At 43.1% G+C, this 72,089-nt stretch overlaps 3 protein-coding genes and 1 pseudogene across 4 annotated transcripts in view; 1 reads left to right on the top strand and 3 right to left on the bottom strand.

Moving 5' to 3' along the window:
• Positions 1-13,373: 13,373 nt before the first annotated feature.
• Positions 13,374-44,201, bottom strand: LOC111958217 (mediator of RNA polymerase II transcription subunit 13-like). The gene is made up of 30 exons (XM_023979425.2): positions 43,499-44,201; positions 41,844-42,078; positions 40,944-41,112; positions 36,279-36,424; positions 35,820-36,017; positions 35,498-35,683; positions 33,324-33,483; positions 33,114-33,224; positions 27,651-28,349; positions 27,237-27,453; positions 26,822-26,852; positions 26,547-26,668; positions 24,809-24,896; positions 24,486-24,694; positions 22,164-22,363; positions 21,173-22,065; positions 20,841-21,008; positions 19,824-20,047; positions 19,521-19,716; positions 18,949-19,321; positions 18,478-18,688; positions 18,133-18,324; positions 17,631-17,854; positions 17,379-17,521; positions 15,610-15,768; positions 15,289-15,474; positions 14,979-15,124; positions 14,707-14,871; positions 14,395-14,495; positions 13,374-14,261 (listed from the first exon to the last, which is right to left on the bottom strand). The coding sequence occupies exons 1-30, from the start codon at positions 43,562-43,564 to the stop codon at positions 14,129-14,131; spliced, it is 6,351 nt and encodes a 2,116-aa protein (XP_023835193.1). The 5' UTR covers positions 43,565-44,201; the 3' UTR covers positions 13,374-14,128.
• A 3,862-nt stretch (positions 44,202-48,063) lies between these two features.
• Positions 48,064-62,946, bottom strand: LOC111958210 (ribosomal protein S6 kinase beta-1). The gene is made up of 15 exons (XM_023979418.2): positions 62,690-62,946; positions 61,561-61,604; positions 61,307-61,427; positions 61,098-61,166; positions 60,409-60,556; positions 59,820-59,877; positions 58,429-58,529; positions 57,572-57,662; positions 57,327-57,417; positions 50,308-50,415; positions 50,162-50,224; positions 49,837-49,914; positions 49,634-49,741; positions 49,077-49,189; positions 48,064-48,972 (listed from the first exon to the last, which is right to left on the bottom strand). Exons 1-15 carry the CDS (start codon positions 62,756-62,758, stop codon positions 48,717-48,719), a joined length of 1,518 nt encoding a protein of 505 aa, XP_023835186.1. The 5' UTR covers positions 62,759-62,946; the 3' UTR covers positions 48,064-48,716.
• LOC139023473 (tubulin delta chain-like) lies at positions 62,871-68,353 on the top strand (annotated as a pseudogene).
• Positions 68,354-69,417: 1,064 nt separating this feature from the next.
• Positions 69,418-72,089, bottom strand: part of LOC111958197 (vacuole membrane protein 1) — a 25,115-nt gene continuing 22,443 nt past the window's right edge. For both annotated transcript variants that reach the window (XM_023979400.2, XM_023979408.2), the window contains exons 11-12: positions 70,401-70,503; positions 69,418-70,262 (exon numbers count right to left, since the gene is read on the bottom strand). In XM_023979400.2, the coding sequence (XP_023835168.1) occupies positions 70,110-70,262; positions 70,401-70,503 (256 nt within the window). In that variant the 3' untranslated portion in view covers positions 69,418-70,109. The remainder of the gene's footprint in view (positions 70,263-70,400; positions 70,504-72,089) is intronic.

The following is a 72,089-nucleotide window of genomic DNA, read 5'->3' as shown; positions in this document are numbered from 1 at the left end:
CGCTGGTCCAATTGTCTGTCGTGACGCCACGCCCATAGCAAGTAGCTCATGGATGTGAGTTTCAACAATGCTGTGTAACTCCGGTAGGGCAACATCTGAAAAATAGCGCCTACTTGGTAGTGTGTACCGGTGCTCGATCAGTCGGCGAAAGCCAACATCATCCACGACGGAGAACGGTTGATTGTCAAGGGCCATGAATTTTTTGAGTTATCTCTCTGAAATGTTCTTACTTTTTCAAATGACTGCTCGACTTGTTGACTGCTCGATCCACACAGCAGACATTGTGGGCTAGGTTAGGAATGCTATGTTGCACGTGTAGCGCTATATTTTTTGTGGCGTCATTACGTCATGTACCTACGTTATATAGGTATGCATGGTAGCTTTGACATCGGTTTTGCACATCGCCGTTAAACTAGACATCGGGCCGATGTTGGCATTTGTAGCTAATATCGGCCGATTCCAATATGCATATCGATATATCGTGCATCCCTAACAGAGGATCTAATGCTAAAGGACAAAATTGTGTTTAGCATCACAGATAGTGGACTAAGAGAGAAACTACTCTCCATTTCAGATTTAACCCTAGCTAAGGCCATAGATGTTTGCCGTGCAAAATAAGTTGCATCAGCTCAGGCTAAAGCTATGACAGCTAGCAATAACATAGAACAGTTTGTGCATGCTATGGAAAAAAAGGGCCTCCATGTTAAGCAATCACGAGCACAGTCAGAACAAAGACAGGCCGCTCGCTCAACCAGCGAGCAGCAGACAAAGACTTGTGGAAAAACACACAAACCATAGAGGTGCCCTGCATTTAATGTTGAGTGTAAAAAGTGTGGCAAGAGAAATCAATGTAGCTCCTGTTGAAACAGAGGTTAGGGAAGTGGACATGTTGTTCATAGGTGCAGTGACACAAGCACACAAAAAAAGATGCTGGCTGGCTGGCACACAAACTTGCGTATAGGGGAACAGACGGTCAACTTTAAGTTAGACACAGGAGCTGAAGCTAATGTGCTCACAAGCAATAGCAGACAAATTGTCCAAGCAATTCAAAGTGAAAGAGACTGACACTGTACTCGTAGCCTATGGAGGCACCCGCATCAAACCAAAGGGCATCATGACATTGCAAGTGCACATGCGGCACAAACAAGCCCATCTACAGTTCTATGTTACAGATGCATCTGACACACCACTGCTAGGCAGAGAGGCATGTGTGCAGCTTGACCATATATGAAAAGTTGCAACAGTTGCATGCCATGCTCCACCTTGCTCCTTGCTCCAAGGAAGAGCTGCTCAAGCTCTATGCATCTGTGTTTAAAGGACTATGTGAGTTTCCATGCCAACACCACATCTACATTGATCCAAAAGTCCCTCCTGTTGTTCATGGATGTAGGAAAATCCCATATGCTGTGCTTGACAGGCTGAAAGAGACATTGGACATTCAAGAGCAGATGGGTGTGGTCAGCAAAGTAACCAAACCATCAGTGTGGGGCAGCAGCCTATTCCTAACAGAAAATAAAAATGTCTCTCTTAGGGTGTGTCTGGATCCTAAGGACCGGAACAAGGCCATACAGCACCAACACTTCTCCATTCCCACCTCAGAGGATGTGCAATGCAAGAAGATCTTCACTATCATAGATGAGAAGGAGGGGTATTGGCAAATAAAGCTGGATGAGGAATCAGATGATCTCTGCACATTCAATACCACATGGGGTAGGTACCGGTTTAATCGCTTACCTTTTTTGCATAAAAAGGTATTTCAGCAGATTAACTCAGAGTTTTGGTGACATTGATGGTGTCTATGTAATTGCAGATGACACGATAATTGCAGCAGCCACCAAAGAAGAGCATGGCCGCATTCTACAGCAGGTGATGGACAGAGCTATCCATCTGAATGTGAAGTTAAATGCTGAGAAGATATAATACATGGTGAGTGAAGTGAAGTACATGGGGCCCATCATCAGCGCAGAAAGGGTTAAAGCAGACATCTCCAAGGTGACAGAAATCACACAGATTCCCCTACCAAAAGACAGAAAAGATCTACAGAGGTTACTGGATATGACACGTTTCCTAACCCAGTAATAACCAAGATAATAACCAAGATGAAGCAACGCTCACTCCACCACTCAGAATGCTCCTCAGGAAGGACATGGCATGGCAGTGGCACCCAGAACTACAAGCAGCACTGGAGAGACTGAAAAAAGCCATCTCCACTACGGCGCTGCTGAAATTCTTCCAATTCACAGGAAGATATTGAAATACAAGCTGATGCATCCAAAGATGGGGTTGGAGCTGTTCTGATGCAAAGTAAACAGCCTTTGCATCCAGAGCTCTGTCTGGGGCAGAACAAAATTATGCCCAGATAAAAAAAGAACTCCTGGCAATCGTGTTCGCACTGAAGAGGTTTCACCAGTATGTCTATAGTGTCCCGGTCAGTTCAATCTGACCACAAACCACTTGAGGCTATAACCACCAGGCCTATTGGAAAGGCGCCTGCCTGTCTTCAAAGGATGCTCCTTCAAATACAGAAATATGATATTCACATCGTCTACACCCCAGGTAAAGACATGTTAATAGCAGACACGCTATCCAGGGATGGACCCCAGACTGCCACACATCAGTGACGAGAGGTCACACTTCTCCACACATCAGCCACTGGAGGGTGCTGTTATGCAACAGCTGAGAGCAGTCACAGATGCAGACAGTGAGATGGAGCTGCTGAGGAACCTGCACAGAGATGGATGGCCACACAAGAAGAAAAGTGCACCACTGAAAGTGGAAACCTATTGGCACATGAGACTCTCTTTACATTGAAGATGGACTGCTCATGGTAAACAAACGTATTATCATTCCAAAAGACTTTTTAGAACTGAGGTACTTAAGAGGCTCCACATTGCACATCAGGGCAGTGTCACAACCTGACCTTAGAGAGCCTTTTTGTTTCTCTATTTGGTTAGGTCAGGGTGTGATTAGGGTGGGCATTTTAGTTTTTCGTTTTCTATGTTGGCCTGGTATGGTTCCCAATCAGAGGAAACTCTATCGTTGTCTCTGATTGGGGATCATATTTAGGCAGCCTTTTCCCACCTGTTGTTTGTGGGATCTTGTTTTTGTGTAACTTCCTGTGAGCAGCCCAGAACGTCACGTTTAGTTTTTCTTCTGTTTTGTTTGGTGAGTTTATTATTTATTAAACGTGGAATTCTACGCACGCTGTGCCTTGGTCCAATCATTATAACGATCGTGACAGGCAGTCAACGCTTCTTAGCGCATGCCAGAGCTCTCATGTATTGGCCAGGCCTCACTGAAGATGTCCGAATGACGGTTGAATCGTGCACTTCCTGTCAAAAAAAAAACGCCCAGCAACCGAAAGGAACCACTCCTACCCCACACAGTGCCTGACATGGCAAAAAATCGCTGTTGATATCTTTGAGTTCCAAGGGCGCTCATTCCTTCTGATAGTGTACTACTACTCCAAATATCCAGAGGTGCTGTCGGACAAGACATCAGGTACTGTCATAGCAAAGTTTAAAGCTGTGTTTACTAGACATGGTATTGCAGCTGAACTGATTGCAAATCATGTACCCTTTTCAAGTGCTGAGATGGATCATGTTTGCAAAAGAGTGGGGTTTCAAAATCATTCATTCTAGTCCAGGGTTTCCCCAGTCAAAGGGAATGGCTGAGAAGACCATTAAGTCAGTGAAAAACATGCTCACGTCGACAGCACAGACAGGTGTTGACCCTCACGCAGCTCTACTGAACCTGAGAAACACACCTGTCATGGGTCTGCAGTACTCTTCTGCTCAGCTACTCATGGGGCATGTCCTACGCTCCAACCTACCTACAAGTAAAGCAGCCCTTCAGCCAGTGACTCCCAAAAATGTCCAGCATGGCTTGAAACGCAGATAGCTGCAGCAGAAGACAATCTATGACAAAACGCCATCACCACTTCCTTCATTTCGGGAGGGAGAGAGCGTGCATGGAGAGGTACAAAAGGATGTCAGCCAGGAACAGCGGTGAGAATCAGAGAGAAACCGTGATCATATGATATCATCACACCCGCAGGAGCTCGCTACCGCTGAAACAGGAAGCATCTCAGACCTGACAGAACAGCCAGGTTAACAAAGAAGTCACAATCACTGACTCTGATTCAGACCAGGAGGTCGAAGAGGAAACACAAAGACACAAACTAACACAGATAGAACATGACAAATGACAGAGCACCAGAACCCTCTCATTGAGAATCACACCAGTCAATGCACCAGAGTAGGCAGGTGCTCTAAATTATCAGTGAGGCTACATGACTATGTGCTTGAGTGAGTCAGGGGTAAAACCTGGTATTGTAAGTGAAACTAGACCACCACCTACCTTTGACTCTACAGCAGTATTAAAAATACTATATTCTTCTTAAAAGCTTATGTTTACTTGCAAGCTCTAGCTAAGGGGGGATGTAATATTTTTTTAACCTTCATTTAACTAGGTAAGTCAGTAAGAACTAATTCTTATTTACAATGACAGCCTAGGAACATTGGGTTAATTGCCTTGTTCAGGGGCAGAACAACAGATTTTTACCCTGTCAGCTCAGGGATTCGATCTAGCAACCTTTCAGTTACTGGCCCCACGCTCTAACCACTAGGCTACCTACCATCCCTGCATCTTTAATGATAGTCCATAACTCCCTTGCGTTTAACAGACAATCAGTATCAGTTGAAGGTCAAGGAGATATGTATATTAGCTGTCTTGCAGTTTGATGTTTGTCTGCGTGAACAGTGTTAGTCGTTACCATGCTTCAGATATAAAGCTAAAAGTAACAGTACTTCAGTCTCCAMTGTCAAGTTCATTCTACTGTGCCATCTAGAGCACGACAGGCTCTACTTAGGCTGATTAGAAATCCTCGTGATTTTGTTGAATGATTTTCAATTTGAGCGTCATTTCTATATAGTCTACACTTTCTCGTTCTGAACTTGTAACTTGTTGTGGCTTTGCGACAATGATCAAGAGCAGCTGCTCACCGATTTGACAGCTCCAACACAGTTACACCTCCTGAGTCATGACACTGCTAAAACGTTAGCTATGCAGGTGTCGGCTATTGTCGGTTAATGCTTGATCTGATTGAATCTAGGCCAAGGTGTGTTTCACAGGACAGACTAGTTCCAATGACTACACAGTCTAAAAAACACAAATGATGCATGTTATGYGTTACATCATTAGAATAATCCAATTGAGGACTTTGGCTTTACAAATCCATTTAATTCATTTGGGAGGCATTCTTCCCAAGGACGCATGACCGGTAATGCTGTTAGTGAATGCTGATACACTAAACAGTTACATACATCAGGTTAGGTGCTCACCTTTACTGCAAGGTAGAGGACAGACTACTCATGTATTCTACTACATTAAATGTGTACTGTATGTGGGTGTGTGCCAGTGGGCCAGATTTCTGTCCACATTATGAGACAAAAGTCCATAGAGAATCACCAGCGCATATAACCTGCAGTTAACTCACTTTGCTGAAAACCTCCTGTGAACATGAAAAGCAACAAATCCCCCTTGGATTATACTTCTTCKCCATGCATGGTGTTTCTATAGTGAAAGAAGCTTTGGGAGTCTCATAATGGATTGTTAGAATCTCTTTAGGGTGATGCCCTCCCTATGGGATGAATGGAGGACAGATGAGAGAGAACTGATCCCTCTCTCTGCATGGCGTAAATCCCTTGGTGAAAGATGGGGTTTGTATGGGGCAGAGTTGATGCAATACTATGGGGAGGTGGCAGTATCGAGCCTGAGGCAATAGAGAGAGAAAACATTAGCCCTCCGGGACTACCCCCCTTGATGACCACTGATGAAAGTCCTTCACTGTTGTGTAGCGTGTTTACACTGAGACAAATCCATGTCACATATCCTTGAATATAGCCCATTACAGGTTGTGAGTCACATATACCACAAAACAAATTGTGGTTGTTGAATGACATAATCCAGCTCTGAGACACTGTGTATTTTGTTTACCTTTAATTAACTAGGCAAGTCAGCTAAGAACAAATTCTTATTTACAATGACGGCCTACCCCAGGCCAAACCCCAACCCGGACAAAGCTGGGCCCTTTGTGCACCGCCCTATGGGACTCTCAATCACAGCCAGTTGTGATARAGCCTGGAATTTAACCAGGGTCTGTTGTGATGCCTCCAGCACTGAGATGCAGTGCCTTAGACCACTGCGCCACTCAGGAGCTAMTCTACTTGGACAAGACCTTACCTGCTGGCTGCTGTTTATGTTCCTTCCCTCACAGAGCAGTGGTGGTATATTTGGAATGGGGTCTTGGGTCAATGATGTATATAAACCCTGGATTGCTGATGCTATGTATTGGCCACTAAGAGGCTTTGAAGCCCCAGGTCGGCCATATTGGCACTCCCCAGTAGGCGCAGTCRTCGATAGGAACGGATGGAATTCCACAGTATTTCAATTAAATGTTTCAAGGACAAAATAACATGTATTTAAGTATTTTTTTTATTGTAGTGGGGACAGTAACATTAGTCATCTAGAAAAAATGATACCAAGATGGAGGCACGGGGGCTTCAGCACAGTGCCCCCTATCAGTTATCTAGTGTATATATAAATCATTMGGTTAAACCTGTGCTTGGAGCTGTCAGCCCGTTGGGTAGGTATGTCCTCCCTTACTTTACTTCCTGGCTGTTTGTTTGTCATCACAGTGCCGTGGCTGCCCTGACCTCTCTAACCCCTCTGGGCCTGAGAGATCCAATGGCTTGATCCCTCCATTCTCGTAAAAACTGTTAAATCCCCTTGGATTGATGAGGAATAGAAAAGTTGTATGGTTGAGAGGAATGAGGCAAAAGGTATGGCAATTAAGCCTGGCAGCCCAACGGATTGGCCTAACTGATACTGCAAATTAAAACTTCTTTGGGACTGGGGGGGCAGTATTGAGTAGCTTGGATGAATAAGGTGCCCAGAGTAAACTGCCTGCTACTCAGGCCCAGAAGCTAGAATATGCATATATATTTATACATCGTTTGACATGTTTCTATGAACGTTAATGGAACTTTTTTACTTTTCGTCTGGACCTAGTGCCTGCACATCGTGCATTTGGATTACTGAACTAAACGCGCAAACAAAAAGGAGGTATTTGGACATAAATTATGGACTTTATCGAACATAACAAACATTTATTGTGGAACTGCTATTCCTGGGAGTGCATTCCGATGAAGATCAGCAAAGGTAAGTGAATATTTATAATGCTATTTCTGAGTTTTGTGACACCTCTGCTTGGTTGAAAAATGGCTATGTTTTTCTGTTGCTAGGCGCTGACCTAACATAATTGCATGGTGTGCTTTTACCGTAAAGTATTTTTGAAATCTGACACAGCGGATGCATTAAGGAGAAGTTTATCTATAATCGTATGTATAACACTTGTATCTTAGATCAATGTTTGAGTATTTCTGTAATTTGATGTGGCTCTCTGCACTTTCACCGGATGTTTGTTTGAGACAATGCATTTCTGAACATAACGCACCAATTTCAAATGAGGTTTTTGGACATAAAGATGATCTTTATTGAACAAAACACACATTTATTGTCTAACATGGAGTACTGGGAGTACCATCCGGTGAAGATCATCAAAGGTTAGTGATTCATTTTAACGCTATTTCTGTCTTTTGTGACACCTCTCCTTCTTTGGAAAATGGCTGTATGGTTTTCTGTGACTAGGCGCTGACCTAACATAATCGCAAGGTGTCCTTTCGCCGTAAAGCCTTTTTTGAAATCAGACACTGTGGCTGGATTAACAAGAAGTTTATCTTTAAAATGGTGTATAATACTTGTATGTTTGAGGAATTTTAATTGAGATTTCTGTTGTTTGAATTTGGCGCCCTGCAATTTCACTGGCTGTTGGCGAGGTGGAACGCTAGCGTCCCACATATCCCAGAGAGGTTAAGAAATCATGTGACTAAACTAAATAGAAAGAAAAAGAAACTACACTATGAAACAAAGATAAATTATAAAAAGAATGATAGTAAAAAGCTTTGGGGCACCTTAAATGACATAAAAAAAAATAAAAAGCCCACTCGGCTCCTTCATTTATTGAATCAGATGGCTCATTCATCACAAAGCCCACTGATATTGCAAAGCACTTTAATGACTTTTTCATTGGCAAGATAAGCAAACTTAGGGATGACATGCCAGAAACAAACGTTGACACTACACATCCAAGTATATCGGACCAAATTATAAAAGACAAGAATTGTACTTTTGATTTCCGTAAAGTCAGTGTGGAAGAGGTGAAAAAATGATTGTTGTCTATCAACAATGACAAGCCACCGGGGTCTGACAATCTGGATGGAAAATTACTGAGGATAATAGCAGACAATATTGCGACTCCTTTTTGCCACATCTTCAATTTAAGCCTACTAGAGAGTGTGTGCCCTCAGGCCTGGAGGGAAGCTAAAGTCATTCCGCTACCCAAGAATAGTCCCCTTACCTGGCTCAAATAGCCGACAAATCAGCCTGTTACCAACCCMTAGTAAACTTCTGGCAAAAATTGCGTTTAACCAGATGCAATGCTATTTCACAGTAAACAAATTGACAACAGAATTTCAGCATGCTTATAGGGAAGGATACTCAACAAGCACAGCACTTACACAAATGACTGATGATTGGCTGAGAGAAATTGATGATAAAATMATTGTGGAGGCTGTCTTGTTAAACTTCAGTGCAGCTTTTMACATTATCGATCATAGTCTGCTGCTGGAAAAACTTGTGTTATGGCTTTACACCCCCTGCTATAATGTGGATAAAGAGTTACTTGTCTAACAGAACACAAAGGGTGTTCTTTAATGGAAGCCTTTCAAATAGAATCCAGTTAGAATCAGGAATTCTCCAGGGTAGCTGTTTAGGCCCCTTGCTTTTTTCAATTTTTACTAACGACATGCCACTGACTTTGAGTAAAGCCAGAGTGTCTATGTATGTGGATGACTCAACACTATACACGTAAGCTACTACAGCGACTGAAATGACTGCAACACTCAACAAAGAGCTGCAGTTAGTTTCAGAGTGGGTGGCAAGGAATAAGTTAGCCCTAAATATTTCTAAAACTAAAGAATTGTATTTGGAACAAAACACTCACTAAACCCTAAACCTCAACTAAATCTTGTAATAAATAATGTGGAAACTGAGCACGTTGAGATGACTAAACTGCTTGGACTAACCCTAGACTGTAAACTGTCATGGTCAAAACATATTGATGCAGTAGTAGCTAAGATGGGGAGAAGTCTGTCTATAATAAATGGGTWCTCTGCCTTCTTAACAACACTATCAACAAGYCAGGTCCTACAGGCCCTAGTTTTGTCYCACCTTGACTACTTTTCAGTCGTCACAAAAAAGGACTTAGGAAAATTGCAATTGGCTCAGAACAGGGCAGCACGGCTGGCCCTTGGATGTACACAGAGAGCTAATATTAATAATATGCATGCCAATCGCTCCGAGCTGAAAGTGGAGGAGAGATTGACTTCATCACTACTTTTATTTATGAGAGGCATGTTGAATGCACCGAGCTATCTGTCTAAACTACTGGTACACAGCTCGGACACGCATGCATARCCCACAAGACATGCCACAAGAGGTCTCTTCACAGTCCTCAAGTCCAGAACAGACTATGGGAGACTAACAGTGTATACAGTACTACGTAGAGCCATGACTACATGGAACTTTATTCCACATCAAGTAACTGACACAAGCAGTAACATTTGATTTAAAAAACAGATTAAAAAACACCTTATAGAACAGTGGGGACTGTGACGCAACACAAACATTGGCACAGGCACACGCACACACACACACACACACACACACAAAAAACATCTGTAAATGTATTGTAATGTTTTTAAAATTGTATTATTTTAAGCTAATGGGGATCCATAATAAATACAAATACAAATAAAGACAAGATTAGCTGGAAGTTAACCACTCCTGTTCTCATAATTTCATCCTTATCTGTACACAAAAAAGAGACGCCAACGAAGGAGATGTATGGGAAAATGGCCAAGAATATGGAACACACGCACATACTCTGAAGAAAAAAATACTTCATTTACAATGTAGGCTACTGTATCTAAGGGTGTAAGCATTTCCATAATCTCAATTAGCAGGAAACAGTCAATTACTAAGTTGGCAGCCCTCTCTGGGAGCATGTCATAGTAAAGAACTGGTTGAGCTGATAACTCAAACACACTCACACAGTTGTCTTTACTTGCTGACAGATTCCAACATGGTTCTCAGCTCTCTGACTGAAACKGTTTCCAAACATCTTCTCCATTCAAAATAGTGTCAAAGACACAACTGATAAAATCAGCTAATAAATACATTGTGCAGAAGCTCATACCATATTATGTTTATTTGTACCTATGTTACAAATCATTAACAATGAGTAAATCTGGACAAAAATGTTGTACATTTTGAAACTTTCAAAGATCATGCCTTTTAAACAGGCAGACATAAACACAAACACACATATACATACCTATCTATTGCTCCATCTGCCAATGCATGTCAGCCAACCTTAGCAGCAAATCAAAAAGGCAGGCAAGTGGCTTACTCCAAGGAAAACACCCTTATCAGACTTTTGAAGTGATTCAATATCCAAAATCTCCAGCATGAAAGACTCCTTTGGCTCTGAGACAACCTGCTGTGTCTGTCTGTGGGGTCTGTAGTGCCAGGTAACACTCAGATACAAATACTTCCTCTACCTCGCTCTGTCTCACTCACCCTCCCTCTCTCACTTTCTAGCACTCTCCTCCTCACCTACTCTCTATCATGCACACTGTCACTCATACAGCCCAAGAAATGGTCATTGGGGATACATGGGGATGTCGATTCTCTAAAGGGGGATTTTAGAGAACATTTAACCCATTTTATAACCCAAATAATCACAACTACTATGCGTTAGACCAGAAACCTGTGCTGCCCTAGGAATGCCCAACTTAATACCCATTACACATGATACATTATGACTGCTATGTATGAATACTGGCTATAGGGGTTGAAAACATTAGGAAATTATTTGAAGAGGACATACTACATTGCATATACTATGACCTGCCATACAGGTCAATTAAATGGCCAAGCTTAACTTTCCATTTAGAATACAGAGAATTCATTAAGCACTGTCTAATCTTCCACTACTTAAGTGAGTAACCTTTATCTAAATTCCATTAAACCAGCTTAAGGTTTTATCAGCTCTTCTTGGCATTGGTTGCTCTGTGCTGTACACAAACATTCGATTCTGAGCATGTACAGTACAGAGAAGTGACATGAATTGGCTGAACCTCTCTTTTCATTGGTCTGAACAAAGTCACCTTACTGTATTTACATCCTTTTTAAAGCTGCTTTATTAGGCTGACCAACATAGTGGACAGCTGCTTCTCTACTGAATGACAAACAGGCGATTTAATATTTGTGTATCTTTGTCTTCCTATTAGAGCTCATTGTACAATTTAATTGTAGGCTTCTAGAAAACAAAGATACACTGTCTTCAGACCTACTGCCCTCGAGTTTATGTCCTCTGGCTCCAGTCATCACTGTTACTTACCAACAGAGGAAAATACCATTAACTATCACTAGTGACTAATGGTAATCTCATTAGGACTCCTAAGCTCCTGATTTGATCTTTCACTTAACGAGCAAACCGGAGTGTGAACAACAGGTGGAATTATAGGTTGTAGTGTAGCCAGAGTTTCTCATTCAGCTGTTATATAGAGTGACATAAGTCAGAGGGATAAACCACTATTAAAATCATCTCACTGTGATGGAGCAGCAGTGAGCAGGAAAAGAGACTCCAGGGCTTTTCTGTTTCAAGAAGCTCAAGTAATACATTAAACCCAACCATACACATCAGGTCCTCAAAGCTAGGGACTGCAAACACAGTTGCACGTCTACATTATGGCATCTCTCCGCTCCTGGAGGACTTGTGTTCATAAGTGGGAAAATAGTACTACTTGTAAAGTGGGAGCAATGAGTGTGCATTTACATGCCTTCAACTCATTGAGAACACCAATTGGCTGATGGCAAACAAGCTGTTAGCTGTACTTTCAGTTTATGGTTATCATGCTTGTAAACAAAATTAGTTAACATGTTAGATGGCTTTTTCTAAATGTTTCGTTGCCTTTAACTGCAGAAAATYCTGTTATCGAGGTAATTTCCTTAGTACTGTATGTGACGTCAGCATGTGGGAYAAGTCGGAGCTCAGATGGTAGACAAGTTTTCCACTAGTAATTAGCAGTTGGAGGGGTGTTCAAGTGGACGTTTCCCAGTCGTATGCTGGTATTTGAGAACACTATTTGAAAAGTCGCCTAAAGCGTGAGAGGAATACTGATGCTGAGGCAGAGGGTTCATAATGAGGATGACTGGCTACTATTCTGAACTGTGTGGTGAGCTTTCTGGCACCCAGAGCTGCCGAGGCATCACCCAAGTGGTGTTCCACAGAGTGGAAGAGAAGTCCAGTGGTTATAAGAATCAGGCTGGTTCCCAGACTTGCCCTCTACAAGCAGACTCCATCTACCATCCTCTGACCAGCTCTTTCCGCTCAAGCCATGAACTGACCCCRTCCATCTTCAGAGGATACAGCTTTTAAAGACTTGGCCTCTATTGGCTGACCTGTCGTGATTGCTTGTTTGTTTAAAGCGCTTTGAGATTCTATGAAAAGCGGTTAACTAGATGTTACGAACACAGAATTATATTTCAGAGTCCTGGAGAACATGCTCACACTGTCACAGATCAGCTCTCTGATCTCACATCCCCTCAGCCTTGTGTTTACCCATATTGGCCCAAACTCCAATAAATACACACTTAATTTGTCCATACTGTATGTTGCTTGGTCCGCAGATGATTTCAGTGTGACTGGAATAGTTGTGTTGCACTATAATTGCCCTCAAATGACAGCTCTGGCACACTGTCCCTAATGCCCACTAACGAATAAGGCAACTAGCTACCCTTCCAATGGGATCCCATTAGACTGAACATAAGGCGGTTATTGGATGAGGCTTTGGGATGAGCTGTTCTCCTCAGTTAGCCAATTCCACTCTTACCGACCTGCCAAATCCATTTAGCTGGGGTAGGGGTTAAATGGGGGTAACCCTAAACCCGTGGTCCATTAAGGARCCATCTGGACCCCAGCCATGGCCCTGTCAACCCCTAAAACAACATCTCATTAATGTGCCAATCCAACCCTCACCCAGCAGTGAGGGTGTGYCTAACAAGGACAGAGGTAACATTTGCATTCTGAGTTAGATTTTAACAAGCAAGGGCTAGAACTTCGTACCGGAAGAAATTGCTCCATTCCTCAACACTGCAATGTTTCCATAAGAGACAAAACAATTGGATAGGTAGACGCACTTTATTCCTAAAACAGAAGCTGCACCATCTGTAGCGGCACACATTTATATGTACACACATATACACACAATTCTCTAAATCTGTCATATAAAATATATAATCTGACAACCTGTACCTCATATCCCATTTATCTGAATGCATTGAATTACTGTGCAACAGACTCCGCCACTTTGGCTGAGCTGTAAATCATGTCCACTCAAAAGGAGAGGATATAAATGCCCAGCCTACTTAAATCTGTACATCAGGGCAATACCCTTTGAAAAAATAATACTCTAAAAGCGGCCTACAGCAAATTCACTTGAGCGGGTTTTGGTTTTGTAATTGAGAAAATTACTTTACATTTTAAACCAATTCCTTTTAAAGTGAAATGGCAATACACAACCTTTAGATGTTTTATATATAAAAGATAAAGAAATACAAATGACACATTTAAAAACTTACAATAAATAATATATATATATATGCAGGCATTTCATTAAGATAAAATTATCAGAAGATTGAAATCTAAGATTATTAAAAAGACTATTCTCCTTTATGAAAAGTCCCTCATCATCCAAAATGGACACTTGGCATTTGATTGATAGGCTAGGACACCTCCAGTGCTGCCATGGAGCAGCTGGCTGGGGGGGAGATTCCTTATGGCCATGCCCCCAACCTGCAGTGTTGAGGGTCCATCCACTTCAGGGAATCCCCTACCATTTGTTTCATGATGAGGTCCATAGATCCCCCTTGATATCCTTGTTCAGAGCATGTTCATGATAAAGTTGTACATCTGGTTGAGCACCACAAAGTGAACAGGCAGACAGGAGCGCCGGTCCTGAGTGGCAGGGTCACACGTCAGCCAGGAGAGGGCGTTGTACTGCTCCAGCACAAACCTTTCAGGGGAAGAGAGCACATCACTAGGTATAACTAAATATACATTAAATTCACCCCTTTTTTCTGCCTATCAAATCAATGTATTGTCCATTTGTTATTTCATTTGGCTTCCATTCCATTTGAGCAGTGTACCTGAGCACATCTGAGGTGTGGTTGGAGTCCAGAGGGTGGGAGTGTTTGCTGTGGAGGAGCTCGTCTGATTGGACCGAGGACACGTGGAGGTGCAGGGAGGCCTGGGGAGGGACGACAGACGACAAGAGGTCAGCTAGAAGAACACCTGAACATCGCACCAGTTACATTAGAAAAGGGAAACATTCAAATGACAGGACTCCTGATCAAGTACACATTTAAGTAACGCATAAATGTGCTGCTGAGTTTTAGGACCCGAGAAGAACAAAAGCCATTGCGAGCAGTTTAACTGTCAGAGGAGCGGTAGATAGGTACCTTGAGGAACAGTGGGCACTGGTTCTGTGCCTGGGGGCAGGCTGACCAGAACCAGTCAGGCAGGGGGCCAGCCTTGGCTGTGGAGATGAAGTAGCCCAGAGCCATAGGCTGCTGCAGGATGTTCAGGGCCTCCTCATGGGACTCCATACGGTCTGTGCTTTGGCCCTGGAACACACAGGGACACCACCAATCCTTATTCAACCTTCATTTACCAGTAGTCAGGTAAGCATACTCCTGCTGGTAGTGTTGTGTAGGGGCAGAGAGGGGCTTACCTTGCTGCCATCTCCCCCCTGGTGATAGTGTCCACCCGGGGAGTGAACAGGGGAGGTGGTGGGGGAGTTAGGCAGGATGTTGATGAGGTCAGGGTCCACCATGTCGTTATCAAACAGGTCAAAGATGCCCATCCCATCTGAACCATCTATGGAGAGCGATAAACACAAAGAGTCATTCAAGACTATATCCCAGTAGCTTAGACAGAGCTGCTCTGTCTCCCTGTTTCGGGTAACGTCGCCCTGTGTAGAGACAGACTACAGCCAGAGCCTAGAAATGCATCAACATCTACAGTGTGTGTGTGTTACTGACCAGGGTTTATGGGGTTGAAGGCGATGTCTAGGTTCTGTTCGGTGGTGCCGTTGTTCACCTGCACCATGGCCGAGGTGGGGAACACCAGGATGTGGGTGCAGGACGTGTCCTGAGGAGTGCTCAGCTGGGACGTCTGCATGTTCAGAGTGGTGCTGCGGCCGAACACTGAGCCTGTCGACACAGAGTCTACACAGCAGAGAGAYYGGTTAACACGATACAGARWRKKSAAAAACATTTCAGGAAWRTCAGTGGACWCAYACYGGGGAAGCAWGGCRGCARTGTGCWGCCATRYCTCAAGGTTCAACTTRTGTTAYTTTTTACCTGGCATGATGACAAAGGAGCCCTGAGGCTCCATGGCGACCAGGCAGGCGCTGAGGATGCTGGGAGTGTCTGCGGCAGAGATGCCACACATCCTGCAGGTCTCCTTGAGGCGCTTGCTGAGAGACTGCAGGTTCCTTCTGCTCAGCAGAATACTCCAATCTGGAAAACAGAGGGAGATAGGTGTCGTCAGTCAGGGCACAACAATATATATATTGAWCAAAAATATAAATGCAACACGTGACAATTTCAAAGATTTTGAGTCACAGTTCATATGAGGAAATCAGTCAATTGGATTGCGCATGACTGGGAATACAGATATGAATCTGTTGGTCACAGATACCTTGAGAAAACCACTTCAATGGCTGTGCGAAGTTGCTGGATATTGGCGGGAACTGGAACATGTTTTACACGTCGATACAGAGCATACCAAACKTGCTCAAAGGGTGACATGTCTGGTGATTATGCAGGGAATGGAAGAACTGGGCCATTTTCTGCTTCAAGGAAGTGTGTACAGATACTTGCGAACATGGGGCCGTGCATTATCACGCTGAACAATGAGGTGATGGTGGAGGATGAATGACACGACAAATGGGCCTCAAGATCTTGTCCCTGTATATCTATAAAATGCAATTGTGTTTGTTGTCCACAGCTTATGCCTGCCCATACCATAACCCCACCATGGGGCACGCTGTTCACAAAGTTGACATCAGCAAACCACTCGCCCACACAACGCACGCTGTCTGTCATCTGCCAGGTACGGTTGAAACAGAATCATCTGTGAAGAGCACACTTCTTCTCAAGCGTGCCAGTGGCCATCGAAGGTGAGCATTTGCCCACTAAAGTCGGTTACAACGCAGTCCGGTCAAGATCCCGGTGAGGACGAAGAGCAATCAGATGAGCTTCCCTGAAATGTTTTCTGAGTTTGTGCAGAAATTCTTTGGTTGTGCAGACCCAGTTTTATCAGCTGTCCGGATGGCTGGTCTCAGATGATGTCGCAGGTYAAAAAGCAGGATGTAGAGGTCCTTGGCTGGCGTGTTACATGTGGTCTGAGGCTGGCTGAACGTACTGCCAATTCTCGAAAACGACGAGGCGGCTTATGGTAGAAAAATTAACATTCAATTCTTTGGCAACAACTCTTGGAGGACATTCCTACAGTCAACATGCCAATTCCCTACTCCCTCAACTTGAGACATCTGTGGCATTGTGTTGTGTGACAAAACTGAACATTTTAGAGTGGCCTTTTATTGTCCCCAGCAGGGGTCTCTTGGATCATCAAGGTATATGCAAGGACTAGCCAAATCTTACCTCATTTGCACACACTGTATATAGACTTTCCTATTGTGTTATTGACTGTACGTTTGCTTATCCCATGTGTAACTCTGTGTTGTTTGTGTCGTACTGCTTTGCTTTATCTTGGCATGGTCGCAGTTGTAAATGAGAACTTGTTCTCAACTGGCCTACCTGGTTAAATAAAGGTGAAATAAAATAAGTGCACCTGTGTAATTATTATGCTGTTTAAATCAGTTCTTGATATGCCACACCTGTCAGGTGGATGGATTATCATGGCAAAGGAGAAATGCTCACTAACAGGTGAGACAAACTTGTGTAATTACTTTTAGAGAAATAAGCTTTTTGTGCATGCGATTTTTTTTGGAGATCTTTTATTTCAACTCATGAAACATGGGACCAACACTTTACATGTTGCGCTTATATTTTTTGTTCAGTGTATATCTCCCCCGTCTGGTGGAGTTTGGACTAGTGTGGCATACCTCGTAACTCTCCGTGGCCCATTCTGCCCAGGCGGCCAATCACCACCCTCCAGGGCAGTGATGTCACCTGCACCAAGCCTAGACACCACTCCCACAGCTTCTGCAGGCCCAGTCGTCTGGCTGAACCCTTTTTCCTCCGAGCCCTGGACAGAGGACACAACAAACAGTCACGAAAGAGAAKGATTCCTGAATTGAATTGGTTTGCATGTCAAGTGTCTACCATTTGGCAGGTTGTGCGTGTGTGCCACTGACCTGTTAGGCACGTCGATGCTGATGATGCATGTCTCCAGAAGCTCTCCTGATTGGTCAGTACAGGAGGCTAGGAGCCAGCGTTGGTCATGCGACAGGCAGTAGCCCACAAACAGCACATTGTACTTCTGAGAGGCCTCACCGAACGTCTCCCCCAGCTCTGTCTGCTTGTCCTTGACGGGTGCCAGGATGAACGGTGGTGTGTACAGACGCAGACATTCTGGCCTCTGCACAGGTGTAAAAGTCAAAAGGTCATGGGTCAGAKCAATGGTTCCTTATGTTTCACCTAGCAAGCTGTATTTAGTAAGCCATTGTCTTTATTCAACAGAGCAGTGGTCTCTTGGATCATCAAGGTATATGCAAGGACTAGACAAAGACCAGGATGTTATATTAAAACAGACCATTCACATTGTGACAGTTTCTAAAACCGATCAGCAGTCTAATCAATCCAGGAATAATATTTGTGAGGTTTTGTGCAGTTTCCTATGTGTGGTGTGTTGTTTACCTCTGTGTTCCTCAGTGCCATGTCGATGGCCAGGCCTGGGCCGAAGCCCGTCAGAGCCTTGATGTTGGTGTTGCCGGGGAGGGGTCGTCTGCACTGGGTGAACACCGAGAAGGCCAGGGACTTGAGATGCTGACCGTACAGATGGCGCTCCTCAATGCGCACAGGCTGCAACAGGTACTGACAGGGAATGATCTGACCAACACAACACAGCATATTGTTAGAAACAGCCTTTTTAAACACACCAACCCCCACAGGGGTTTGAGATAACTTGTCTGTAGAGCCAATGCGCTGAACATAAATGTGAATGGTCTGCAGTCTGGCTACATGTATCAAGTCCTCCATTACCTGCACAGACACAGAGTTTCTGATGTGAGGTGGCAGGAACTGGAGCATCTCCACATAGCAGCGCAGCAGACCCAGCGTCCACACACTGGAGTGGGTGTCCCTCTCCCCGTAGCTGAAGGGGTCCACAATGTAAACCACAATGGACGGGGGGAACGTCACAGCGTGGGACTCCCCGTCTGTAGGGACGCCCACCTTGTCTCTCTCTAATGTGCTGTAGAGAGAGCAGCAGTTGCGTCAAAGGTCCAACAGCCAACTAGCTTTAAGTATTAAAGACATTTAGCAGGCCAAATGTTATTTTCCAGACAAGTCTGGTGCATAAAAATGGGAGAGATGGGTAAGGTTATGCAGTCGTAATTCAGACTATTCCAAGTGCGAGTCAATTACAAATTTAGGGCTACAAGTGGTGCTACAGAAAATCATTTAAACTCAGTGTGACTAAACCAGAGGATGCAAGATGGTGGGGTTACATACGTCTCTACGGGCTCGGTGCTGGCCTGGGGCTGGTTGGCAGTGGGGCCATTCTCCCCTGCAGTCTGAGCACCCGACTGGGGCCCATTCTGGGAGACGCTGCCCTGCAGGCCTGATGTCCCATATGGTGTGTAGGAGCTGGGCTTGGCCGACGGCATTCCTACCCCCCCTGTCCCTCCCATTGCCTGGGGGCCTGTGGAGGAGGGTGGGGTGCTGTTGGTGTTGGCAGGCTGGGCAGTGCTGCTGCTGGTGGCGCTCTGGGGACCTGAGAAGGGGGTCGTGGGGGACTGGGAGGAGGAGAACTGGGGGGAGGCCACAGTGGGGCCACGCTGGTTCAACAGAGAGCTGTCCAGAGACTGTCCAGCCAGGTATGGAGCTGAGGAGAGTAACAAATAAGTAAAGAAAAAGTTGCCAATGTCAAATATTAAACTTAACTCAGAAAATAACCAATAAAATACATTTATATATTTGCTTCTTATACAAGCCACATCAAAAATTATAAACCCAAAAGAGATCCCATCTCTTATTCAGTACAATCTCCTGAAATAGAAGACAGCAATCTAATGAAGACGTACCCAGGTCATGCCGGCACACTTGAGCGTACAGTTTGAGTTTGCTGAAGGCTTCGCTGTTCCCGTTACTGCTGGCCATCTTGAGGAACCAGTCACTGAGAGGCTGCTCTGCCCGGTTCCTGCCCTCTGCTGTACCAACCCGCAATATTCCATCTGCATGAGTCTTACAGATTGGTCTGTGCTGACCCAGTCGACAGGCCTGCAAAGAGGAAAAACATGGGTAAATGTACCAATTTTCTCAAACATTTATGTTTTATTAGACTATCGAGGTTGTCTATGTGCGTGAGAGTGTGTGTGTCTGCTTACCTCGTACGTGGCCGTAAGGTCCTTGAAGAAGCTCTTAGCCCCACGGAGCAGAGCCTCATTCTCAGGACAGATGACAACATATCCCACGTCCCTGTGGGAGCCGAAGGGGTCCAGCAGCAACTTTTCCCAGTAAGGCAGGCCGAAGGGCGACAGCACCACAAAGTCATACTCATAGCCCACCAGGAAGGTAGGGATGGGGAGGGGCTCTGGAGACTCGTCAGTGCCTAATGGTTCAGAGAGCAGGGACAGTCAGACTCATTGCAGAAGGAGTTGAGGGCGGCAGGTAACCTAGCAGATAGTACCACTGGGCCAGTAACTGAAAAGTTGGCTGTTTGGAATCGACTAGGTGAAAAAAATATATTGATGTGCCCTTGAGCAAGGTACTTAGACCTATTTGCTCCTGTAAGTCGCTCTGGATCAGAGCGTCTGCTAAATTACAACAAAAAAGTTAAAAAATAATAATAAATGTAGGTTGTCACATTACAAACACTTGTTTCTGACCCAAAAAATCCTGATAAATCTATATGATCTTTACATGTTATACCAGGGATGGAAAATGCTTTTTGTAAACTTAAACCAGATATAAAGTATGTAGAAAAGATAATGGACCTATATATTTTTATATAATATTATATTTGAGAACTACAATCACCAAAATAAAAGCTAGACAATCAGGGTGAACTAAATTTAGTAGTATGGATTCTGTCATGTTTAAGCAAAAGAACACAGCATTAGCAGTCAAAATTCATGGATTGTCTGGATCAGCTCCATGACAAAATGTAAAATTTAAGGAAATTTGTATTAAACTGCAAAATTCTCTCAGCTCCACGACAAAACGGAGTGGAATAGCACGACATCTGCATTTTTTTCTTCAGTTCTCAGCTCCATGGAGACATTTATAGAATTGCAAGAATTCTATTCAATTCAGCCGCACCGACAGGCCACCACCTAAGCCTGTTATTGATCCAGAAAAAAACCTGGATCTTTATGCTTAATTTTTAAAGTCCTTGTGTTTACCGTAGGATCCCCTGCCGGCCATCTTGTGAAACTGCTGCCAGGTGAGAGGTCCCTGAACGCCCCAGGAACGTACGCTTCTCTTCTTCTGGATGGCATCTTGGAGTACAGGCTGGAGGGAGAGCAGCACCCGCAGCACATCCTGAGAGAACAGCCTGCTCACTTCTGCAGCTGGAGGGAGAAACAAGAGTGTGGGAAGGCTCGGCATCATACAAACATACATCTAACCAAGAAGACTGTGTTTCACATAAGAGTAGGAAGAGAGAGGAAAATAAGTAAAAAGTAGGAGGGGAAACAAGTTTGTGCATTATCAATGAGTGAAGGAGCAGACTCACCTTTGCGTTTAGGCCAGTTGTGTAGACACGTGCTCTTAACCAGCGCCTCGTCCACCTTGCCTCCTGACATGTTGTCCATGAACTGCCGGCCATGCTCCAGAGCCATGTAGCAGTCGTTATAGCAGTCCCTCTCCTCTACCCGTAGAGAAGAGTGAGAGGGACCGGAGGACAACGCCTTGGGGTACTCCACCCCAGCCATTCGGGAGAATGGGTTGGTGCACTGGTCCTGTAGCAACAGGATGAGCTCGTCTGGGGGCCTCTCTGTGGGGTTGCCGATCCTGTGAAGGGAGGCAGCGCGCAGCTCCTGGAAACGCCTCTCAGAGTCCCGGCCGGCGTCCGAGCCACGCCCCACCACGTCCAGCTCATCCTCCAGGAAGAGACCGGCCGAGCTGCCGTAGCGACGGTTGACCACGGCGCTGAAACCACAAGTGCAGGGGTACTGGGCCTCGCCGTTGTCGTTAAGATACACGCCCACATCAGCGCCACGGATGTTCATGTTGCACACGCACACGCAGCAGCTGTCAAAGTTACAGTCCTTGAAGAGGTTCATGACGGACTCAGAAAGGATGAGGGTGACGTAGAGGCTGTGGGCCTCAGGGATGGAGGGCACAGTGGCTGGCTCCACTGAGCTGAGAGGTCGGCAAGTGGAAGGGGTGGAGGCGGGCGAGTAGAGGTCAGAGTTGTCGTATTTGAGCGATCCCTGGACACTGGCAGGCCCTCTTGGGGTGCGCGGGGTACGGGGAGTGCGTGGAGTGGGGGCGGAGAAGCGGGGTGTGGCCGGGGAGGGCAGGATGCCCGTGCCGCTGTTGCTGGGTGGGGCACTGTTGGACATGAAGGGAGTGTGGGTCTGCGGTGTGTAGCTCTGGTAGTCTGGCTCCACACTGGGGATGTTACTGAAATAAGGAGACAACAGCACACACATTAAAACCCCTGACACACATTTGGGTATATGAGACTTGCATAATTCAAGTGGACCAGTCTGATTGGTTACCCGTCTTTGGTGAGGAGGCCCATGGTTGGCACAGGGGGTATGAGCTCCAGTTTGCCCATGTTCCAGCTGGGTGTGTAAACACAGTCCTCTGGCAGCTTGATGGGCATCATACACTGACTGGGCAGCATCTTCAGCGGCGCAAACATGGAGCAGCCCGTGAATGCCTTGCACGCCTCTGACTTATAAACAAATGAGAAGTCCTGGAGGTATATGTGGGGAGAGAAGGAAAATAAGCCACTAACACTTCAGCAAGTCTTAGCTAAGAAAAACTATTGAAGCAGAGACCAGCATGAATAGACAGTGTGTCAGTCTTATCCACCCCCCCCCCCCCTAAAAAAAAACCTTGCACTTGTATTTTCCTACAAGCACCGGCTTGGATAACCTCGGAGGGAAAAATGTACTTAACTGCAAGTCATTCTGGATAAGGGTACCTGCTAAATGACTAAAATGTAGAACTTCCACGCTAGGCTGAAGTGTTCAAAGGCCAGTTAAAGGCCCAGTGCAGTTAAAAATGAGATTTTACTGTGCTTAAAATAATACTGTGAAAATGATAATGTAAGAGCTGTTTGAAAAGACCACCTGGAAATTCTGCCCGTTTTGGTGGGATGAAGTTTTGGCATGCCTGGCGACATCAAGTTAATAGACCAATAACAAAGACCACTTCAAACCTCTGCTAATAAAGGCTATTTTTCAGGTTACATATCCCTCCCATTATGCTCATCCAATTAGGCACCACACTCCAACCACTCCCAGACAGTCCTAACAAAATTCTTGCTTGAGAAATTGCTCTTTGCTTAGAAGCCATGAAGTGCTTTGAAAGGCTGGTCATGGCTCACATCAACACCATTATCCCAGAAATATTAGACCCACTCCAATTTGCATACCGCCCTAACAGATCCACAGATGATGCAATCTCTATTGCACTCCACACTGCCCTTTCCCACCTGGACAAAAGGAACACCTATGTGAGAATGCTATTCATTGACTACAACTCAGTGTTCAACACCATAGTGCGCTTAAAGCTCATCAATAAGCTAAGGACCCTGGGACTAAACACCTCCCTCTGCAACTGGATCCTGGACTTCCATGACGGGCCACCCCCGGGTGGTAAGGATAGGCAACAACATATCTGCCGCCCTGATCCTCAACACAGGGGCTCCTCAAGGGTGCGTGCTCAGTCCCCTTCTGTTCTCCCTGTTCACTCATGACTGCACGGCCAGGCACGACTCCAACACCATCATTAAGTTTGCCGATGACAACAGTGGCCTGATCACAGACAATGATGAGACAGCCTATAGGGAGGTCAGAGACCTGACCGTGTGGTGCAAGGACAACAACCTCTCCCTCAACGTGATCAAGACGAAAGGAGATGACTGTGGACTACAGAAAAAGGAAGACAGAGCACACCCCCATTCTCATCGACGGGGCTGTAGTGGAGCAGGTTGAGAGCTTCAAGTTCTCAACTTGTTCTCACATCAACAAACTAACAAGGTCCAAGCACACCAAGACAGTCGTGAAGAGGGCTCAACAAAACCTATTCCCCCTCAGGAGACTGAAAAGATTTGGCATGGGTCCTCAGATCCTCAAAAGGTTTTACAGCTGCACCATCGAGAACATCCTGACTGGTTGCATCACTGCCTGGGTATGGCAACTGCTCAGCTTCCGACCGCAAGGCACTACAGAGGATAGTGCGTACGGCCCAGTACACCACTGGGGCCAAGCTTCCTGCCATCCAGGACCTCTATACCAGGCAGTGTCAGAGGAAGGACCTAAAAATTGTCAGACTCCAGCCACCTTAGCCATAGACTGTTCTCTCTGCTACCGCACAGCAAGCAGTACCGGAGCACCAAGTCTAGGTCCAAAGGTCTTCTAAACAGATTCTACCCCCAAGCCATAAGACTCCTGAACATCTAATCAAATGGATACCAAGACTATTTGCATTGCTCCCCCCTCTTCTACACTGCAGCTACTCTGTTATTATCTATGCATAGTCACTTTAATAACTCTACATGTACATATTACCTCGCCACTGGTGCCCCCGCACATTGACCTTGTACCGGTACCCACTGTATATAGCGCCGCTATTGTTCATTTGCTGCTGCTCTTTATACATGTTATTTTTAATCTTACTTTTTAAAGTTATTTTCTTAAAARTGCATTTCACTGTCATGTCTACAGCTGTTGTATTCGGCACGTGACAAACTAAATTTGATTTGATTTTTGACCATTTTAATTGAAAACAATAACAGTAAGGTACTTAATTATCACCCTGAAATGATTTGATATCGAGATGAAAATGGCTGCATTGGGCCTTTAAGTTACCTTGATCTCAGAAGGCTTGGGGCTGCAGAAGCCTTCCTCCACCTCCATCTTGTAGTGGCTGCTAAACTGGCTCCCATCCAGCAGAGTGAGGCCCACCCCAGCCTCCAGGCCACCATAGTCCTTCCCCCCAGTGTTCATGGGGGAGTAGCCCATGATGTGCTGCTCCAGGGAGGGAGGGGTGGGGAACATCTTGTGCAGGTCAGCTGAGCCTGGGGACAGGAAGGTGAACGGAATAATCACCCCATTGTTTGGTAAATTAATGTAGGATACAGTGATGACCTAAAGAGGAACTTTAAGGAAGGAATTGGAGAAAGGGAACATACTTATGCAGGACAGAGGGTCCAGATTTGATGTTTTGTGTTCCTTACTGCCAAACTTGTCTCCATTAACTCCTGCTCTCCTGGATCCAGGCTGTTGGGGACAGAACATTTAGAATGTTTTAAACAGGCTTTGATCAAAACATGTAGAGATATTTTTTAAGACTTTACACAATGTTCTGTTAGCAAAGTATCAACGGGGGATATGGAAACAGACAAAAGGATATGTAATCCAAACGATGTCCCCCCCCGTGTAGATGATAACTACAGTGCCTTCAGTAAGTATTCATACCTCTTAACTTATTCCACATTGTTGTTACAGCTCGAATTCAAAAATTGATAAAATATTTRCCCCCCCACCCATCTACATACAATTTCCCATGATAAAGTGAACAAATGTTTTGAGGAATTTTTGTAAATCTCATTTAAATAAGTATTCACACCCCAGAGTCAATACTTTGTAGAAGCACCTTTGGCGGCGATTACAGATTTGAGTCGTCATGGGTATGTCTGTATCCTCTTTGCACACCTGGATTGGGGGATTTTCTCAAGCTCTGTTAAGTTAGATGGGGAGCAGCAGTGGACAGCAATCTTCAAGTCATTCCACAGATTTTCAATGAGATTCAAGTCTGGGCTTTGGCTGGGCAACTCAAGGACTTTCACATTCTTGTTCTGAAGCCAATCCAGCCTTGCTTTGGRTGTATGCTTGGAGTTGTTGTCCCGTTGGAAGGTAAATCTTTGCCACAGTCTAAGGTTGTTTGCACAATAAAGCAGGTTCTTATCAAGGATTTACCTGTATTTGGCTCCATTCATTTCCCCCATCTATCCTTAGTCTTCCAGTCCCTGCCGCTGAAAAGCATCCCCATAGCATGATGCTGACACCACCATGCTTCACAGTAGGGATGGTGTTAGATGTGTGATGAGCTGTGCTTGGTTCTCCAGACATAGCGCTTTGCATTCAGGCAAAATAGTAAATGTTTTACTTCATCGGACCACATTATATTTTGCCTTATGCTCAGTCTTTCACATGCCTTTTTACAAATTCCAGTTGTGCTGTCATATGCCTTTTTCCTCAGGAGTGGCTTCTGTCTTGCCACTCTTCCATAAAGCCCAGATTGCTGAAAGGCTGTATYGACTGTAGAGACCGATGTCCTTCTGGCAGGTTCTCCCATCTCAGCCAAGGAACTCCGTAGTTCTGTCAGAGTGGGTTCTTGGCCACCTCCCTGACCAAGGTACTTCTTGCCAGGTTGCTCAGTTTGGTCAGACAGCCAACTCTATGCAGAGTCTGGGTAGTTCCAATTTTTCAACACTCTAGAAATGATTTTATACCTTGCCTAATCACAATTCTGTCTCCGACATCTACTGACAGTTGATTCAACTTAATTGTGTAGTATCGGTTCTTACATGCACTGTCAACTGTGGGACCTTATATAGACCAGTGTGTTTCTTTCTAAAATCAACTAAATTGGCCATTGGTGGACTCCAATCAAGTTGTAGTAACATCAAGGATGATCAAAGGAAATTTGATGCGCCTGATCTCAATTTGGACTGTCATAGCAAAGGAGTGCATTTAATTWGCTAAAATCTCTAAAAACATGTTTTAACTTTGTCAATATGGGGTAGTGTGTGTAGATGGGCGAGAATTTGTATTGAATCTATTTTGAATTCAGGCTGTAGCACAACAAAATGTGGATTATGTCAAAGGGAATGAATACTTTCTAGAGGCACTGTATACTCTACTGACCGCTAGCTCATCTTCGTCTGAGTTGAAGAGGTTGTCCAGGTCGTTGATGGACACAGCCAGGTCTGTCTCATGGATGAGGCTGGTGGAGGGTACAGGCTTTCCACCAGCTGCACCCTGACCGTCTGCACGCACACACACACAGGGAGAGAGAAGACAGACAACAAAGGAAGCCCCCTCAGTAACCACTCTGGATGACCATTTTATTGACATTCCAATCTTTTATAGTTTTACAAAAGTGATTAAAACAAAGTCTCCAACAAGAAGGAAATGCTCACCATCTGCTGAGGTCCCACTGCCATCGTCACCCTAAGAGAAACAAACACCYGCATAAAACGTGTTATTCTCTTGGCATCTGCTACATCAGTGGTTCCCAACCAGGGGTACTAAGACCCCTGGGGGGTACTTGTCTATCCACAAGGGGTACTTTGAGAAGACTCATGAGGCCATAAGCTTACTGGTAAAATGCACGAGGGAGTACTTCAGGGGTACTACGGGCAAAGCAAAATTCAGTTGGTGGTACAGTAAGCAAAAAAGGTTGGGAACCACTGTGCTACATCATCCCATAAGCAAAGGCGAAGTATACACATCAGTCAACTGAACTAACAAATCCTACCACATTAGGTAAGATTAGGAAAAGTGTATAGGGATAACTATGGAATTAATTATTAGAAACTCATGTTTGATACTCACCTTGTGTCTCTTGCTGGTCTCTCTGTCCGAGCCAGGTTTGTCCTTCTTGTCAGTGAAAGTGAACTCCTCGTCTCCCTCCACGAAGGCGTAGGGGTCTGGTTCCTCCTCCTGGTCCTCGTCAGCCATGGCAGCCGCTAGGTGGCTGTTCCTCCTCTGGGTGTAGGTCCTCACCAGGTCTTCAGACACCTTCAGAGGCCTGCCAGAGCCAGACATCAATCTGAGAGGAGACAATGTTACATAGATGATCAGAGAGTCATGTGAAAGGAGGGGAAACTGCATATATAATGCTCCAAGTGGATGTACACAGAGAGAGAGTGGGAGAAACCAAATATCTATCATAGCCACTCATCACCTTAGTGCTTATAGTAAGGTTTATCATTACATGTTGAAAGAGAGGAGGGGTAGTGTACTCACTCTGTGACAGAGACAATGTTCTCCTGTCCTCCTCCTTCCCCGGAGTCATCCTGTAGTTTGTCCACAGGCAACAGTGGTGTGAAGAAGTCTGAGTTCTTCTTCCGTGGCAGGTTGAAGTACTTCCAGGGGTTGTGGGCCGAGTCTTCGTTGGGGTTGATGGCTGATCCCACATAGACAGTGGGTTCCAGGGAATCAGGGTAGGCAGGGGGGAAAGGCAGAGGCAGGGGCTCCAGGTGGGGCTCGTCAGACGAGGTCTTTTGGGGCAGCAGGCAGGGCTCGGAGGAGGGGGGATAAAAGTGTTGGTGGATGGGTGTGGAGGAGCTCTTCATGGCCCCAGGGTCTTCCTCCCCGCGCTCGCAGGGGTGGGGGCTGAGAGGAGGGGGCTGGGGGGAGCCGGCCAGGTCTTGGAGGGGCCTGTGGGTGTGCAACATGGGGGCTTTGGAAGGGGCCGTGTCCACGTGGTGCAGGCTGGGGTAGGGGCCCTCATCCTGGGTTCTCATACACAGCCTCCGGGGCTCCATGGCCTGCTCCTCAAACACATAGCTGCGGTGGTGGAAGGGTGTCTGGGGCCTCTTCTGCTGCTTCTCCCCCTTCTCCAGCTTCTCGCCCAGCTTGTGTTTGGGCAGCGGCTGTGAGGGCTGGCCCACCGACGGGGGGTTTCCTGAGGTGCTGCCTGATCGTTGTTTCTGGTTTTTATGCCTGGGGTAAAGAGAGACAAATTATTTGAATAGCAATTTACTGAATGTTCACTTCCAAGGTGTCTGTGATTAAATCATATCCCCTAAAGCATGCATTCCCAAACTGGGGTACGCCAAATAAAAGTGATATATATTTTTATTTTTTACATTTTCAAACAGTCCATTTATATTTTCCAACGGGGCTATACATTTGGGTGAGGTTTTTTCCTTGCTTGAGTAGCCTCGTTTCACTGCCAAAAATAAAATTAAACCATCTAGTGTTCAGCGAAATAAACACCACAATGTCAAATACAGGTAGCCTAGTCAAATAATTAACATCCAAACACATTAAACATTACTCTCTCGCGGGAATTCTACTAACGGTCCGTATGTAGCCAAACGTAGCTGCTGCTCATTCCGTTTGCTCGAAAATGGGTGAATAGTAAAAAAGAAAAAGCAAGGCCCGCATCCATACCAGCTCTACTGGTAGTACTGCTACTACCAGCAGTACGACACCTGCACCTGTCGATGACAAGTTGTTCTGCTTCCACGAGCACATCCAATGCTAGCATTAGTAATTCTACATTTGTTGTTAGCCCAGCTAGCATGGACACTGACAGTTGTGATCTGATGCAGCCGAAGAGCTACTGCCCCCTTACCCGGGAAAGCACCTTACAGACAGGGACGTTGGACCATCGGAGAGGCGCAAATACGATGAGAACTACATCGATTTGGGGTTCACTTATATTGGGAGTAGTGCCTTTCCTCAGTCAGTGTGTTATAGGTGCAAAGGTACTATCTCACAACTCGATGAAACCTTCACTCTTGCGCAGACATTTAGAAACAAAAACATGCCCATTTAAAAAATAAGTCACGGGAGTTTGAGAGAATTAAGATGACTTTCAAGTAGTAAGACATGTATAAAAGCAACAGATACCATTAATAAGGAGCTAGCAGCGTCTTATATGGTGAGCTACCGAGTGGCTAGGACAGGCAAGCCCCATACTAATGTGGGGGACTTAATTCTTCCTGCTGCCGCAGATATGGCTGGGGGAAAAGGCCCCAAAAAACTATACTAACAATGCCTTCATCAAACACTGTTTCACAATGCATCAGCAACATGGCAGGAGATGTTTTGAAACAATTACTGCTTCGCATACAAGCCAGTGAATTCTATGCTTTACAGCTGGATGAGTCAACAAACGTGGCAGGCCTGGCACAGCTCCTGGTATATGGCCGTTACGTTTATGGGTGGGTCAATTAAGGAAGACCTCTTCTGCAAACCACTGGAAATTATTTTTTAAAGTACTGGAGAGCTTTGTGACATCAAATGGACTTTGGTGGTCAAGGTGAGTTGGTATCTGTACTACTGATGGCGCAAAAGCCATAACAGGGAGACATAGTGGAGTGGTAACGTGCGTGTAAGCAGTTGCTCCTGACGCCACTTGGGTACACTGCAGCATCCACCGAGAGGCTCTTGCTGCCAAAGGAATGCATGACAGCTTAAGATATGTTTTGGACACTACAGTGAAAATTGAGGCTATGATTCAGAAGTTGAAGTTCTTCTCTATCTGCATTAACAAGGACAACAGACAGGTCTTTCAATCATTGTATGATTTGTGTAAATGAACTCAAGCTTACGGACAATGTCAAATGTGATATACAGTGGCTTGCAAAAATATTCACCCCCGTTGACATTTTTCCTATTTTGTTGCCTTACAACCTGGAATTAAAATTGAGGGGGGGTTGTATCATTTGATTTACACAACATGCCTACCAATTTTTTATTGTGAAACAAGAAATAAGACAAAAAATAGAACTTGAGCATGCATAACTATTCACCCCCCCAAAGTCAATACTTTGTAGAGCCACCTTTGCAGCAATTACAGCTGCAAGTCTCTTGGGGTATGTGTCTCTATAAGCTTGGTACATCTAGCCACTGGGATTTTTGCACATTCTTCAAGGTAAAACTGCTCCAGCGCCTTCAAGTTGGATGGGTTCCGCTGGTGTACAGCAATGTTTAAGTCATACCACAGATTCTCAATTGGATTGAGGTCTGGGCTTTGACTAGGCCATTCCATGACATTTAAATGTTTCCCTTTAAACCACTCAAGTGTTGCTTTAGCAGTATGCTTAGGGTTATTGTCCTGCTGGAAGGTGAATCTCCGTCCCAGTCTCAAATCTCTGGAAGACTGAAACAGGTTTCCCTAAAGAATTTCCCTGTATTTAGCGCCATCCATCATTCCTTCAAATCTGACCAGTTTCCCAGTCCTTGCCGAAAAACATCCCCACAGCATGATGCTGCCACCATAATGTTCTCGGGGTGATGAGAGGTGTTGGGTTTGCGCCAGACATAGTGTTATCCTTGATGGCCAAAAAGCTCAATTTTAGTCTCATCTGACCAGAGTACCTTCTTCCATATGTTTGGGGAGTCTCCCACATGCCTTTTGGCAAACACCAAAATGTGTTTGCTTATTTTTGTCTTTAAGCAATGGCTTTTTCTGGCCACTCCTCCGTAAAGCCCAGCTCCGTGGATTGTACGGCTTAAAGTGGTCCTATGGATAACCTTGCCTGGTCCGTGAGTTTTGGTGGGCGGCCCTCTTGGCATGTTTGTTGTGGTGTCATATTCTTTCCATATTTTAATAATGGATTTAAAATGGTGCTCCATGGGATGTTCAAAGTTTATTCTGATATTTTTTTATAACCCAACCCTGATCTGTACTTCTTCACAACTTCGTCCCTGCCCTGTTTGTAGAGCTCCTTGGTGTTCATAGTGCCGCTTGCTTGGTGGTGCCCCTTGCTTAGAGGTGTTGCAGACTCTGAGGCCTTTCAGAACAGGTGTATTTTTACTCAGATCATGTGACACTTAAAGTCCACCTGTGTGCAATCTAACTAATTATGTGACTTCTGAAGGTAATTGGTTGCACCAGATCTTATTTAGGGTCTTCATAGCAAAGGGGGTGAATACATATGCATGCATCACTTTTCCGTTTTTAAAAACTTTTTTAAATAAGTAACTTCTTTCATTTCCCTTCACCAATTTTGACTAGTTTGTTTATGTTCATTACATGAAATCAAAATCATTTTAAATTACAGCTTGTAATGCAACAAAATTGGAAAAACACCAAGGGGGATGAATACTTTTGCAAGGTACTGTAGTGAAGCACCTGAGTGAGTTGGGTGTGCAATTACACGGGTACTTTCCCAAAAAAGATGACACAAACAACTGGATTCGTTATCCTTTTCATGCCCTGCCTCCAGTCCACTTACCGATATCTGAACAAGAAAGCCTTGTCGAAATTGCAACAAGCGGTTCTGTGAAAATTGAATTTAATCAGAAGCTACTACCAGATGTCTGCATAGGGCTGCGCTCAGAGTAACTTGCCTTGGCAAAACACACTGTTAAGACACTGATTCCCTTTGCAACCACGTACCTATATGTGTGGATTCCCGGCCCTCACTAGCATGAAAACTAAATACAGGCACAGACTGTGTGTGGAAAATGATTTAAGACTGAGACTCTCTCTAATATAACCAAACATTGCAGAGGTATGTGCATCCTTTCAAGCACATCCTTCTCATTAACCTGTGTTGAGTTATTCACAATTTTCGATTAACAAATAAAGTTTTATATGTAAGACGGCTAAATAAAGAGCAAAATTATATTTAAAATWTTATTATTTGTGCCCTGGTCCTAATAAGAGCTCTTTGTCACTTCGCACAAGCCAGATTGTGAAAAACTCACACTCATTCTTATGTTTAATAAATGTATCGTATAGTGTGTGTGTGTGTGGCAGGCTTACAATGATGGCAAAAAAAACAGCATTTGAGAGTGCGCTGACCCTGGTGCTAGAGGGGGTACGCAGCTGCAGGTTGAATGTTTGAAGGGGTACGGGACTATAAAAAATTTGGGAACCACTGCCCTAAAGGACTCTGGTGAGTTATGGGGGAAAATTCACATCAGCCCAAAACACATAAAATATGGCCCACAGGCCAGATCTGGCCCATGACACAATTCTATCCGGCTTTCACAATGATTAGGGTTGCCAATTCATTTTGGCCCGCTTCCATACCGCACATGACGCACTGCACTACAAGTCCCAGCAAGCACTGCCAACTTGTTGAGCGCCAAAGGCAGTGCATTGCCACACACACCTCCTTCCCAGACTCAGGAGCCAGCCAGACATCTTCGTGTCAAAAATCTATTAGATAAAGGATTCACACAGAGTATAACTTACTAAAGGACACACACGCAAGTATAAATTAGTTAACAGTTGAGTCATCTACTTGATGAAATTACAGCCCGATGTGCTTGCACATCAACTCAACATCAATTGCGCTGTCCCGTTTTGAGCACGTAGCAGAGGGACAGTACACAGGCAGTCCTCCTAGGCTACTAAAATGTTGCAGTCTGGCTTCGGTTTTTAAAGCTTGACAATGAATAACCCACCCAAAAAACAAAACTTAAATATGTTTTACTAGGGTCGCAGCATATTAGCCAACGCACATCCGCAAGCATAGGATGGACAAATATTATTTATCTTGTTTCATGTTAAATTGCTATATAGAGCACCCCATGATCAATTTCAAAATTTTTAAAGGCGCATATTTTTTCAATAAAACAAATGCCAGTGTGGGTCGCAGTTGTATGCACGTTATACTCTAAAAACAAACATACTATTTCTGGCCTGTAGATTATTTTTATTCAATATGGCCCGTGTGGTGATTGAGTTAGACAATCCTGGCCTACAACAACCCCCACCGTTATAAACATGATCCACAGTACCTTGAGCAGTTGCAGTGTGCCCTATGCGAGAACTCCACAAAATCCCACACTCCTGTTTTGTCCCCCTCCTCCTCCTCACAGGTACCGTTGGTCAATGTAGCWAACTTCCTCCTGACAAAGAACCAGACAAACAGAGCTCAGCAGACAGACTCCTTCAATAGACCAGTAGTATACGAATCAGTAGGGTGAGGTGACGGGTAGTGTACGTACTTGTTCTGGGCCCGGTTGGTAGTACACTCCTGCCACACGTTCTCCACCACCTGGGCAGCCAGCCTGCGGGGGATCTTGCTGCCGTGGATACCGCTGCTGTTGGAGCTGAAACCATCCACTGTCGAGCAGAGCTTCAACCACCTCTGTGCTGCCTGAGAATCTACAGGGGAAAAGAAAGTAACTTACGTGATAATGCCCGAGAAGCCGGTGTTTGGAAGATATATAGGCACAGGTGTTAGTACCGCGAAGAAGTCGAGGTCCGGCAAACCGTGAGAATATAGTCACCAAACACTGGCTTCGAGGGCATTATCACTTATACAACGGGTTACCAACATATTTAAATAATGATTGACATATTTTCCTTCATAAACATTCTGGGGCCTCCCGAGTGGTGCAGCGGTCTAAGGCACTGATCAGTGCTCAAGGCGTCACTACAGATCCGGGTTCGATCCAGGGCTGTGTCGCAGCCAGCCGCGACCATGAGACAGCTTCGTCCAGGTTAGGGGAGGGTTTGGCCTCCCGAAGCCATGCACACTGTACGGTGTTTCCTCCGACACAAATGGTGCGGGTGGCTTCCAGGTTAAGCGAGCAGTGTCAAGAAGCAGTGCAGCTTGGCTGGGCCATTTTTTTGTAGGACGCATGGCTCTCAACCTTCGCCTCTCTTGAGTTCGCACGGGAGTTGCAACAACAGGACAAGACTAACTACCAATTGGATATAACGAAATTGGGGAGAAAGGGGGGGGGGGGAGTAGCAAAAAAACAAACAAAAAAAGCCCCTTTGTTTTGATGTATTTAGTCATACTATTTCATCTTTCCACAAGATGTAGTCCTGACACAAATCTAGGCTTGCTACCCAAGCCAGCGGGTCATTCGTTCTATCGGTTCGGTTGCCAGAGACATAACCCAGTCGTTAAGTCTTTTTGTTCTAAATCTATGGACGCGACTCGGGCGTTTMTTCTAAATGTTCCGTTGCTATTGTAACAGTATAGCTTCCGTCCCTCTCTTCGCCCCAACCTGCGCTCGAACCAGGGACCCTCCGCACACATCAACTGCCTCCCACGAAGCATCGTTACCCATTGCTCCACAAAAGCCGCAGCCCTTGTAGAGCAAGGGGAACAACTACTTCAAGGTCTCAGAGCGAGTGATGTCACCGATTGAAATGCTATTAGCGCGCACCCCGCTAACTAGCTAGCCATTTCACATCGGTTACACCATGATGGCTGGCAACGTTCTTATCCCTTGCTTGCTAGCCAGCCAACTTCAACTAACAGTCACATCAAACAGTTTTTTMGGGGATACATTCACAACAATGAGCTAATGATGCGCGATTTCACCTGGCATTGGCTCTCTCGCCAGGCCACTGTTGAGAAGAGATAGCCAACTACACAGCGAACACTATCACTTCAAACTGAAGCAGGAATGACAACAAACTAGCTGCATTATGTATTTTTCGATTGACATATCTTTGTGTGTGTGTGTATATAACACATATACATAAACACACAAATTATGCTGATTCATGATTTCGACTGACTGAGAAAAGCTGCCAATATGTCTGTCTAGTCCCAACTCCAGAAACGCTCATTACTATGGGACAGCAGGAGATCGAATTTCAATATTGAAACAATGTTGCAAATGTCAGAGATAGACAGCAAGGTTAATACAAATCTCCGCCGTTGAAAACCAAATGTTAGTCTAAAAGAAATGGGAGATAATGTCTAGATGGTTTTTAGTGTAGATCTAGTATATAAATTGTATGGCTGGGCTAATGAGACTGGATTGCACAGTCAGATGAAACAGAGTAAATAGTCATTTCAACGTCAGATTTAGACAGCGGTAACTTGTGGAATAGACACCGGCTGAAATGCGGTTTTAACCAAATCAGCATCCAGGATTAGGCCTACCCGTAGTATAAATTAATATAATACTCAGTATTAGTGTACACTACTCACTTATCAAAATAATCAGTTAGCCATTGTGCTTCTACATCTGCATTGCTTGCTCTTGGGGGTTTTAGGTGGAGTATCTGTATAAGCACTTTGTGACAAGTGTTGAAATTTGATTGATTGAACGCATCAATGTTAAATAATTCAAAAGATGGACACTGAACCCAGACAGCTACACTTGCAGAGTTTGTGGTCCTAATAGACTAATTAGTAAAATGGTAAGGCTACCTGTTTGGGCCTCCTCCGGTGATGTGGGAGGGGTAAGGGTGACAGAGGACATGGCAGGGTCTCTGTGGGCCCCATGGCCCTCACACAGGACGGGTGAGGGGTTGGCTGATCCCTGTGGGGCCAGGGCAGGTAGGTCTGACTGGGGAACCAGTACTAGACAGGCAGGGTACACCATCCTCACTCCAGCTGGAACAGATCAGCATAACACATTTAGTCAYTGAGTCTCCATCAGAAAAACACACAACTGCAATACCACCTACTAACCATTAGAATAACATCCACACTGGACAACACACAACTGTAGCAACAACCCCCATCTTACCAACAAGGACCTCCACGGCTGCTAGTGAGTCGTCCTCCCAGTCTGCATCCTCCATCTTGTCCTCAGGGCGGTCCTTGGCACTGGGGCTAATGGGATAGAACTGCCTCCACTCCGCAATAAGTTTCTGGGTGGGGTGGTCAGACATCTTGAAGGACTGGCCCGTGACCGTCCCGTTCAGACCGTATGGACTCAAGATGACTGTGGAAGGGAGAGAGGGGACATGAAGTGTGAGGTCAGCACAGGTCAGAATAGAGTCTTGACTAGAGATAAATTAATTATGACAGCAGAGAGCAAGACTATGCTTTAATTATAAATACTACTGCATTGCCTTTGACATAAAAAACCTATGGACATTCTAGTATTTAACCAATGGCAGGTAGATCAACTGTTGTCTCAATAGGATATGGCTGGGTGACCAGGATATAGCTGGGTGACCAGGCCATGACTGGTTAGACCCACCTTGCAGGGGGCTGGCATTTTGTTGTGCCAGGCTCAGATGTTCTTCACCTAGCCTCTGAACAGGCTGGTGCTGGGCAATCTCGACGCTGGTGCACACGTTACTGTCCCCATGCAGGAAAAAGGTGAACGCACACGACAAGTGCTCACTGCAGAGGGGATGGAAAAACAGTCATTCTCAGATCAATCTGGAAATATAATGGTCGGTACGATATTCCTTAGTGAAGCAATCAGAGTGAAACATCAAAATATTCAATGTCTTATGAGATACAGAAAAATAACAGAAAGCTAAATAATTTATTGTCAATTGGATTAACTGGTACCAGGACAAATGACAGGTTACATAAATGCAAAAGAATGTGCAATTAAACGGGGTTAAACAGTGAGGTGACAGGATACTACAGCCAAATTAAAACTACATCAAACAAATCTACAGTCCTATGAGGATGTTAGCAGGGCTGGGGCTTGAAATTAAAAGGTAAACAAAGCTCTGCTGCTGTATGCTGAGTAAAGTCCCATATTCATGATTTCTTGACAGACCAAGCAAGTCAAGATTGCACGGATTTGTAATAAACCAGTCTTTCTTCCCTTCTCCCTGAGGCTCACTCGTGTTATACGTGCACTGAACAGCTAACAGTAAACGTAGTGATAAAAAACAAAAACTATTCCCATTTGTTTTTCCTCAATCGAAAAGGAGCTTAGGTGGTGGGTGTGGCAGGGGGTATGGCAATGGGCTTGMTCGGCGCTGAAATTCTCTACACAGTTTCCTGCAATTCTACCATTTTCTCCATGGAGCGATGATACTTTTTTGAGGTTTAAAAGCTAATTTCGTGCTATACTACATGTTCTGCAATGGAGCGAAGAGAAAATGTTATAGTTTTAAAGCTAATTTACTGCAGTTAWATGCATTTTGCTATGGCTAATGCAGTGTTCTTATGCTCAAAACAAAATCAATACTGCTAAATTCATTGTTTTTGTAATGATCAATTCTCCCTGATTGACAAGCTTTTATTTTGGTGATTGTAGTACTCAAAGCTTATTATAAAAAATATATATATACACAGCGCTTTGTAAAGTATTCTGACCCTTGAAGGTCCCCAAGAACACAGTGGCCTCCATTCTTAAATGGAAGACGTTTGCAACCACCAAGACTCTTCGAAGAGCTGGCCGCCCGGCCAAACTGAGCAATCAGGGGGGAGAAGGGCCTTGGTCGGAGAGGTGACCAACAACCCGATGTTCACTCTGACAGAGCTCCAGAATTCCTCTGTGGAGATGGGAGAAACTTCCAGAAAGACAAACATCTCTGCAGCACCCCACCAATCCGGCCTTTATGGTAAAGTGACCAGGCGGAAGCCACTCCTCAGTAAAAGGCACATGACAGACCACTTGGAGTTTGCCACAAGGCACCTAAAGACTCTCAGACCATGAGAACCAAGATTGAACTCCTTGGCCTGAATGCCAAGCGTCACGTCTGGAGGAAAACTGGCACCATCCCTATGGTGAAGCATGGCGGCAGCATCATGCTGTGGGAATGTTTTTCAGCGGCAGGGACTGGAATACTAGTCAGGATCGAGTGAAAGATGAACGGATCCAAGTTCAGAGAGATCCTCAATGTAAACCTGCTCCAGAGCGCTCAGGACCTCAGACTATGGTGAAGGTTCACCTTCCAACAGGACAACAACCCTGAGCACATAGCCAAGACAACGCAGGAGTGGCTTCGGGACAAGTCTCAATGTCCTTGAGTGGGCCTGCCAGAGCCTGGACTTGAACCCGATCGAACATCTCTGGAGAGACCTGAAAATAGCTGTGCAGCAACGATCCCCATCCAACCAGACAGAGCTTGAGAGGATCTGCAGAGAAGAATGGAAGAAACTCCCCAAATACAGGTGTGCCAAGCTTGTAGTGTCATACCCAAGAAGATTKTAGGCTGTAATCGCTGCCAACGGTGCTTCAACAAAATACTGAGTAAAGGGTCTGAATACTTTTGTAAATGTTTTTTATTATTGTTATTAAATTAGCGAAAATGTCTAAAAACCTGTTTTTAATTTGTCATTATGGGGTAGTGTGTAGATTGAAGAGGAATTGCTTTTATGTAATCAATTTTAGAATAAGGCTGTAACCAAACAAAATGTTGAACAAGTCAAGGAGTCTGAATACTTTCCGAAGGCACTGTAGGTCTATTATCTTTCTACATACCTTCTCTCTGTTTTTAGTTGCTTAAGTATACACAAAGCGGTTTTCATCTAAAAATGTAGTTAATCTACTTTGGACATAGGCAGCCCGTCAAGGATTACAACGGTAGAAATCTTTCCAGTCAAGTCATTAAACAAACCTTGATTTGCTATAAGGTTGAATCAAAGATGGGAATGTTGGCACGAGAAGGCACCTGACAGGGTTACCATTTTCAAACAAATCTTTACAATCAAAACTTTTACAGTCTGTGTCACATAGATAGCAGCTACATTACTTTGCTGAAAGGATAATAGTCTCAACATACCAGAAATACACAAGTCACATATAAACTGAAGACTAGATGACAGGCTATTGGTCTGTTCCTAGAGCGACAGGACCATGTCTGCACCACAGAAAAAGCTCATTGTCCATGAATGGGTCAGAGGATGGGTGTGAGGGTTGAGAGAAAAGGAGAGCAGGGAAGGGAGTGAGGGCCAGAGTGGCAACAACATTCCTCACATATTTGTTGTGCACTTCTATGTCATTAAAATCTACCTCCAGGTGCCAATGCCTGCTTACTGTGAGGAAAATTATCAGTGAGGCCTGAGCCCTGGCCTTCAACCAGCATGGACAAGACAGGAGATTATTTTAGTTTCAGTTAAAAGTGATCCTCCAAAACACCAACATTCCTTAAAATAGGCCTAGTTAAAAATAGACTATTATGGAATTTAAATGTTAAACAACAAGGCTTTATTTCCTCACGAGTGCTGCACAGCCAAGCGGCTAAACATACCAAAACAGTTCCTGTTGACATGGTTAGTGTAAAACCACAGTGCAGACTCAGCATGTTCCAAAGACAGCCCTGTTTACCAGACAGAGAGTACAGGCGACAGTGAGACCGCTGGATCTCACTCACACCCCCACCCACTCTCATTTTCACCAAGTCCAAGCAGGCACTGCTTCAACACCCACTTGTAGATGTCTTCATCCAGAACATTGGAGGCCAAGGGGCCAATTGTCAAACACTTCACACCCGTAAACACATCGTGACACCTTAACCCCCCAGTGAACATGCATTGCAATCACCTCAATTCTATCTCATTCTACCGTGTGTGTGGGGTGGGGGCTCTGAAATTAACAGAGCAAAACGGAAATGCTTGAATTACTTGGACAGGCAAAACAGACAGGGCTCAAATTAGCTCCTCAAGACACTCCAGGATTCCCCCAGGCTCCATTCAAGTGCAGGGGGAAGCCAAAACTGTGATGTCATTCCCCTTAAAGAACCATTCGGGCACACATTTTTTCTCTCGAGGCAAGCCTAAGTCAGTAGCCGAAGTCTATGCCCCTTCATCTGTGATTAGTCAAGAGTAGTGATTCTTCAATAATTTATGTTGCCATTCAAGGAGAGACTACTCATTTTTATGCACATTTTTACATTGACAAATACTGCACCAAACATCTTTGATGTAAAATTAGGTGACCAAAATTATCTCTGCAAAATCGTCAAAATTAATGACGGATTTATTGAGTTCTTAGATTAATTCGGACAATTTTGAATAAGTGTATACTGGCTACGTCGTCTCAAAATGGACAAACAGTAGCATTGACGTTTTTCCCCCCTAGATTTTCAAGCGAAGGTCTTTAAGGGAGTGTGCGAGCACACCTGTTAGGTTGGCCTAGCCGAACTGAAGCATGCTCACGCATAACAGGGCAAGAATTAATACAGTATGCATGTCTACTCTCAGCAGCAGAACAAAACAATCTGCTGCTTGTTCAGCCTGAGACAGGCATAGATTCCCTAATCTTTCCAAATTAATTTAATGGCAGTATAGTAGTTATTTTGGAAATCAGTCAGATAATCTGTGCAGGCTGACTCACGTGAACAAGTATACATTCACCTGTACTGACAAATACTCTACGGACAACAGGAACAGGAAACTCTAGACATCCAAGTAATCCAGCCGGGCTATTAACAGAAAAGAATACCGAAGCGGACATGAACTAAACATATGCTACCTTTGAAGAGCAAAGTGTCCTAGGTGGATTTCAATGAATCCATCTATACAATTTACCTCAGGGTTTGTTTCAAGAATAAATCATATGGGACAAAAGTGTCAGATAGGGAGTAAATAACAAAGTGTCTACATTTCTATGGCCTGTGTTAGAAAGCATATGCCCAAACATCAAGAGGAAAACTATCACACTAAGAAACGGCTGAATTTCACACTAGACACCAATGCATGTCATTAACAACTTTGATTGGCATCCACTCAATTTACTGTAGGCCTACATTTGTATCCAACCAATTTACTTCTCTTGGCAGACATTTTAATCCAGTGCAATGCATTTCTAAAATCAATAAGGAAGTACACTGATCAGGATGACTAGTTGACCTGCTGTATACATTTACTAGAAACAGTCAACAGAGCACTCTGCAATACTGATGAAGACATCAATGCACTAGTTACAGAAGAGGGTTATTAAGGGGACTCTTACCTCTTATTGATGGGCTTCTCATCCTTCTCGTAGGGCTTGACAAACCACTTGCCAATACGGACAAAGCTGCGGTTCATGAGGCAACGCTCCAACAGGTTATGGACAGCTTTGAACAGGAGTGTGCGGCACTCATAGGACAAGCCACTCTCCCACTCGCCGTCCTCCTCACCTGAGCCAGGAAGAGAGAAAAGACAGTCAGATTCCTGCTGAATGTTCCATCAACATCACAACTGTAAACAAGAACTCAAGAATTGGTGGTGTCACTTTTTGCCATGGGTTCAAACACTTCAGATAAAGATAGGATGGGAATTTTTGACCATCTGCCAATGTTTACAATAAAACTCAACACATTATGCAACCATGTAAATAATATGTTAAAGGGAACTCCACTCAAAAACAAGTCAAGCGGTCTCGCCTTCAAGATATTTGACATTCAAAACCCAAAGTGTCACCACCCACATCATGAAGATATATATTTTTTTGCTTTGTCAGTGGCAAGGCCTATAAGATCTAGCCACCAGGCAGCCCCGTAGCTCCCTACAGGGTAAAGCTAACTACTTTAAAAGGAGCTGCGACCCCAATGAAAAAGCTGATGGGAGATATAATTTATGCGTTCATATGATTGGTATCGTGATGTGCAAACCCACTCCCAACAACAGGCAGAACTCAAAACTGTAGGCCCAACATGTAAACTACTTGCATCTTTTGTTAATGAAAGATGCAGGCAGTCATTGAAGTGTGTCAGCCTGTGGACTACTGTGGGTCCTCAACTGAGCAGTGTCTCTCCCCATTTGCATGACACTTGCAGCCCCTCTCCCAAGTGTGAACTGAGAGTTCATCCTAACTCCAATGCCATGTGAGCAACAAGCAACCATTCCTGTGGCAGAGGCTAGCCCTTACTTGACAGCTCGTGGTGGATGAGCTCGGCGAAGCTGGGGTCATCCCCCCACCAGAAGAGCCAGAGCTCGCGGCGACCCGGGGTGTGGTGCCTTCGCCACACGCTTAGCACATCGGCCGCCAGGCACCGACTGAAGCTGCACAGGATGGGGTCCTCCTCCGTCACGGGGAACAGGATGGGCGAGGAAGTGGGCCCCTGCCACACAAAACGTCGCCATTTTATCCCAGTCAGGTCAGCCTGGGGGACAGGGTGAGAAAAGAGAGCTGAGACAGAGGCCCAATCCAAAAAATGAACACTACACCATGTGCACTTGTAGAGATTTGAGAGGATTTGACAGGTGCAAAGAATATGGTACTAGCTCCARCTTGCCATCTGATAGGCTAGGTGGAAGTTTCACCATATTGCTTATACCAACCAAATCCTTTCAGATCTCCAAAAGTGCATAGGGTCCATTTGGGATTGGCCCAGAGAGAGGCTTCAAGCCCGCTGAATGCAAAGCAGTGCAGTAGTAGCCTGACAACTTTAACAGCTGCACTATCCAATCAATGTGAAGCACCTCCAAATACAAAATGTAAAGGAATGCACCTGTTCCTTCTGTGCAACCTAACCTTCCAACTCATTAGTCTTCAGGGTTCAAAGGGTGGGAAATCCCTTTCTATCAAAGTATTTAGTGCCAATGGATATTACCTGGAATACCTTTGAATGCTATGCAACACATTTGCCAGAAAAATTATATAGTACCAATTCAAAATATGACAAGATATTTCTTATATCCTAGTTTCAATAAAATATACAGTTTCAGAATCACTAAAACTATTTGTTGTTTTTGTCACAATGCGTTGCTTTATCTTGGCCAGGCTGCAGTTGTAAATGAGAACTTGTTCTCAACTGTCCTACCTGGTTAAATAAAGGTGAAAAAATAAAATAAAAAAATAAAAAATAACTAGTAGCCTATAGTTCATATTATGTACACTTATCTGGGTACCCTGCTTAAAGTTCTATCCATAGGGGAGTACCACATAATACTACAATGAGGAAGTGTGAAACTCTTGATTCTTGCGTTGTAGTTGACAGCATTGGCAATAGGAATGRTCACTGAAGAAAACAATACTGTAGACATAATCATAGGCTGACTCATGATATTGTTGGCCTAAAAAGTTAGCCATAACTAGCTAGCTACCTAGCCAAGCATCAAGTTGTAAACAAACAAGGAACACCATGACTAGTTGCTAACTAGTTGGATATATGCAATTGCAGTCAAAATACGTTGCTAATGGTGCTGATGTGAAGAATAATAAACACATCTCACAATGACAGACATCACAAAACAAACTGAACCTAGCAAGCCAGTTAGCCAACATTAGCTAAATTAGCTAGCTAGTGAGCGACATGATATAGGTAACTAAGTATTTTTGTAGTTGAATCTGGTGAACTTCAATTGCTATAAACTAACATGTCAACCAATATTAATGTTAGCTAGCTAACGTTAGCGCACTTGCAAAATTGCATTAGCCAGCAATCTAGAACAGGCCTTGACGCCTCCACAGTCAGCTGTAGTCAAGCGGTTTAGCTTGCTGACTGGCTAGCCAAAATGGCTTTCTGGCCTCAGTTTGAGCTAGCTAACGTTAGCATGCTAATAGCGAGTTTAATCACTTACCAGGCAAAATAGGTTGGAGTGGCAGTCCTCCAAACTGGCCCCGTTTGGTACAAAACATGAACTCATCCTCACAGAGTGGTTGAACAATCCATCGTCTCAGTTACAGAGAAGAGCAATATTCAGCTAAGTTTTAAGCTATTTAATCTGGATAGAGTATTTCGTCAAATACCCCATAAAACTAAGATGCTAACTGGCTAGTTATTTATACAACCGGTTGATGATGGCTAGCCACTACGCTAGCTAAACAATATCGCTGTCTTGATAGCCAGCTAACACAACTAGTTAGCTTTCTACGCTAACAAATTCATCAACCCCACTTCGAGTCCGTTTTCTTACTTTACTACACAATACGTTTAATAAAATATATACACGAACCATACCACAACCTCACCATAAAGTAATCTACTAGTAATCTTAAACAATTTCAGAGCAAAGAAACTCTCCCCTCTTGAGTTTCGCTAGCTAACATAGCCAAGTCAGACTAAATAAAACAGTTAGCTAACACCACCCTTCTATTCCCCATAGTCGCCGGAATCCGATAAAACTATAAAAACTTTCACTCAAATACTGAAATCATGATGTAAATGTCCAGTATGGTTAAGCATTTGCGTTCACTGATTCTCGGGTCCTGCAGGTTTCCATTTGAATTCATGGATTGAATTCTTTAATGGCGGCCAGGAGGACAACTCTGCCTCCCAACTCCCATTGGCCAATGTGTGGTAACGGGAAAAGAGGGGGGGGGGGGGTGTCAAACTATAACTGATGGCTCGTAGCTGAGTTTACTGATCAAACCAGTGAGATCAAACCTTTGTATCAGGCAAATCTCAGCCTATAATGATCAACACGCTTTCAGGCTCCAGTCAGCTATAATCTATAACAACTGCATTGTATTATTAGCTGCCATTATAGCAAGCCTTTTGGAGTTTTCCCTGGCAATTAAAATATATATATATTATATGAAACATTTCTAGGTATACCCTTGTACTGTATACCTAGAAGGGATAGATATATAGATACAATATAAATCTGTTTTTATAAATAACACCTACTACTATCAATAACATACAGTGGCTATTTCTATATAAATTTTGTGTGCATCCTAGATATGGGTGCTGTTGCCTACTAGAATATATGGGAAATATATGGGAAGGTGAGATAAGGAATACCTGGGAGAATGCGATGAGAATGCTGACCTTGAGTTTGTCTGTCCATCAGGGAAACACTAATGCTCTGTGCTTAATGGAAATAGTAAAAACATAACCTCTCATCCTGGCCCAAGGCAGTCCTGAGGCGGCACCTGAACATCGCAGGTAACCCTCAAGACACATAGGTCTCCTGCAAAAAAGCCCAACATGTCACCAAAACTGGGCACATATGTACTAAATGTTTGAATTTGTGAAAGGTTTCTCATGTTATTTTTCAGAAGGTAACATGACATAAGGTAGATTCAAAAGGTAAATAGAGGTTAATGAAGGGGAATCATACCTCAAACATACACATAACTGCATGGGGGAGCTCTGACAGAATTTTGGCTTGATGCGTGAAAAACACTAAAATCGTTCCTATGACTTGAATGGGATTTATGCCACAAATGCTAAAACGTTATCATGGAATCAGTGCCAGGGAAACTAAACAAAAAAAAATGAATTGCTGTCATATCTTGTCCATAGACTGCTTACAGGGTAAGAACACCAATGTGCCATTTTGTAGTTTAGATGAACTATCCCTTTACATTTAAGACATTTATCAGATGCTCTTATCCAGTGGTGTAAAGTACTTAAGTCAAAATACTTTAAAGTGCTACTTAAGTAGTTTTTTGGGGTATCTGTACTTTACTATTTATATTTTGACAACTTTTACTTTTACTTCACTACATTCCTAAAAAGAATATTGTACTTTTTACTCCGTACATTTTCCCTGACAACCCAAAGTACTCATTACATTTTGAATGCTTAGCAGGACAGGGAAATTGTGAAATTAACACACTTATCAAGAGAACACGTGGTCATCGCTACTGCCTATGGTCTGGCGGACTCACTAAACACAAATGCATCTTTTGTAAATAATGTCTGAGTGTTGGAGTGTGACCRMGTCTATCCGTACATTTTCTAAACAAGAAAATGGTACTGTCTGCTTTGCTTAATTTGAGGAATTTGAAYTGATCTATACTTTTACTTCTACTTTTGACACTTAAGTATATTTGAGAAATTACATTTACTTTTGATACCTAAGTATATTTGAGCAATTACATTTACTTTTGATACTTAAGTGTATTTAAAACCAAATAAATACTATTTTAAAGTACTATTTTACTGGGTGACTTTCACTTTTACTTGAGTAACTTTCTATTAGGGTATCTATATTTTTACTCAAGTATGACAATTGGGTACTTTTTCCACTACTGCTCTTATCCAGAGCGACTTACCGCTGCAATTAGGGTTGCTCAAGTGCACAGACAATAGTTTTTCACCTAGTCGGCATGGGAATTGAAATTCCAACCAGAACATCAATACATCCACTTTTCATATAATAAAATCTCATAAAATCTTCAATACGTTAGAAAAAGCAAAAGACAAAATTGATTCATTTCACAAAATATATGGTTCATTATGAGTCTCAAATAAAAAGTGTCTCACTGTTTTTATCTGGCAAAATCCAAACAAGTGCACCGTGTCATGCAGTACCACTTATCACCATGTGGCAGTAGCACCAGTAAGATACATTTATTTTTACGGAAATTGGCAGTAGCCACCCCGTCTGACTCTCAGACTGGCTACTGCTGGTTTAGAGGGGATAGTAGCATAGAAGACATCCTCTTCCACAGCGAAGAGGACGTCAAATAATTCATACATGAGGTTGTTGACACTGGCAAATATTATTCAAGGAGAGCTGGTACAACATGCTGGAATGCTGAGTTACTTGAACTGGCCATATTTACTTTATGCCAAGGTTGGCCACGCAGCAAAATTTAATCTAGGCAGTATACAAACCAGATGAGGTTTAACACTTTTTAAAGTCTACACTACCGGTCAAAAGTTTTAGAACACCTACTCATTCAAGTAAAAAAAAAAAGGGTATACTGAAGATAGCCCTATTTGGTAAAAGACCAAGTCCATATTATGGCAAGAACAGCTCAAATAAGCAAAGAGAAATGACAGTCCATCATTACTTTAAGACATGAAGGTTAGTCAATATGGAGCATTACAAGAACTGAAAGTTTCTTTAAGTTCAGTCTCAAAAACCATCAAGCGCTATGATGAAACTGGCTCTCATGTGGACCGCCACAGGAATGGAAGACCCAGAGTTACCTCTGCTCCAGAGGATAAGTTCATTAGAGTTACCAGCCTCAGAAATTGCKGCCTAAATAAATGCTTCAGAGTTCAAGTACCAGACATCTCAACATCAACTGTTCAGAGAAGACTGTGTGAATCAGGCCTTCATGGTCAAATTGCTGCAAAGAAACCACTACTAAAGGACACCAATAACAAGAAGAGACTTACTTGGGCCAAGAAACACGAGCAATGGACATTAAACTGGTGGAAATTTGTCCTTTGGTCTGGAGTCCAAAATTGAGATTTTTGGTTCCAGCCGCCATGTCTTTGTGAGACAAGGTGTGGGTGAACAGATGACCTCTGCATGTGTATTTCCCACCGTAAAGCATGGAGGAGGTGGTGTTATAGTGTGGGGGAGCTTTGTTGGTGACACTGTCAATGATTTCTTTAGAATTCAAGGCACACTTAACCAGCATGGCTACCAGAGCATTCTGCAGCGATTACGCCATCCCATCTGGTTCGGGCTTAGTGGGACGATCATTTGTTTTTCAACAGGACAATGACCCAACACACCTCCAGGCTGTGTAAGGGCTATTTTACCAAGGAGAGTGATGGAGTGCTACATCAGATGACCTGGCCTCCACAATCACCCGACCTCAACCAAATTTAGATGGTTTGGGATGTGTCGGACCGCAGAGTGAAGGAAAAGCAGCCAACAAGTGCTCAGCATGTGGGAATTCCTTCAAGACAGTTGGAAAAGCATTCCAGGTGAAGCTGGTTAACAGAATGCCAAGAGTGTGCAAAGCTATCAAGGTAAAGGGTGGCTACTTTGAAGAATCTAAAATAGTTAGATTTGTTTAACACTTTCTTGGTTACTACATGATTCCATGTGTTATTTCATACATTTTACATTTTACATTTTTGTCATTTAGCAGACGCTCTTATCCAGAGCGACTTACATTATGTCTTCACTATTATTCTACAAAGTAGAAAATAGTAAAAATAAAGAATAACCCTTGAATGAGTAGGTCCTAAAACTTTTGACCGGTAGTGTAGGTCATAGTCCTTGGACTTTGTCACAGTAATTCTAGTCCCACTAAGCAAATGGTACCTTCCCAACAATTAAAAATACACTATGACAGAGCTATTCATTTTAGTGTGGTGCATATTGTTTAATATTAGAGAATGTGCATGTACTCATTTAGTTCTTACCCAACAACATTCTCTTCTCTATCAGTACAATAATACAAATGTAATAACCAAAAGTCCACATTCAGCTAGTAATTCAAAATGTAAAAAGTAAACATGTATTTTTATTGAGGCCCTCATGAATTGATCCATCATTGATATAGCACAGTAGATGCATCCGTTTTGTAAAATACTTAAGACATAAAGCTATGTTCAGAACCTCAGCTTATTGATACCCCTCCCAATCATTTGTTTTCAAATAACAATAATTTGTATGATTTCATCCTGAGCCAGGAAGCAACCTTCAAGAAATACTGTCAAATCTCCCAAGTGTTCAGTGGAAGCAATTCATTCCTCATCAGCAGTCAATCATCTAACATGAAGGACTTTGGATMATGTTTTATATACTGCACGTTAGTGTGAATTGTGATGGGTCACATTTGATACGTTTTATCTCATTCCTTTTTTTGTGGTAGGATGGAGTAATAAAAAAAGTTAAATATCCATAGTGATGCCCCGTCCCGCTGGTCCAGTCCTGTTAGGGGTCAGGCTGCAGAGGTCAAGGGGACCTGAGGGAGTGGCCTCGTCTGCCGAGCTCAGCTGCAGCACACTGGAGGTTACAGCCTTGGGGAGACTTCAGGTAGTGATTGTGTGTGTAGAAGTGAAATTTAGATTTTCATTGTCTCTAGTGTCCTTATCTTAAAAAATAAAGAGTAATTATCAACAAAGAAAAAAAGTCCTCTAAGATGAGCTGCTGGTCATAGGTTCATGCGTAAATGCTCGGGCCTCTTGGCCATGACGGGGTAGGCCTGTTGTTTGAACTGGGACAGGTTGGCCCCCGTAGGCTGGCGGATGGGTAGGGGGGCTGAGGCCTCAGAGCTGGACTGCACATCCATCTGTTCTGMGGTTGACACATACATTACCTGCTCCTGTGGCGACTGGAGACATAGAGAGGATCCGCCGGGCATCAATGGGCCCCGGGGCCACACGTCACCGGCAGAGAACTTGAMAGGGCTGAAAAGGAATAGGMGACATACCCTGACTATGTGGTGATATGGCATACTCAATGTTGTACAAGATATTTAGGAACAGCTGAAGAGGCTGAAATGACAGAATACCTGACTGGTGTTCTTGGGCTCCCCAAAAACCGTCGGGGTGAGCGGATTTTTGGCTCGAATGAGAACTTTTCCTTTACATTTTCCAGTACTGATGGAGCAACATACGTAAAGCCCTGCAGGAGCAATAACAGAGGGGTTACTGTCACCAGTACTGCCTACCAAGGTATAAGGAGAAATTAAGGTGAATTCTGTCATATCATGCTTTTGTCTTATGAGCAAAATGAACACAAACACATGTACTACGCGATTTAGACAGGTTCCGAATTTATGTTAAACAGCACAGCTGAAAAATATATGGCATATGGAAATCATAAGAGGGCGGTTTACGGAGACAGGTGGGATGGACTGAGAYTAGCCGAGGGGTGGGTTTAAAAGCTCATGTTCTATAATAGTTATGACTGAAAACATGATGTATAAGTACTGTCTAGATGTAATGTATATCAAATTACTTTATTCTTGCTATGTAAAAAAAAAAAAGTGTAATGTGTATGTTACAAAATAAAAAGCTGTAAAAAATAAAAACATGTAATCTCTAACAAGATATGTAGCAGTCTTACCAGAAAGGCTTGGTTGGCGCTTTCACTAAGCGTAGAGTCGTCTGGGCTGTCTACTGGTGTCTGGCTGGTGAACTTGGAGTCAAACTGGCTCACATCTTCAGCAGATTGCTATGGATACAAGAGATCAGGTATGTTACAGAGTCTAATGCCTTTGAGAGCTGGAAAGGTTGTCTAAAACAAACGGAAGCTCTTCTTCTGCTTACCAGGAAAGGCTTGAATGGAGCCTCCACTTTCCTGGCCAGGAGCTCTTCCCAGTTAATGTGTCGGAAGAAGGCATGAGACTAAGGGAAGATTAGCAAGGAAAATATTATAATAATAGCATTTTAATTTCAATACTTCCCTGTCCCCTCTCACTTTTGAACACTTCTATTTAGGGTCATCTTTTTTGTTGTATTGTGATCAGAGGCTTGAGAAAGTGTTGCTTGCCAGAATGGGGTAGAATCTCGAACTCAAGGTTGAGGTTACATTTGTCTTGTCAGCATCAAGTCACTCCATCCAAAAATGTTCCACTCCTTCTCTTGTTCTCACCTGCACCTCTGTAGCATCTCCAGCCCCTGCTCCAAGTCTTGATGAGGCATTTCTCTTCAGAAGCTGAAAAACAAGAACAAGTATTAATACATATGCGATAACCAAAATGAAAACAAAAAGGTCAAATATGTTAAACAAATAGTCACCCTTTTCAGGAGATCTCTGGCTTCTTGTGTGAGGTAGGGTGGGAGGTTCAGCTTGCATTTTAAGATTTTGTCAATGGTCTTCTTCCTGTTTTCACCAGTGAAGGGTGGCTACATTTGAAAAATAAAATAACCGTGGGTCAACACTAGGGCTGTGGCAGTCATGAAAWTTCATCAGCCGGTGATTGACAAGCAAATAACTGTTGGTATCACAGTAATTGACCATTAATTAACATTAACACATTTAGCATCTCCTGGCTTCCACACAAGCCACTGTTGCAGACCGTTGGAACATCTACATTTTAAAGTCTAATAAATCCATGTAATACCTTCACAAAAAAAAAACATATATTTTAAACAACTCTAAAGAAGCATGACATGAAGAAAATGTCTATTTCAGAAAATAATAACATACTCTTGAGTTGTTCTCCGGCGCCATCTTGTCAACGTATGGACAAGGCTGACATTTTACGTATTCCTAACCAATTGTGTTTTTTTGATAGTTTCTTTGCGTTGTTTAACTTATTTGTACACAATGTTGCTGCTACCGTCTCTTATGACCGAAAAAAACTTCTGGACATCAGAACTGCGATTACTCACCACGGACTGGCACAATGCTTTTTTCCTTTAACAATTCCGATGTGAATGACAGATTGCTTTCCCGGGAACAGGCCCGCTTTCAAGGAGCGGGACTCTAACTCAGAAGCTTAGAAAAAAATCCTTCTATGCCCTCAAGCGTCAATACAGGACTAAGATCTAATTGTATTACGCCGGCTCTGACGCTCGTCGGATGTGGCAGGGCTTGCCAACCATTAGACTACAAAGGGAAGCACAGCCGAGAGCTTCCTAGTGACACGAGCCTACCAGACGAGCTGAACTACTTCTTTGCTTGCTTCGAGGTAAATAACACTGAAACATGCATGAGAGCACCAGCCGTTCAGAAAAACTGATCACGCTCTCCGCAGCCCATGTGAGTAAGACCTTGAGCCCATGTGAGTAAAACAGGTCAACATTCACAAGGCCGCATGGCCAGACGGATTACCAGGACGTGTACTTTGAGCATGTGCTGACCAACTGGCAAGTGTCTTCACTGACATTTTCAACTTCCCCCTGTCCCAGTCTGTAATACCAACATATTTTAAGCAGACCACTATAGTCCCTATGCCCAAGGACACTAAAGTAACCTGCCTAAATGATAACCGACCCGTAGCACTCACGTCTGTAGCCATGAAGAGCTTTGAAAGGCTGGTCATGTCTCACAACACCATCATCCCAGAAACCCTAGACCCACTCCAATTTGGATACTGCCCCAACAGATCCACAGATGATGCAATCTCTAATGCACTTCCCACCTGGACAAAAGGAACACCTATGTGAGAATGCTATTCGTTGACTACAGCTCAGCGTTCAACACAATAGTGCCCTCAAAGCTCATCAATAAGCTAAGGACCCTGGGACAAAACACCTCCCTCTGCAACTGGATCCTAGACTTCCTGATGGGCCACCCCCAGGTGGTAAGGGTAGGTAACAACACATCCGCAATGCTGATCCTCAACACAGGGGCCCCTCAGGGGTGCGTGCTCAGTCCCCTCCTGTACTCCCTGTTCACTCATGACTGCACGGCCAGGCATGGCTCCAACCTCATCATTAAGTCGATGACACAGAGGTAGGCCTGATCACCCACAACGACGAGACAGCCTATAGGGAGGTGGTCAGAGACCTGGCCGCGTGCTGCCAGGACAACAACCTCTCCCTCAACGTGATCAAGACAAAGGAGATGATTGTGGAATACAGGAAAAGGAGGACCGAGCACGCCCCCATTCTCATCGACTGGGCTGTAGTGGAGCAGGTTCAGAGCTTCAAGTTCCTTGGTGTCCACATCACCAACAAACATCGTCCAAGCACACCAAGACAGTCGTGAAGAGGGCACGACAAAACCTATTCCCCCCCAGGAGACAAAAGATTTGGCATGGGTCCTCAGATCCTCAAAAAGATTCTACAGCTGCACCATCGAGAGCATCCTGACTGGTTGCATCACTGCCTGGTATGGCAACTCCTCGGCCTCCGACCGCAAGGCACGACAGAGGGCAGTGCGTACGGCCCAGTACATCACTGGGGCCCAGTACATCACTGGCTTCCTGCCATCCAGGAGCTCTATATCAGGCGGTGTCAGAGGAAGGCCCTAGAAATTGTCAAAGACTCCAGCCACCCTCGTCATAGACCGTTCCCTCTTCTACTGCACGGCGGTAGAAAAGGTCCAAGAGGCTTCTAAACAGCTTCTACCCCCAAGACATAAGACTCCTGAACATGTAATCAAATGGCTACCCAGACGATTTACATTGCACCCCCCCCCTTTACGCCGCTGCAACTCTGTTATCTATAGACAGTCACTTTAATAACTCTACCAACAGCGCCTTGAAAAAGTATTCACCCCCCTTGACGTTTTTCCTATTTTGTTGCATTACAACCTGTCATTTAAACAGATTTTTATTTGGACTTTATGTAATGGACATACACAAAATAGTCCAAATTGGTGAAGTGAATTGAAAATAAATAAATAATTAAAAGCAAAAGTGGTGCGTGCATATGTATTCACCCCCTTTGCTATGAAGCCCCTAAATAAGATCTGGTGCAACCAATTACCTTCAGAAGTCACATAATTAGTTAAATAAAGTCCACTTGTGTGCAATCTAAGTGTCACAAGATCCATCACATGATCTCAGTACATATACACCCATTCTGAAAGGCCCCAGTCTTCAACACCACTAAGCAAGGGGCACCACCAAGCAAGTGGCACCATGAAGACCAAGGAGCTCTCCAAACAAGTCAGGGACAAAGTTGTGGAAAAGTTCAGATCAGGGTTTGGTTATAAAAAAATATCAGAAACTTTGAACATCCCACGGAGCACCATTAAATCCATTACTAAAAAATGGAAAGAATACGGCACCACAACAAACCTGGCAAGAGAGGACCCCCCCACCAAAACTCACAGACCAGGCAAGGAGGGCATTAATCAGAGAGGCAACAAAGAGACCAAAGATAAAGCTGAAGGAGCTGCAAAGCTCCACAGCGGAGATTGGAGTATCTGTCCATAGGACCACTTTAAGCCATACACTCCCCTGAGCTGGGCTTTACGGAAAAGTGTAGCCAGAAAAAAAGCCATTGCTTAATGAAAAAAATAAGCAAACAAGTTTGCTTGTGGGAGTCTCCCCAAACATATGAAAGTAGGTACTCTGGTCAGATGAGACAAAAATTTTGCTTTTTGGCCATCAAGGAAAACGCTATGTCTGGTGCAAACCCAACACCTCTCATCACCCGAGAACATTATGGTGGCAGCATCATGCTGTGGGGATGTTTTTCCATCGGCAAGGACTGGGAAACTGGTCAGATTTGAAGGAATGATGGATGGCGCTAAATACAGGGAAATTCTTTAGGGAAACCTGTTTCAGTCTTCCAGAGATTTGAGACTGGGACGGAGATTCACCTTCCAGCAGGACAATAACCCTAAGCATACTGCTAAAGCAACACTTGAGTGGTTTAAAGGGAAACATTTAAATGTCATGGAATGGCCTAGTCAAAGCCCAGACCTCAATCCAATTGAGAATCTGTGGAATGACTTAACTTCTCTAGGGTAGGGGGCAGCATTCTGAATTTTGGATGAAATGCATGCCCAAATTAAACTGCCTGCTTCTCGGGCCCAGAAGATATGATATGCATATAACTGGTAGATTTGGATAGAAAACACTCTAAAGTTTCCAAAACTGTTAAAATACTGTCTGAGTATAACATAACTGATTTGGCAGGTGAAAACCTGAGAAATTTATTCAGGAAGTAGTTTTCTATTCAATGCCATTACAGTATCCATTGACTTAGGACTCAAATTGCAGTTTATATGCCTTCCACTAGATGTCAACAGTCTTTAGAAATTGTTTCAGACTTGTAACCTGAAAAATGAGGAAGTAAGAGCAGTCTGAATGAGTGGACCCTAAAGTGTCACGGAGCTTTTTCACGCGCAAAACCGAGAGAGTGCCTTTCTTGTTTACATTTTATATTGACGACGTTATTGTCCGGTTGAAATATTATCGATTATTTAGGCTAAAAACAACCTGAGGATTGAATATAAACATCGTTTGACATGTTTCTATGAAATTTACGGATGTAATTTGTATTTTTTGTCTTCATGTTTTGACTGCGTTTGAGCCTGTGGATTACTGAAGAAAATGCGAACAAAACTGAGGTTTTCGGGTATAAAGAGACTTTATCGAACAAAAGGAACATTTGAGTAAATTAATGTCTGCTGAGTGCAACCATATGAAGATCATCAAAAGGATTAATTTTCTCTCTCTTTCTAAATTGTGTAACTGTTCTACCTGGCTGGTTACGGTTTGTAATGATTTGTCTAGTGGGCTATGTTCTCAAATAATCGTAAGGTATGCTTTCGCCGTAAAGCATTTTTTTTTTWWAATCTGACACCGTGGTTGGATTTACAAGAAGTTAATCTTTAAATCTATGTAAAATATGTTTTGTTTTCTGAATTTTTATAATGAGTATTTCTGTATTTGAATTTGGCGCCCAGCAGTTTCACTGGCTGTTGAAGAGGTGGGACGCTAACGTCTCACGTGCCCAAGAGGTTAAAGAACCCATCCAAATTGACGGAGCTGGAGCCGTTTTGCCTTCAAGAATGGGCAAAAATCCCAGTGGCTAGATGTGCCAAGCTTATAGAGACATACCCCAGGAGACTTGCAGCTGTAATTGCTGCAAAGGTGGCTCTACAAAGTATTGACTTTGTGAATAGTTATGGGGTGAATAGTTATGCATGCTCAAGTTCTGTTTTTTTGTCTTATTTCTTGTTTGTTTCACAATAAAAAAAGATTTTGCATCTTCAAAGTGGTAGGCATGTTGTGTAAATCAAATGATACAAACCCCCCCCCAAAAAAATCAATTTTAATTCCAGGTTGTAAGGCAACAAAATAGGAAAAATGCCAACGGGGGTGAATACTTTTGCAAGCCACTGTACATATTACCTCAACTAACCGATGTGCCCCTGCACATTGACTCTGTACCGTACACCCCTGAATATAGTCTCGCTATTGTTATTTTACTGCTGCTCTTTAATTACTTGTTACTTTTATTTCATTTTTTTTTTTACTGCATTGTTGGTTAGGGGCTCGTAAGTAAGCATTTCACTAAGGTTGTTTTCAGTAAAACCTGTTCTTTTCAGCGCATGTGACTAATAAAATTTGATTTGATGTTAGGTCCTGATGTGGCTGTGGGCTACACTAGTTCATTCAGTAAACAAGATTTGCTTAGAATTCTGTGGCATTATTTTATAGTATGAACAAAGCTGAATAAAATATAAATATTTTATCCAAAAGATTTGCACATGCAGCTATTCTGTGTTGAGCAGTTAAATAAATAGGTACTCATATTTGCTTAATTTAGAGTTATTAATGTAACTTTAGTTGTTCACTCCAATAGTCTCTCATTCACAATTTGACAAGCACTTGATGACTCGAATTTCACGGCGGCATCCCCTTTGTGGCTGTAATGCACCCCCAAAAATTCCATGCTTTTTGCGGCCCGGAGTGCTGCCTTGTTCCCTTCTACCTTAGTGCTGCGCAATCCGAAGCGCCTCTCACTCACATGGCTCTCCATCACGTGATTGGGTCGTTCTCACAGGCTACAAGGGAAGACAGACACCAGGGACGCAACTGCACGCGTCCTTATCCAATTCAGAGATGTATATTGAAGACAATGGAAGAACTTTCCACATTTACTTTGTCAGCTAACAAGATGAGTAGGCCTAACAAACAGCAAAAGCACTAGCCTATGTCAATCTACTATCCCCCATAGTACAAAAATGTACCTATGCTATTGGTCAACTTGACCTTCTGCATAAGAAAGAAATATTCCAAACATAGTCTGGGACAGTTGTGGGATGGGATAGATCCCAAATTTATACACCCACTAGCATAAAAAAAACAACGTTTTTTCACATTGTGACTGACTAACAGAACATTTAGCTTAAAATGTTGATAATCTATAAGGCTATTTTCTTCACATTATAAGCGCAGCAATGCGCACATGGCAGTAGGATAAGCGCGAATGTTCCATTAGTGGGAAAACAACATTATCAAAAACTGACCGCAAATGCGATTATACATGTAATGCTTTTATTAAAAAGGACCATTTATATGGTGAAAATTATCTTCCCCAAACTTGAAACTCACGTGCTGCTTATGTATGTCAGTTAGGCTCTATACACCTTGTAAAGCTGATTAATGTGCTTCATTTTAAGAAGTTATTTGGCCACTTCAGTTGTGATACACACCTTATCAAAACATATAGGCCTTTGGGGTAGGCTACATGAGGTATGCGACTATGATTAGAAAAAGTTGTAAAAAAATACAAAATATATATCATTCACAAGTGACATGCTAATATTATCACCCATCAGACTATTCTGATTTCATCTTGTCTTTACATATTCTAAATAGTATGTGTGACATTTGTTTTGATTTAGAATGGACCATTATCATGCACCGGTCTCAAAACTTAGGCAGCAGGAAAAAATACATGTCATCTATGCACTTAAATAGCCAGGTAGACTATACTCCTGTGGTAAAGATAAACAAAGTGCTTAATATTAGGAAAGTTGAGAAATAAATATAGTAGGACTAGTCTATAGAAAGCTGATGTGATCCTCCTCTTTTTGATAGAGGCCATCACTCTGTTTCCTCACGCAATCAGAGTGATTAGAGGGACAATAGAGTGCTGAGTACCAGGCAGTTAGCAAGTTTGGTAAGCTACTAATGACCATCAGTAGCATCAGAGCTTGGAGAAGCCTAATTACCGTGACTAAACGATCACGTGGAATTTGACTGCCTTCATGACTCGGGACCGCCATTGTGGCAGTAATAGTCACTGCWACACCCCTAGTCAACACCGATTGATTGTAACAGAAGTTGTTGTATTACTACGTCATTATAAACAGAAGTCTATGAAAGAAGATTTGCACTAACCGCTCCAGTCAGCATGTCGTACATAAGCGCTCCAAGACTCCACCAGTCCACTGCTCTGTTGTGTCCACTTCTCATCAGGATCTCTGGAGCCCTGACACCACAAGTTTTTTTTATATATATTTTTTATTTATTTTTTTACACATCTTTTCATGATAAACCGAGGCAGTAAATAGATAAAAATAGCACAGCTTTCAACAGATTTACATGAACAACAGGTGGTGTGTATTTTACAAAGTATGACTTACATGTACTCTATGGTGCCACAGAAAGTATGGGTGACTGTGCCGCCGTGAATGGACTCTTTACACAGCCCAAAGTCAGTCAGTTTCACATGGCCTGGAAAAAAACACAATACAGAAACACTACAGCCAATTTCACTTTGAGGTGGACATGCAGAACATTTTGTAAATTACATTTCCTGCGGAATAAATCAAATAAAATGTTTAGTCACATGCGTCGAATACAACAGGTGTAGTAGACCTTACAGTGAAATGCTTACTTACGAGCCCCTAACCGACAGTGCAGTTAAAATAAATACGGATAAGAATGAGAGATAAAAGTAACAAGTAATTAAAGAGCAGCAGTAAAAAAAATAACAATAATGTTGTGTAATAGTGATATGGGGAAAAGGACATATCAATTACATTTTGGACAATATTATACCAATATTTGACTCCAATTATCAATTTATATTTGTTTGCTACGGTAGGTAGCATTAGCTAGCGCTAGTCAGCTGTACCAAAACTTTGTTTCATCCTATAGCTTGTTCTCKATCTTCTTTTAAATAGTGAGCCAACAAGTTTTCACCACTTGTTGAGTTTATTTTATTTTTTACAGGGACAGTGCACATTAATCAACGTTTCAGTAAAAGTGCCGGTTTTAGCCAGCCGGCAAATTTTCAACCGCAGTCCCTGGGCAGGTTATGTAGTCCCTGGGCAGGTTATGTCTGCTCAGGGACTAGCTCTAATGTCTAACATGAAGTGCATATGCATGCACAAATGTGGATGCATTTACAGCTAATGTAGCATCAAACATTGTCTGACTTGCAGTGCACATGATTGCAACTCAGGACATCTGTTGTGACATCCTTGCCCAGCATTACCTTGGTTGTTAAGCATTATGTTTTCAGGCTTCAGGTCTCTATAGATGATGCCTTTCTGGTGCAGATGGCCCAGAGCCATGGAAATTTCTGCCAGGTAAAAGCTGCAGATAAGAAACCACATTTACATTGTATGTATACACCAGTGGTGGGCCATCAGGGCCAGCAAGGCCTTCTCTGCTGGCCTAAACATAATCAGAATATAAAAAAATATATATATAAATTTAAAAAATATATATTTTCCCACAAATATGTATTAAATTATTCCCCAGAGTAAGAGTTATACTCTTCATTTCATAGCTTTCCTCTTGGTTGCACTGCTTCCAGCCCCAGGTTGAGATTTGGAGGGCTGGTCTTTATGTTAGATCTTTTATCCAATCATATTCAGCCATCATGTGTTGCCAGGGGTCTAAAATCTGCCCTCAGGCCTTCAGAATCAACAGTGCGGGCGCTTGTAGCTTAAAGTGAATGGAAATGAAAATTTAGTGTCAACCAATCAGCTTTAGAGTTGGCTATTGTACGCCTGCTGGCTGGCTCCAGTGTTACACAGGAGCCAGCTAGCAGGCGTAGTGCGTGCACGTCTTTTGATTGGATTACCAATATTGAGAGGCAGGTCCTATGGGCAGGTCTATGCAGAACCTCAGAACGAGGAAACTGAATTTTATAAACGAATTAATTCGCGTACTACTAAGCTGTTTTTTCAACCCACAATGGCAGAAGGAGGAGAAGATATCGATTTGGTCGAGGATATAATTATAACGCCATTCTCAAGACHAACTTTTCAAGAAAAGTTAGACATTGTAAGGAGAGGTCGCCCGACGCCGACGCTACAAAGCCTGACACAGGCGGGAAAAGGGTTCGTTCGCCACTTTCAAAGTTCCAACTACGAGCGCTATCAATGGCTCACAGGCTCCGAGAAGCACTGCAAACTGTACTGCTGGGAATGCCTATTATTTGCAAGTGATCGATTTGGTGTTTGGAGCCACACTGTTTACCCAAAAATGTCAATTTTTGTCAATTTCAAGGTGACGCAACGCCTGGTTATACTGCGTTTCTGTCTAAATGTATAGTGTCTAGAGCCATGGCATCATAATGATGGTAATAAGAGGTCGATTAATTCGGGTGGGACTGTGTAGGACCTCACTGAAGGCCCAGGCCCCAGGCACGCCACTGGTATACACACACACACACTGATTTTTACAAAATTATTTTCTGTGCCAGGCACAGCCAACACCTGGTAACCTAATCTTAAGTTTACTGCTTTTGTAAATAGCATTTTCCCTTTCACAAACTAACATACTGGTGTAGGTTATTCCAAATATATGTCTTAGTACAGTGGATGTAAGAAAACTTAGACTGGTATGACTACATTGCCATTTGTCATCTCTACTCACCAGGCTGTGTCTTCCATAAAAATCCCTTCTCTTTCTAGTTGCATAAACAGCTCTCCACCTGAAAAGTACAACTAAATTAATTAAAACTGAAACAGACATAAAAAAACAAAAAATAATTGTAGTGTTGCACAAAATAGTTGTGGGGAGACTACACCAACTTAACTCTTTCACCCATTTAATTTTGAATTCTGACTGACTGACATTCACATACCATAGTGTGCATTCTTCTCTGTAACTCTAGAGGAGCACAGACAGGAAGGGATAGTGGACAGGATGTAGGCACTATTACATACATTATGGTTAGATGCAATGAGCAGAGGAGGCCCATTAAGTGTTCATGTAAATCATGCAAAGGCCAACGTCCTGTGTGAAACAACACATTCAGATGATTTMAATCATATTTTTTGTGAAACCATCCCTTGGTCTCAGAATAAGAGAAACCATCTGCATGACTGGGACTGCTAATGTGTAAAGAGATTCAGTCGGACTCCCCAGCAACAGGAAGAGTGTGGAAAGAATGGATGGTTGTTTATCTTTGGGTGAATAGGTTGTTTGATGTAACTGCCTGTGTGACCCCTGATTTACTGACCACTGAGGTACTCCAGGATGAGGTACAGCTTGCCCCCCGTTTGGAAGGCGTAGATGAGATCCACGATGAAAGGATGCTTCACTTCCTCCAGGATGTTCCTCTCTGCCTTGGTGTGGGCCGTGTCCTTAGCATTGCGTACAATCATAGCCTGCAAGGCCCCAAAACATTTATGACCACTAGTCATGCTAATACCGCTAGTATGCCATTTAAAAAGCCACATGATAAAATACATTTCATTATCAGTTCTAGACAAGCCACCACTGTCAAGAATGTGCTAACATTGAATTCAGTGTTGCTTAGAACATTGGAACAACATAGGCTTTTTGGGGAATTTTTGCAGCATAGCTTGGGGGACAAATCTTGATGAAGTGGTATGTGACTGCATCTGTCATGCAGTCACATCTGTCAAGTCCATTTCACTGATCAAGCAAAAGCACGCTCTATTGTGCAACATCGAATGGACTGAAACAGCTTCTGAAATGCCAAGACTGCAGCAGCGAAGATGGCAAACTACCAAAAACACCAACAGGCTTCAAGGAAAGCCAATATTTTCACAGAAGCAACATAAAACTATGTTTATTTGTCATATTTACTAAGTTTGAGACAAAATTGAGAGACTTGATGAATATGCCTGCMGCCAATTATGAACTAATTGTAAATAAATGTCTTTGAATATTATTTTTAGGTACCTTCTTTAAAACCTTCATGGCAAATATCTTCCCTGATGCTGCTCCAGCAACTTTTCGAACTTGAAAAACCTAAAAAAGAAGAAGGGAAGAACCAGTTCAACACAATGGGCCAGGCCAAATAATGACAAGTTTGACATGGAATTTGAATAAAACTTCATAAAAGCCAGTGGAAAAGCATTTTAATGGTTCTCAGGGGAACAGCACCATACCTTTCCATAACCGCCCTTTCCCAGCACCCGCAGCAGCTCAAAACACTCTGGCCTGATGTTCTCTTTTCCTTGGTTGACGTTGTCCTCAGATATCTCAATCTTCTCACAGTCGTCCATATTGCTGGGGAAAGAAGTAATGTAAAACTAAATTCTCACTTACAATACACTGACCGAAGCACGGTACAATTACTGTGACTACTCAACATAATTATTTAATCTACCAGGCATTCATAATGCTAAGGGTCAACACTTACAATTCAAAGCCACTGCACTGGTCCATGAAATCGTTGATCTGAGCCTATGACAGAAAATGTAAATTAGAACATRGTAAAAATAAATCTGCTTTATAACTGAAATCACTGCAGAGCCATAGAACAGCAGTAGCACCTCATTAGATTCAACAGGAATGTTGATTATATTACTTTTTTAAAGTGTTAAATCTTAGACGCAAGGACATCAACTGAAATCAATGCAATGTTAGCTAAAACATTAACTCAACATAGACCAACATGAGAGAGTATAACATAATGTGAAAGAACGTTAAATTCAAATCTGTTTAGTTCGCATTTATTTCAGAACCCTGGATAGAGGATCTTGAGCTGTAGACTGCTTTTTTTGTTTCTCGACAGCCTTGGAATTGACCCCAAACATATTTATTTTGTTATGTTTACAAATCTTTATGAAGGTAAACATTTTACACCCCAAAAACATGTAACGTGATATTTAGTGTAGCCCAAAATCCTTGCCAATGGGCACTGAACATGAGATGTTCAATAGAGTACGAAATGTTTATGATAAAATTGTAATTCTTGGTAGCTAACTGTCAGAGCATGAATACAGTTCGTTCATACCATGTAAACTGTAAACAGACGTATATAGCCAATTTACTAGTTAGCRATCACAAATAGTTCATAGATAGGTCTATCAGAACGGCGCATGTCCACTATAACCCATCATTAAATCTTGTCCAAATTGAGATTTCCATGTGTCCACATAAGGACCTCCAGTCCATATTGTTCCAAACTGCAGAAGTACCAAAATAAACTGTTGCACGACAGCAACCAAAGCACGCTTGCCTTTGCTGCACATTGACTGTCTAGCAAGCTTGAAAATATAATATTCAATATTCGTATAAAGTATGCAAATATATTAATTGTATAACAACTATCTCCCAACAGCTGAGAACAAGTGACAGCTCATGAGTGTTAACTGGCTGATCTGTGGCTAGCTAATGTTAGAAGGCTAGCTTGGAGCGTTGTCAAAATTGGGCCTAAAGCATTGGCAACAATCCAAGACGAATGGACAGGCCTATAGCTAGCTAGCATGGCTATCAGCAATTACATCGAACACTCGTGCAACACCCGACAGAATCGACTAAATTACCTCCTCGAGCTCATCGTCGGAGACATTTTCCTCCGGCTGATCCAAATCGATGTCGAATACACCCGCCATCAATGCTTTCGTTCAGGTTCAGTCGGTGAGAATAGCTCGCGCTCATCCGCCTCATGGACAAACACACATCGCCGCCGCCATAACCGGCTACTAAACAGAGCATGCGCACCACACAACCAACCAAGTGAAGCGCGGATATGACAACACTGTGTTTTAATTTCTTTGCGTGGAGATACTGTGTCCATGGACCACGTCATGAGGAGGTGGTGGTGGACATCGTGAGGAGAGAGGTGGAGCGCTATGACCGTATGGCAGGAATCATGACCATGATGAGTGTGGCCGGGGGCACAYGGTCAGGGGTGGGCACATACGCCACTCGGTGTCTCCGGGACACCTACCCAAACTCCTTCATCCTCAACCACCTGACATGGCCCTATGGCACTGGAAAGGCAAGAGGCTTGCTTCAGCACCTGGAAAACATCACAGATCTGGCAGATAAAGGCCTACTATTTATGTTTTACAATACAGACATATTTCCTATGGTCTAAGAAAGTAATATTTCAAAGCATTTTATTTTTTACATTTTAGTCGTTTAGCAGACATTCTTATCCAGAGCGACTTACAATTAGTGCATTCCTCTTAAGATAGCTAGGTGACAAAGAAATGACACGGTTACAGTAATATAATTTCTGAAGCCAGAAACAACATCATCATCAGTACTCTTTGGATGACCAGTTTTCACTAACTGCTGTTTTGGGTTTTCCTTTGAAGGTGATTGTCCAGAACTACAACTCTGTGCTCACGCGGTCACACCTCTGATGCCATCCTCGTTCACGAAAATGACACAGTGCACAATATCTGTACCCAAGTCATGATCAAACACATATCATTCAGTGACGTCAACAAAGTAATCGCCCACCAGCTAGGGAGTGTTCTGCAGCCTGCACTCACTGGTGACTTCCACGGTGACTACAATAGAAACCCCATAGGTGAGCACTGAGCATCAACACTACTGCAACAAATAAACCAGTGTCAAAGTCTTGAAGTTGCATATCACACACTGTGCACTGTGTTTCCATTTGAACTGATGAGCGGCCTGGTGTGTCACCCAGAGTACAAGCTGCTCAGCTTCTGCAACATTCCCCAGGTGTCCAGCTCCTCCATGGCTTACAGCGTGTTCACCTGGCCAGGCTTGCTCCAACACCTACATCAGATGCTTACTGCGTTTTGCATGTTACTGTTTAATAAAAATAAAATGTGCTGTGTAGCCATAGTGCATTGGTCAGAAGTGAGTGCTGTACTAGTTTTGAACACCATGGGGAAGCATTGGAATGAAATTCATAAGTGTGAAATTCCAAAACAATTGATGTCCCCATGCAACTCAATATGGGTCTATTTACAGTACCAGTCAAAAGTTTGGACACATCTACTCATTCAAGGGTTTTTCTTTATTTTTACTATTTTCTACATTGTAGAATAGTGAATACATTAAAACTATGAAATAACACATGGAATCATGTAGTAACCAAAAAAGTGTTAAACAAATGAAAATATATTTTATATTTGAGATTCTTCAAAGTAGCCACCCTTTGCCTTGATGACAACTTTGCACACTTGGCATTCTCTCTGCCAGCTTCATGAGGTAGTCACCTGGAATGCATTTCAATGTACAGGAGTGCCTTGTTAAAAGTTACAGTGGCTTACGAAAGTATTCACCCCCTTGGCATTTTTCCTATTTTGTTGCCTTACAACCTGGAATTAAAATGGATTTTTGGGGGGTTTGTATCATTTGATTTACACAACATGCCTACCACTTTGAAGATGCAAAATCATTTTTATTGTGAAACAAACAACAAATAAGACAAAAAAACAGAACTTGAGCATGCATAACTATTCACCCCATAACTATTCACAAAGTCAATACTTTGTAGAGCCACCTTTGCAGCAATTACAGCTGCAAGTCTCCTGGGGTATGTCTCTATAAGCTTGGCACATCTAGCCACTGGGATTTTTGCCCATTCTTCAAGGCAAAACTGCTCCAGCTCCGTCAATTTGGATGGGTTCTGCTGGTGTACAGCAATCTTTAAGTCATACCACAGATTCTCAATTGGATTGAGGTCTGGGCTTTGACTAGGCCATTCCAAGGCATTTAGATGTTTCCCCTTAAACCACTTGAGTGTTGCTTTAGCAATATGCTTAGGGTCATTGTACTGCTGGAAGGTGAACCTCTGTCCCAGTCTCAAAACTCTGGAAGACTGCAACAGGTTTCCCTCAAGAATTTCTCTGTATTTAGCGCCATCCATCATTCCTTCAATTCTGACTAGTTTCCCAGTCCCTGCCAATAAAAAACATCCCTACAGCAAAGTGGGAGACACGCTAGACCCAAAGTGTTATAGACCTAAAGTTGAAGTCGGAAGTTTACATACACCTAAGCCAAATACATTTCAACTCAGTTTTTCACAATTCCTGACATTTAATCCTAGTAAAAATTCACTGTCTTAGGTCAGTTAGGATCACCACTTTATTTTAAGAATGTGAAATGTCAGAATAATAGTAGAGAGAATGATTTATTTCAGCTTTAATTTCTTTCATCACATTCCCAGTGGGTCAGAAGTTTACATACACTCATTTCCTATTTGATAGCATTGCCTTTAAATTGTTTAACTTGGGTCAAACGTTTCAGGTAGCCTTCCACAAGATTCCCACAATAAGTTGGGTGAATTTTGGCCCATTCCTCCTGACAGAGCTGGTGTAACTGAGTCAGGTTTMTAGGCCTCCTTGCTCGCACACACTTTTTCAGTTCTGCACACACATTTTCTATAGGATTGAGGTCAGGGCTTTGTGATGGCCACTCCAATACGTTGACTTTGTTGTCCTGAAGCCATTTTTCCACAACTTTGGAAGTATGCTTGGGGTCATTGTCGATTTGGAAGACCCATTTCTTAAAGTTATTTCACCATTATTTAACCAGGTAGGCTAGTTGAGAACAAGTTCTCATTTACAACTGCAACCTGGCCAAGAAAAAGCAAAGCAGTGTGACACAAACAACAACACAGAGTTACACATGGAATAAACAAACATACAGTCAATAACACAATAGAGAAAAAAAGTCTATATACAGTGTGTGCAAATGAGGTAAGATTAGGGAGGTAAGGCAATAAATAGGCCATAGTGGCGAAATAATTACAATTTAGCAATCAAACACTGGAGTGATAGATGTGCAGAAGATGAATGTGAAAGTAGAGATACTGGGGTGCAAAGGAGCAAAAAATAATAACAGTATGGGGATGAGGTAGTTGGATGGGCTAATAAAAGATGGGCTATGTACAGGTACAGTGATCTGTGAGCTGCTCTGACAGCTGGTGCTTAAAGTTAGTGAGGGCGATATGGGTCTCCAGCTTCAATGATTTTTGCCAATTCGTTCCAGTCATTGGCAGCAGAGAACTTGAGGTAAAGGCGGCCAAAGGAGGAATTGGCTTTGGGGGTGACCAGTGAAATATACCTGCTGGGGCGCATGCTGCTATGGTGACCAGAAATATACTGAGATCATGTGACAGATCATGTGACACTTAAATAAAGTCCACCTGTGTGTAATCTAACTCATGTTGTGACTTCTGAAGGTAATTGGTTGCACCAGATATCTGATTTAGGGGCTTCATAGCAAAGGGTGTGAACACATATGCATGCACCACTTTTCCATTTTTTAGATTTTTGTTTTTAAACAAGTCCTTTTTTAAATTTCACTTCACCAATTTGGACTTTTTTGTGTATGTCAATTACATGAAATCCAAATAAAAATCCATTTAAATTACAGGTTGTAATGCAACAAAAAAGGAAAAACACCAGGGGGATGAATACTTTTGCAAGGCACTGTAATTTGTGGAATTTCTTTCCTTCATGCATTTGAGCCAATCAGTTGTGTCGTGACAAGGTAGGGGTGGTGTACAGAAGATAGCTCTATTTGGGTTTGGGCTATCTGCGTGAATCAAGCCTTCATGGTCAAATTGCTGCAAAGAAACCACTACTAAAGGACATCAATAAGTAGAAGATACTTGCTTGGGCCAAGAAACACAAGCAATGGACATTAGACCGGTGGAAATCTGTGCTTTGGTCTTATGAGTCCTAATTTGAGATTTATGGGTCCACCCGCCGTGTCTTTGTGAGACGCAGAGTAAGTGAACGGATGATCTCCGCATGTGTGGTTCCCACTGTGATGCATAGAGGTGTGATGGTGCTTTGCTGCTGAGACTGTCAGTGATTTATATAGAATTCAAGGCACACTTAACCAGCATGGCTACCACAGCATTCTGCAGCAATACGCCATCCCATCTGATTTGCGTTTAGTGGGACTATCATTTGTTTTTCAACAGGAGAATGACCCAAAGCACACCTCTAGGCTGTGTGAGGGTTATTTGACCAAGGAGAGTGATGGTGCTGCATCATAACCTGGCCTCCACAATCACCCGACCTCAACCCAGTTGAGTTGGTTTGGGATGAATTGGACAGCAGAGTGAAGGAAAAGCCGGAAACAAGTGCTCAGCATATGTGGGAACTCCTTCAAGACGGTTGGAAAAGCATTCTTCGTGAAGCTGGTTGAGAGAATGCCAAGAGTTTGCAAAGCTGTCATCAATGCAAAGGGTGGCTACTTTGAAGAATTTCAAATATAAAATATATTTTGATTTGTTTTACACTTTTTTGGTTACTACATGGTTCCATGTGTTTTTTCATAGTTTTGATGTCTTCACTATTATTCGACAACGTAGAAAATAGTAAAAATAAAAAACCCTTGAATGAGTAGGTGTCCAAACTTTTGACTGGTACTGTATATTGATTCTGTTTAAACATAAAAACACTGTATTCTGTTTTTTTGTGTGTAGCCATGTTTGTACAATATAGTTAGTATAAGCTAGCTTCTCCATCGTTTTTACTGTTCCATGTCCAGATATTCATGTTAATGCTCTGAGGATTGTTATTTTTCAGGCATCGACTGGCAGGTGCGAGCACCCTCTCTCCAGCCTGAAGGGGTAGAGAGGACCAGGAGTCACAGACAACCTGGCTTCAAGACGTCCCCAACCTGCTCATACTGCGGGGGAAGGATGTGAACAGAGCAGAGATAGGTAAGAGACCAGTACATAGGTGTCTAACTATTATGGGACAATAGACATTAATACAGATACTGGTTTATTCATTCTAGAATCCAACACTCCTTTCAAATGTTTTTATATCTATAGGTGGATTTCATGATCCAACCCTATATACCCCCTGGCTTTCAGCGTGTGGAAAACCCCAGTCCCCTTAAACAAGTATAAGTATCCTACACTGGTCAGCAACAGCCAGGCTCTGCTGAGGCCTCTGGACAACATGGGGTGGAAAGCCTAGAATATGTTTGCTTCCAGGTAAGGTTAGGCACATCATGTACAAATAATTTAAAAAAAGGCATGCATGCTCACTTATATTGATGTTTTCCAACAGGATGAGTCATTGTCAATCATTGCAAAAAGATTGGTAATGGCATTTTACTGTTCTAAACTGCCTCATTCCCAGGTTATTGGGTTTCCACATATTGATGTGGTGTCTCTGCTTCCACAGGGCCTACATTCATCTGTACACTTTTGGGAGTTTGGGAACTCAGAGGAAGATTTCCTGAACAGGTAATCCCTAGCTACAGTCAACTTTGGACAAGTAAGATACTGTTTTGGATTCAATCCGACCGCAGATTTGGACAATGCACTTTGAAGGTAATTTCCGATAGAGCCATCATATGCAGCGTTTACTGCGAATGTGTTCTCTGAATATTGCCTTTAAACCATGCATTGCAGACAAAGCGCAATCATATTGTATTCCTGCCTAAGCCAATTAACTTGCACAGAGGTAATACTATATTGGCATTTTAAGAACAGGAGATTGGTACAAGTAGAGTATGTGTGTCTAATGGTCAAAGGAGTCATGTTGAATGAATGACATGTACATTTGAGGGGTATAAAAAAACATTTTATATGAACAAGGCGATTTATTGAAGACAGCATGATTTCTCAGATAAGACAACTGATTACCTACAAATGCACACAACAGCCATGACGCCCTACAAATGTCTGTTGGGAAGTTGTTTGGTAGCTAACGGACCAAATCAAATGTACTGAAATMAACACATGCTTGAAAGTTTGACTATGGTAAAAAGACTGCACTCTTCAGATGGTTAATACCCAGAACTTCAGACAGCTTACAGACCGTTGTCGCCATGTGATTCAAACAGTCAACACCAGTCTGATAAGCTATCTGACAGGATGGGAGATGGAGTACAATACCTGCAACAACCAGGACCAAGTCTATACAAACCAGCTTCAGGAAACTCATTGCCACAGGACAATAAGCATTGCTTTCTTTAAAACAATAAGCCATGATATATATCTAGTTTCTAATTACAACTTATCAACTCCATATTTTCCATAAGATTGTTTTAAATACATTTTACCAAATTTCAAAAAGCATCCGGATTGCTATTGGAGAATCTTGACACTTACCTTTTGGATGTTAGTTCTCTGAGAGGTTCAAACATTTTTTCTATCCTGGTGGTCTGATTGCCTAAGCATCCTTAACTCAACAGCAGAAGATGCTTTATACAATAACATGGGGCAAGCTTACAATGGGAGCAATTGTTTACAGAGTAGGACCTACAAAGAGTAAAATAGATGGAAAAACTCAGACATGGAAACAAGAAAAATGATTTAGGCATTTTATATATTCTGATCAAAGACTCAGTAAATGTACAGAATAAAAATGACACCAAGTTAGCCGAGTGTAATGTAAGTTCTGTTTTGGTTCAAGTTAGTTTGTCCAGATCATTCTAAATGCATGTGCATACATACCGCGCAAAAAATATTTCCAAGATGTGCAAACTATCAATAACATGTTGAGACGACTTGATATTGCTATTTCCAATTGCAAACTTGAATTTCAAACAAATCCAAGAAATGCGAATGACAGATGGCCTATTTCTGATCAACGGGACAAAAACGCAAGAAAAATGTAACCCTGAAAACATCCTTAGCATCATATCAGCACAGAGTCCATCCATACAGTGAAAAATTTACAAATCAAGTCATGATTAAGAACTGTGTTCAATGGAAGTAGGACCCTCCACCTTGCATAAGGCATCACAGCTGGTATAGCTGCCAGCAAAACAGTTGACATCCAACTGCTGCTTCACTGCTCATATCCTATCATTATATTAWTAAATCACACACTAAACACAAATGAGGGGAAACTATAAAACRATAAGAGGGACAAACAAACAGCACATACATCCGTAAGGAAACACAGGAAAGTGCCAGTTCAGCCTCTTAAGAATGGAAGGGCGAGGTTAGTTTGAAACAGAGCTGAGGGACTCAGCACGGTCTGTTGGTGAGTCTCGTCACTTGGTTTTCTCCTCAGAGTATCGCTGCTGCCGACTCTGTTGTCGTCGCTTGGCGTAGCTCTGAGCCATGGAGTTGATGATAGAGAAGATAAAGTAACAGACCATGACCAGAACCACCTTCTCAAAGCCCCACGACAGCCAGTTCTCACTCTGCAGAGAGACATGCATACAGAGGAATATTACTCTTTTGACACTAACACATTACAATTTGTATTATCTTGCCAATCAATAAAATCACATGCTTTGTCTCGACATAGAAAGGATGGATGATGGTAGTAGTGCTCTTACCGCCGGGGTGCCTTCTCCGGTGTGGTGGTGGAGTTTACTCCTCTGGGKCTCCAGGTACTCACTGAAGGGCTTCTGTATGGAGGGACCTACCCTCGGCAGAGACCTGACACAGTGGCAGGGCAAGGACATCCACAGGCAGGGGAGATACGAGGGGAAAAGAGAGGCAAAGACGGAGACATGATTATATCCCAGAGTACTTACCATACCAGCAGTATCCCTTCACATGGTAAAATAATTAGGCTGTGTAGAGGGAACCCTTGGTCCATAGGACCAGGGTTTAAAGAGAACAGTCCATTGCTCAGGATGTTGAGAGTTCCATTTCCTATGTGTTTCTAGTTAGGCCTCAAGCTAGGAGTTCACACTGCAAGTGTAGTTGCTGGGAGCACGCAGCAGAGTGAAGTGAGGCAGTCCTCCCCATTGCTCTTATTTATCCCGGAGGTTCCTATAGGAAACCAGTCTGAGCCCAATAACCAGGAAGTGACTCGATATGCTGTCATCACAGCCTTATGGGTGGAAACAGAACAAACTAGGCGTGTTCATCAATATGACTGTCCATATATGGGAGATAGCGCAAAGGATTAGATCACTGTGGGTCACCCAGTTCATAGGGGCTCTTAAGATTATAGTTAGAGAATGCAGACAATTTAATTGGAAGAGAACCCTCAGACCGTGAGGTACTGTACCTTAATAAATCCACAATCATTTGTAGTTGACAGCACTATACCAACAATAATTGGAATAGTCTAATCAATGTATCACAACCATAATTAAATAGAATATAAATATGGATACAATCAGAGTTTAGTTTTAATTCAGGTGTTAATATAAACATTCCACATTTAAAACTTGACTAAACCATTTCAATACTATTTACTATCAGGGGTAGAAAAGTTACAAGTAACTGTAATCGCTGATCTTAAGGGATATGGCAAGCCCATTCCCAGGCTAACTGACTGACAAACTGCTGCAATTACAAAAAGTCCCAATTCAGCATTCAAGCACCAGTGTAACACATCATAGCGAGTCAGACCAGTCAACCAATTGCAATGGTAGCAAGCAAGGGTTCTTTCTCATGCAACTAATTTTAACTGTGAATAAGACGGCACTATAAACTAATAGGGCGGCTCACAATTGGCCCAGCATCGTCCGGGTTAGGGGAGGGTTTGGCCGTCATCGTAAATAAGAATTTGTTCTTACCCGACTTGCCCAGTTAAATAAAATCATTAGTTGTGAGTACGATTTTAAATTTGATTTGTTAATGATTTAAAAAATGGTGAGAAGAAAAAGCCAAGGAAGTTGTTAGATGTGTAATATGGAAGTGATTTATTGTTCTTAAATAAACCCTGCAGTTATTTTGTTTCCCTGCTGCTGTGAAGATTCTGGTGCAGTCAAAGCTAAACTGCTGTGAGTCAGAACAGAACAGAAGACATTCCATCTGAGAAGACCCCACAAGGCTGGCTGACCACCTATGTGGGGGATTAGTTTCTGTGTAAGGGAAATAACCTTAATGGAGGGGGCAAAACACACACACATCTGACTTTGAGGTTATGCTTTTGATGCCATTTGTTCAGAATGGGAATGATCAATCCATCAGCAAAACTGGTTTCAAACGTATAATCCTAAATTCATACAACCGCTGCACATATACAGCATCAGTCAAATGTTAGGACACCTACTCATTCCAGGGTT

The sequence above is a fragment of the Salvelinus sp. IW2-2015 genome, linkage group LG4p (genome assembly GCF_002910315.2).
Source record: "Salvelinus sp. IW2-2015 linkage group LG4p, ASM291031v2, whole genome shotgun sequence".
Taxonomy (NCBI): Eukaryota; Metazoa; Chordata; class Actinopteri; order Salmoniformes; family Salmonidae; genus Salvelinus; species Salvelinus sp. IW2-2015.
This window is presented reverse-complemented; position numbering and strand designations above follow the sequence as displayed.